The sequence below is a fragment of the Schistocerca piceifrons genome, chromosome 1, assembly GCF_021461385.2.
Source record: "Schistocerca piceifrons isolate TAMUIC-IGC-003096 chromosome 1, iqSchPice1.1, whole genome shotgun sequence".
NCBI classification, from domain to species: domain Eukaryota; kingdom Metazoa; phylum Arthropoda; class Insecta; order Orthoptera; family Acrididae; genus Schistocerca; species Schistocerca piceifrons.
Window position 1 is genome coordinate 31,968,541 of NC_060138.1, and position 72,089 is coordinate 32,040,629.

Below are 72,089 nucleotides of genomic sequence, written 5' to 3' on the forward strand. Positions count from 1 at the left end.
GATATCCTCAAAGACGTAGAAGATGTCATAAAAAGGCGTTATCTGACGTGGAATAAGTAAAGACATGTGAATCACATTTTCCTTTAAGACGTAAGAACAAAACTGTTCACATACACATACATGTACGTACACGCAAATGCGGGTAATTCTCGCGCTATTGCAGTCACACATCATCAAACAGCAACCAATTTACAACTCTCATTTAAAATTATGTACTGAAGACGTGCCGAAGTCGGACTTAACGTATCATTCACGTTATCTGATGTTATTAGATCAATAGGACATCCTCAAACACGTAGAATATGTAATGAAAAGGCGTTATCTAATGTGGAATAAGTAAAGACATGTGAATCACATTTTCCTTTAAGACGAAAGAACAAAACTGTTCACAAACACATACATGTACGTACACGCAAATGCGGGTAATTCTCAGGCTATTGCAGTCACACATCATCAAACAGCAACCAATTTACACCTCTCATTTAAAATTATGTACTGATGACGTACCGAAGTCGGACTTAACGTATCATTCACACTATCTGATGTTATTAATAACACATGCACCCAGCCACTGGCTCTGCGAAGCAATTCGTTAGTGGATTGGAAGAATTTTGCAACCCATAAATTCTTTAGTACTCTCTTAAGGCCAGGTTCTCATTCAGGATGGACGAACATTCGATTTTTTATTGCACTTTTTGAAAGGTATATATGTCTAGATTGAAGGACGGAAAGGTTCTTTAATCCGTGCGTTACAGAAGTTTCTACAGTTTCTAAAGTTCAAAAAGTTGGAATCAGTGTCACGGCAGCCGTGGGGCGCTCGCAGCCGAAGACGCGTGGTTCAGGTAGAAAACTTGTCGTGTCGTGACGCACGTTCACAAAATGATTTGTATTGCAGTATGCATGCAAACGTATACGCCGAAAATGTTGACAAACAATGTGTGCAGGCTGCTGAACGCCACACATACAACTCAGTCAAATCGGCTTTTCTCGCCAAGGTGAACGAGGGAAATGCTCTCCAGGAATAATTCGAGTATAAGGAAAGGTTGATATACAATCCTGAAACTGCAGACTAAACATAAGTAACGAAAACCCTTTTTTTTGGGTCAAAACATACTAATAATTTATGGTGCGCCATATTGGATTAGTCCTTTTGAATTTGAAAAATATAACTTCAGGTTTGTGTTCAGCGACATCAAAAAATGCAATAACCTGTAGTTTGAATGCAAATTGAACTAACAATACATGTAAAAGTTTTCCCTAAACTTAAAACAGATTTTTCTCGAGAAACGATTTTTTAAAACTGCGTGCAACGTAAAAACGGTTCAACCTATATTAACTTCTCCTTTTGGCCCCCGAAAAGTAACCACTTTTTCTGGGAGCTTATACCTATATCATATGAAATCTGTTAATATTAACTATTTTTTGTGAAGAAAGAGTGAAACAAATCCCCAAAAACTGAAGTCAAAGTTCGAATTAGCACCATATCGTTAAAAAGGTTATTTAATTGTAGCTCGGCGTAACCTCCCATACATTTAGTCGGCTGATGTTATCCATTTTTGTTTTAAGATAACTCCTGAGGGGCCACACTGCACGCAGTCTGCGTACTTCATACTCGAGGCCCTTCATCAGACCATGATTACGGGCGCAGTTTTTTTGTACTGTAAATCTAAAATAAAGTTCAAAGTATGATCAGTCGTAATCGCCAACAGATTCTTTGTCTGTCTACTCATTGTCTCAAAAAAATTTTTTCCAAATTTGCCTATTTTTTGCTCATCTGAATGAGAACCTGGCCTTAGATTGGACTTAATTAGTATGAATGCAGGCGAGTTATTGGAAATCTGTGATCCTGAATAATGGACACCTTTTTGGACGAAGGTAAGTCTTTATGCAAATTATTCTTATTTCTAGTATTGATTAACTAACTGAGCTGCTGGTTTCAAAAAGAGATACGTTATTTGTGAGAAATGTCGTTAAGGAATAAATACTTTGGCCAGCAGTAGTTGAGTATATCTAGTTCTTTGAACAGGCCTCTACTGGATGTTTTTGAGTTCACACCACAAAAAATTCGTATACACGTTTTTGGACCCTGAAAACTTCGGCTTGGCTTGATGAGTTGCCCGAAAAAAAAACTTACCTGCAAGACACCATACAATGACAGTCATCGAACTACTCCAAACTGGAACACTCTCGTCATAAAAAATCCGTATACGGTGTCAGCTTGGATATTCTGTTAAACTCTGCAATAGATAAATGAGAACTAGATGAAACCTGACGCAAAGAGCAGCTGAATCGTAATACAGCGGGAGCTGTTGATTACTGCAGAAAGTATGTCGCAAGTTTATGAAATGATGCCATCAATGTTTGCTAAAATTATTGACAAGGCAAGGCTATGTACACTCCTGGAAATGGAAAAAAGAACACATTGACACCGGTGTGTCAGACCCACCATACTTGCTCCGGACACTGCGAGAGGGCTGTACAAGCAATGATCACACGCACGGCACAGCGGACACACCAGGAACCGCGGTGTTGGCCGTCGAATGGCGCTAGCTGCGCTGCATTTGTGCACCGCCGCCGTCAGTGTCAGCCAGTTTGCCGTGGCATACGGAGCTCCATCACAGTCTTTAACACTGGTAGCATGCCGCGACAGCGTGGACGTGAACCGTATGTGCAGTTGACGGACTTTGAGCGAGGGCATATAGTGGGCATGCGGGAGGCCGGGTGGACGTACCGCCGAATTGCTCAACACGTGGGGCGTGAGGTCTCCACAGTACATCGATGTTGTCGCCAGTGGTCGGCGGAAGGTGCACGTGCCCGTCGACCTGGGACCGGACCGCAGCGACGCACGGATGCACGCCAAGACCGTAGGATCCTACGCAGTGCCGTAGGGGACCGCACCGCCACTTCCCAGCAAATTAGGGACACTGTTGCTCCTGGGGTATCGGCGAGGACCATTCGCAACCGTCTCCATGAAGCTGGGCTACGGTCCCGCACACCGTTAGGCCGTCTTCCGCTCACGCCCCAACATCGTGCAGCCCGCCTCCAGTGGTGTCGCGACAGGCGTGAATGGAGGGACGAATGGAGACGTGTCGTCTTCAGCGATGAGAGTCGCTTCTGCCTTGGTGCCAATGATGGTCGTATGCGTGTTTGGCGCCGTGCAGGTGAGCGCCACAATCAGGACTGCATACGACCGAGGCACACAGGGCCAACACCCGGCATCATAGTGTGGGGAGCGATCTCCTACACTGGCCGTACACCACTGGTGATCGTCGAGGGGACACTGAATAGTGCACGGTACATCCAAACCGTCATCGAACCCATCGTTCTACCATTCCTAGACCGGCAAGGGAACTTGCTGTTCCGACAGGACAATGCACGTCCGCATGTATCCCGTGCCACCCAACGTGCTCTAGAAGGTGTAAGTCAACTACCCTGGCCAGCAAGATCTCCGGATCTGTCCCCCATTGAGCATGTTTGAGACTGGATGAAGCGTCGTCTCACGCGGTCTGCACGTCCAGCACGAACGCTGGTCCAACTGAGGCGCCAGGTGGAAATGGCATGGCAAGCCGTTCCACAGGACTACATCCAGCATCTCTACGATCGTCTCCATGGGAGAATAGCAGCCTGCATTGCTGCGAAAGGTGGATATACACTGTACTAGTGCCGACATTGTGCATGCTCTGTTGCCTGTGTCTATGTGCCTGTGGTTCTGTCAGTGTGATCATGTGATGTATCTGACCCCAGGAATGTGTCAATAAAGTTTCCCCTTTCTGGGACAATGAATTCACGGTGTTCTTATTTCAATTTCCAGGAGTGTATATAGAGATACATGATCATTTCATTTCACATAATTTGCTCTCAGATGTACAGTTTTGTTTTATAAGTGGTTTAACAACTGAAAATCCTACATTCGATTTTTTCTGTGCGGTACTGGAAGGATTAAATAAAATGTTTCGAACGTTAGGCACCTTTCTTGATTTAACTAAGGCGTTTGATTGCGTTGATCACAAAATTTGCTCCATAAGTTTGACCATTATGGAATATGAGGAGTAGCTCACAATTGGTTCACGTCTTACTTTCAGAACAAACAGCAAAAGGTCGGTCTTCACGGTATTGAGAATGGCTATGACGGGGGTCCGAGTGGGGCACGGCTAAACGTGGGGTGCCCCAGGGATCAGTGCTGGAGCCACTCGTGTTCCTTATTTATATAAATTATATGCCCTCTAGTGTTACAGGTGATACTAAAGTATTTTTGTTTGATGATAACACTAGCTTGGTAGTCAAGCATGTTGTGCGCAACATTGGAGTTGTTTCAAATAGTGCAGTTCAGGACATAAGTTCATGGCTTGTAGAAAATAAATTAACGCTAAATCGAAGTAAGACTCAGTTTTTGCAGTTTCTAACACACGGATCAACAAAACGCGCCTTTCTAATTACACAGAATGAGAATGTAACTAGTAAGACTGAACAATTCAAATTGCAAGGTGTTCAGATAGATAGTAAACTGTCGTGCAAAGCTCATGTTCGGGTTCTTGTTCAAAGACCTAATGCTGCCATTTTTACAATAGGAACAGTATCTGAAGTAAGTGATAGTTCGACACGAAAAGTAGTCTACTTTGCTTATTTTCATTCGCTTACGACGTATGGTATTACATTTTGGGGTAACTCTTCCCATACTCGAGCAGTATTTCTGGCTCACAAACGGGCGATTCGGGCAATAAGTGGTGTAAGTTCACGAACCTCTTATCAATCCTTGTTCAATAGTTTGGGTATTCTGATATTGGCCACTTAAGATACATATTCTTTAATGTCGTTCCTGGTTAACAATATCAGCTTATTACCAAGAATTAGCAGCTTTCACTCAGTTAATACTAGGCATAAATCCAGTCTGCATTTGGATCGCACCTCCTTGACTCTTGTCCAGAAAGGCGTGCAGTATTCTGCTGCATCCATTTTCAATAAGCTACGAAAAGAATTGAAAAGTTTCAGCAATGATCCATGTGCTTCCAAATCTTTCGTTATGGATGACTCCTTCTGTTCTGTTGAGGAGTTCCTTGAACAATTGAGCTAAATCCTGTGTTACACTATTCATAACGATTTTGTAAACTTATAGCTTCTCGTGTTTTTAGAATTAATAAACATATTATTTTCTCTGTTATTATTTTTTGTTGTAATTGCATGTACTGACATATTTCATGACCACGGAGATTCGCTCCTCAGTTTGGTCCTACGTAACTAGACGTGTAAAACAAAAAATGCGATATAAATGCTTTCAATTTTCACGTTCAGCGACAAAAGGACGCCTGTCACGAGCTGAACTTTTATTGCAAGCATATCTAAATCATTTGTTGTGGATTGGCAGGAGCCAACCCACGGAGTTTGGATGAAGCCGAAAGGCACGCGTTTAAGCTCACGCAGGCTGGCGTGAGGTCTGGAACAGGACAAGGATTTTAGACTTCAGAAAAAAGGTGGTACTTGGTGGAATACTTAACTTTAATCCATTAATGTTGAACGTAGCTCTTGTCTGTACATTATTTACAATATCAATAGTAACTGAATATTGGCGCCTTGCTAGGTCGTAGCAAATGACGTAGCTGAAGGCTATGCTAACTATCGTCTCGGCAAATGAGAGCGTATTTTGTCAGTGAACCATCGCTAGCAAAGTCGGCTGTACAACTGGGGCGAGTGCTAGGAAGTCTCTCTAGACCTGCCGTGTGGCGGCGCTCGGTCTGCAATCACTGATAGTGGCGACACGCGGGTCCGACGTATACTAACGGACCGCGGCCGATTTAAAGGCTACCACCTAGCAAGTGTGGTGTCTGGCGGTGACACCACATCATTCAACAAGCTCCAACAAGGAGTCAGTTTAACGAGTGCTGAGAAAACTGGCATGAGTCACAACGACTCGCCATGTCATACGTTCAACGCCTCGGCGAATGCTAATAACAACGACGAGTGAGGCGGAATAATGTTGACTCACATCTAATGTGTAGGACCGACTGCGGCTGCCTACAGAACTTGAAACCTCCCTGGACTGACAATCTGGAACTGAACGACATTTGTCAGCCAAACTACGAGGACGTCCAGGTAGCAAATTCCGGTGGATGATAAAGAAAACAAAAACATCAGTACGAGAGAAACTTTTATTTTAGTGTTTACAGAGATTCACTGGTTACTGCTTCTATCGTATCGATGCACCAACATTTGTGGAGCCGTGTTACGGGACTCTGCCGCCCACGTCTGGGGCATGACTCACTCGCCGCTGCCTGTACCTTGAACTGGAACTGGAACTGGTCAGTGAGTCACTTTCGCTACGTGCTGAACAACTCAATAGGTTCTACAAATTCACAATCAAAGCCAATAAAGTTCAAATAGTAATCACACATTCCTTGCCGACATAAATAAAATAGCTTTGTGCACTTCTGTGTACCATGTGCGTTTGGACAGAAATATAATACTATACTTACTAATATTTATAATTTTTCAAAAACTTGAATTATTTTTCATAGCTTGAATTTATTTGTGGAAAGATATTGTCACACTACAAGTTATTTACACTGAAATTGTTAATTAATACTTTGAGACTAACTACAGAAGGGACATCGATAAGTAATTGATTTGTTCATGTAAAAAGACGTATGTTTCATCTTTGCCCTTTTTGGTAGATGAGAGGACGTTGTTGCTGTCGAGAAGTGAAGGATGGAAGCCAATTTTAGTATTGCACATGTTGCATACCATTAACTCGAATTATATGTTTTGAAAATGTGCATTAAAAGTGTAAATAGTGAATGTAAACATCTGCATTTTTTTATTATCAATGTTAGCACACAGAAAGAAAAAATGGTTCAAATGGCTCTGAGCACTATGGGACTTAACGTCTGTGGGCATCAGTCCCCTAGAACTTAGAACTACTTAAACCTAACTAACCCATGCCCGAGGCAGGATTCGAACCTGCGACCATAGTGATCGCGCGGTTCCAGACTGGAGCGCCTAGAACCGCTCGACAACTTCGGCCGGCCACACAGAAAGAACAGAATGCAAAAAATCTTCTGCACCACATAGCGTACGGTAGCTCAAGATGACTGTGTCTGTACTAAGAAGAAGATATAATGGACATCGTGAAACAAGATAAGTCGAATAATTACGTACAACTTCCTCATTGAAATTAAGGTTCAAGTTCTAATCGGTCACCTTCTGGCGTGAGATCATTAAGCCGCTGAAGAGCAGTGAGTCAAACCAATTGTTAAAGTGAGGTTTGCAACAAGTATTGGAATATTACTTTTTTTAAAGATATAATAGGATTAGCGCCTCAACATCAGTGTGGAAACGTTTTCGTTGCAGAAAGTGCTTCAGAAGGTGAAATAGATGATAGTTATAATGCATGACGTTTGAGCTGCAGATCAGGCAGTAAAATCGAAACTGGAGCAACTGATTCCGTGTGATGAGAACTGCATGGGGTCGTGCATTGTCGTGCTAGAGCCTAATGCCCCCACTCAGTATTCTAATTCTCTTATTCTGGGTCGCACATCGTAAATTCGTAAAAGTTTTTCAACAGCGATTAGCTTTTATGGCATGACATAAATGCGGTCAGGAGGACATGAAGTTGGTCCCTGGAGACAGTTCACATGATTTGTTGATGGAAATTGTCTGCATTAATTTGGTCTTCAAATGTGAACCGGTATGCTGCCACTGTATGGAATCCTTTGTTTCCATGTGATATGGGGCAATGCAGATGGCAATATGAACATTGCAGATGGCAATATGAACGAGAGATTTGTCACCTTTCTGATTATGTGGCTGTGGGAATGTCAATGCTGCCGTCAGACATCGGGTTTGCGTTTCTCTGTCAGCTGCCTTGTGAACCATCTTGCACACATTTCGTGAAAACAGCGTTATCGCGTAATTATTTATTGAAGTAGTGAGATTTAAGGGTATTGATTATAGAGTTCAGAAACTGAGAAACACTGTTTCTGTGAAATAGCTTCCACCCTACTGTGCTCCTCGTAAGAAGAACCCTGAAGTAAACATTACACCATGTATTTTTCCGCTTTTGTATGAATCTCATTCAATTTCGTTTCACGTGGAGCAGATGCCAAGCTGTGTCCAGTACAGTCAAGTACGACCATAAGGATACCTTTCACGCTGTGTTACACGGACATGGACTAAGCGATACTGCGGGACAACAGCATTACCGACGCATTCAACTTTGACAGCACTGGTCAGTCAACGATGTGAGCCGTTGCAGTTCAGACGTAAAAGGAGGAGCAGAGAAACATTACAGCTTCGAATGTCATTTAATTTTTAAAGGAATGAAATAATATTCGGCAAACCTCCAGCACTACCTCACTCTTATTAGGTGACTAGACGGAAAGCATAAAATTCTATAGTTCTCGCCTAACATAGTAGTCTAAATATAAAGAGTGATGAAAATTCATAACTGAAACACAGGGTAATTTTTCTGAGCCAGCCATGTGTAATGCAAAAGCATACTACATGGATTTCACCGTATTGTTGAATACTGAAGCCACTGAAAGTATTACACTACTGGCCATTAAAATTGCTACACCACGAAGACGACGTGCTACAGACGCGAAATTTAACCGACAGGAACAAGATGCTGTGATATGCAAATGATTAGCTTTTCACAGCATTCACAAAAGGTTGGCGCCGGTGACGACACCTACAACGTGCTGACATGAGCAAAGTTTCCGTACACAAACAGCAGCTGACCGGCGTTGCCTAGTGAAACGTTGTTGTGGTGCCTCGTGTAACGAGGAGAAATGCGTACCATCACGTTTCCGACTTTCATAAAGGTCGGATTGTAGCCTATCGCCATTGCGGTTTATCGTATCGCGACATTACTGCTCTCGTTGTCGAGATCCAATGACTGTTAGCAGAATATGGAATCGGTGGGTTCAGGAGGGTAATACGGAACGCCGTGCTGGATCCCAACGGCCTTGTATCACTAGCAGTCGAGATGACAGGCATCTTATCCGCAAGGCTGTAACGGATCGTGCAGGTGGGGACGTTTGCAAGACAACAACCATCTGCACGAACAGTTCGACGACGTTTGCAGCAGCATGGACTATCAGCTCGGAGATCATGGCTGTGGTTACCCTTCACGCTGCATCACAGACAGGAGCGCCTGCGATGGTGTACTCAACGACGAACCTGGGCGCACGAATGGCAAAACGTCATTTTTTCAGATGAATCCAGGTTCTGTTTACAGCATCATGATGGTCGCATCCGTGTTTGGTGACATCGCGGTGAACGCACATTAGAAGTGTGTATTCGTCATCGCCATACTGGCGTGTCTCCCGGCGTGATGGTATGGGGTGCCATTGGTTACACGTCTCTGTCACCTCTTGTTCGCATTGACGGCGCTTTTAACAGTGGACGTTACATTTCAGATGTGTTACGACCCGTGGCTCTAACCTTCATTCGATCCCTGAGAAACCCTACATTTCAGCAGGATAATGCACGAACGCATGTTGCAGGCCCTGTACGGGGCTTTCTGGATGCAGAAAATGTTCGACTGCTGCCCTGGCCAGCACATTCTCCAGATCTCTCACCAATTGAAAACGTCTGGTCAATGGTGGCCGAGCAACTGTCTCGTCACAATACGCCAGACACTACTCTTGATGGAACAGTGGTATTGTGTAGAAGCTGCATGGGCAGCTGTACCTGTACACGCCATCCAAGCTCTGCTTGACTCAATGCCCAGGCATATCAAGGCCGTTATGACGGCCAGAGGTGGTTGTTCTGGGTACTGATTCCTCAGGATTTATGCACTCAAACTGCGCGAAAATGTAATCACATGTCAGTTCTAGTTTAGTGTATTTGCCCAATGAATACCCGTTTATCATCTGCATTTCTTCTTGGTGTAGCAATTTTAATGACCAGTAGTGTAATTACAGTCAGTCGTCTGGTAACGTCTTAGCTCCATCGTTATCCGAATGCGAGAAATACATTTCAGTTCTGGAAGTGTTATCTGCTATGTTGATAACGAGTCGATCAGTGACAGAATCCACGAAGCCTCCAGGGCGCCCCATTTTCTCCTCCTCTTTTATAACGTGCCGTTCTATACTTCACCAGCGGTCGGCAGTGACACAGGCAGTGTGCGTTAGTTCCAGTACGTCTTCATGTCTCTACGACACTTACCACTCCAGTTCGTTCGAAAACACATCTGTAGTATGACACGATGGGCGTAGTCCAAATAAAGAGTATTTGGTTTTTCATTTTTGCCCTAAAATATTAAATGGTTATGTTTTCTTAATTTAAGCAACCTTTATTAACAATCTTTCATAAAATATCGATACTTAAGAATTTAAATATGAAATGAAGACTGGAATTTAGCGTGCGATATGTAATTAAAAACAAGAAGACGTGCATTATACATAAAAATGACGATGAATTTTACAATTACGAGAAGTGCATAATTTAAATTGAACGAACAGGAAAAGGACGACTTAGGCAAGACTTGAACCAGCGAGCCTTGAACTGTATTACATTATCAATCTACTAACGATTCCGCAGTAGATCCGGTATACATTTGTATCTCAACTGTATCAAATACACTCCTGGAAATTGAAATAAGAACACCGTGAATTCATTGTCCCAGGAAGGGGAAACTTTATTGACACATTCCTGGGGTCAGATACATCACATGATCACACTGACAGAACCACATAGACACAGGCAACAGAGCATGCACAATGTCGGCACTAGTACAGTGTATATCCACCTTTCGCAGCAATGCAGGCTGCTATTCTCCCATGGAGACGATCGTAGAGATGCTGGATGTAGTCCTGTGGAACGGCTTGCCATGCCATTTCCACCTGGCGCCTCAGTTGGACCAGCGTTCGTGCTGGACGAGCAGACCGCGTGAGACGACGCTTCATCCAGTCCCAAACATGCTCAGTGGGGGACAGATCCGGAGATCTTGCTGGCCAGGGTAGTTGACTTACACCTTCTAGAGCACGTTGGGTGGCACGGGATACATGCGGACGTGCATTGTCCTGTCGGAACAGCAAGTTCCCTTGCCGGTCTAGGAATGGTAGAACGATGGGTTCGATGACGGTTTGGATGTACCGTGCACTATTCAGTGTCCCCTCGACGATCACCAGTGGTGTACGGCCAGTGTAGGAGATCGCTCCCCACACCATGATGCCGGGTGTTGGCCCTGTGTGCCTCGGTCGTATGCAGTCCTGATTATGGCGCTCACCTGCACGGCGCCAAACACGCATACGACCATCATTGGCACCAAGGCGGAAGCGACTCTCATCGTTGAAGACGACACGTCTCCATTCGTCCCTCCATTCACGCCTGTCGCGACACCACTGGAGGCGGGCTGCACGATGTTGGGGCGTGAGCGGAAGACGGCCTAACGGTGTGCGGGACCGTAGCCCAGCTTCATGGAGACGGTTGCGAATGGTCCTCGCCGATACCCCAGGAGCAACAGTGTCCTTAATTTGCTGGGAAGTGGCGGTGCGGTCCCCTACGGCACTGCGTAGGATCCTACGGTCTTGGCGTGCATCCGTGCGTCGCTGCGGTCCGGTCCCAGGTCGACGGGCACGTGCACCTTCCGCCGACCACTGGCGACAACATCAATGTACTGTGGAGACCTCACGCCCCACGTGTTGAGCAATTCGGCGGTACGTCCACCCGGCCTCCCGCATGCCCACTATACGCCCTCGCTCAAAGTCCGTCAACTGCACATACGGTTCACGTCCACGCTGTCGCGGCATGCTACCAGTGTTAAAGACTGCGATGGAGCTCCGTATGCCACGGCTAACTGGCTGACACTGACGGCGGCGGTGCACAGATGCTGCTAAGCTAGCGCCATTCGACGGCCAACACCGCGGTTCCTGGTGTGTCCGCTGTGCCGTGCGTGTGATCATTGCTTGTACAGCCCTCTCGCAGTGTCCGGAGCAAGTATGGTGGGTCTGACACACCGGTGTCAATGTGTTCTTTTTTCCATTTCCAGGAGTGTACATTCCTCCAAAAATTTCAAAACCCATTTTTTCTGTAAATTTATGAAAAACGTTAAGATCAAGCTATTTCTTGACACTTTTTAACCGTGTTCCATCCGCGTGTTTCAGTACGAAGATAGAAGCAGCCTCAGCGATTTTCGTACTGCGTATCAACAGCGCAAGAATGGAAAAACTGGTAGAAGCCGACCTCGGGGAAGATCAGTTTGGATTCCGGAGAAATGTTGGAACACGCGAGGTAATACTGGCCTTACGACTTATCTTAGAAGACAGGTTAAGGAAAGACAAACTTCCGTTTATAGCATTTGTAGAGAAAGCCTTTGACAATGCTGACCGAAATACTCTCTTTCAAATTTAGCTAAAGGTGGCAGGGGTAAAATACAGGGAGCGAAAGGCTGTTTACAATTTGTACAGAAACCAGATGGCAGTTATGAGAGTCGAGGGGCATGAAAGGGAAGCAGTGGTTGGGAAGGGAGTGGGATAGGGTTGTAGCCTATCCCCGATATTATTCAATGTGTACATTGAGCAAGCAGTGAAGAAAAAGAAAAACTTTGAGGTTTGCCAATGACATTGTAATTCTGTCAGAGCTTGGAAGAACAGCTGAACAAAATGGACAGTGACTTGAAAGGAAGAAATAAGATGAATATCACCAAAAGCAAAACGATGATAATGAAGTGCAGTCCAATTAAATCAGTTGATGTTATAGGGAATGAGATCAGGAAATGAGACGCTTAAAGTAGTAAATGAATGTTGCTCTTTGGGGAGCAAAATAACTGATGACGGTCGAACTAGGGAGGATATAAAATGTTGACTGCTAATGGCAATAAAAGCATTTCTGAAGAAGAGAAATTTATTAATATCGAGTATACATCTAAGCGTCAAGAAGTCCTTTCTGAAAGTATTTGTATGGAGCGTAGCCATGTATTGAAGTGACAAGAAGAAAATAGAAGGTTTTGAAATGTGGTGCTATAGAAGAATGCTGAAGATTAGACGGGCAGATGACTAATGAGGAGGTTCTGAACAGAATTGGGGAGAAGAGAATTTTGTGCTACAATCTGACTAAAAGAAGGGATCGTTTGGTATGACACATTTTGAGGCATCAAGGGATCACCAATTTAGTACTGGTGGGAAGTGTGTGGTGGTAAAAATCGCAGAGGGAGACCAAGAGATGAATACAGTAAGCAGATTCACAGGGTCGTAGGTTGCAGTAGTTACTCGGAAATGAAGAGGCTTGCACAGATAGAGTAGCATGGAGGACTGCATCAAACCAGTCTTTGGACTGCACACCACAACAACATCAACAGTGCGACAATCAGAGCAGAACAGTACAGAGACTGAGACTGTACACAACTTTTGAAATAAAAACTACATAGCTAAAGCGTGATTAAGAAAAACGTTGATGGCTGTTAATACATTAGATTATCTTAAAGTTACATTTAACGTAAGTTAGTATTACGATATATAATACACAAAAGCAGGACCTACTTCCAAGAGCGTAACAACACCAGTGTACGTGTGTTTCGGCTTCTGACCAATCATTGCGTTTGTGTTTTTTTACATCAGATGTGTTCTTATGATGAGCGAAGTGTAGTTCTGGCGTCACTAGGAGCTGTTAGAAAGTACACTCCTTGTCGCGCACATTTATTCGGCCTTCAGTGAATTGCCTACATCTCTTCGTCTGACGATACTGTCGCTCTTAATACCGGATCCATAGGCATTGCACAATAGACAATCCCTGCTCCAGCTGCTTCATAGTGTGAAACTGTAGGCGCTTAAAACTGAGCGTTTGAAAAAAAACACACAGTACTGACTATACTGGCAACAGGTGGTGTTTTGGGACGAATTATAACCTTCAGTACAATTGTTATATCCTAATGAATTCCGTGTCTTCTTCGAATGCAGTGATATCCAAACATGTGTTAGAAGAGCCAGAGTGCACCTTGTGCCATCTCTGAGACTAACCATCTCTATCGTAATACTGTTGACGCCTATATTTTGACCCGCAGCACTGATCATTCGATTCGACATGATAGCATGTTCGCTTACGGAAACTATTACCTCGTGTAATCACTCCACCGTTATCGAAGACAACGTCAGTGAGGCAACCGATGCTGACAAGGTCACACCGACATGCAAGAGACTGAAAAGCAAGCAAGTGTGATACTTTACTACCTTAGACGCTAACTAACTCCACAACATCTTCCGTATACCGTGGGCAAACAGAACATCAGTGTAGCGGCATTGTAAGAGACCAGATACACAGCTGAAGCAGTCTTCGAATCAGAGGGATATCGGATTCTGAATGGATAGCCAGGCAGAAAAGTAACGGAGAGTGCACCTTATCTCGGCGCCTGCGAATAGTCACTGATTTCAGCTGCAGGAACATAGCCTCTTCTGTATTAGAAAGATTGGGGTTAGTGGAAAATGTATGGAAACTGCTCTGATAGTAAAAGAAGCTATGGCAGCACGAGTAAACAAGATGCAAATTTACTATGAACATCTACAAGAACAAGAATCTCTCGATCAACACAAAATTAAGACATAACAAGACAGCGGTCCACCCTAAAGGATTATAGACAGCAGAAAGTCTGAGACTTACAAGAATTGGATTACTTAGAAGGCTAGAACTTGTGAAACGAAGGATTTTCAGGAGGATATTTCGATCTTCAAACTTTTCTTTACCAAAATATAATTTTATAACAAACCTCGGAAATCTGCGTATGTTTGCCTAATGTGCTCTGCCACAGAGAACAAACAAAAAACGAAAAAAAATACGAGTACATGTAGACTTATTCTTAAAGTAGTTTTGCTATAAAAATTTTTTAGTCTTTTACTTAGCTTGTTATCTTCATTCGATATATTTCGCCGTCTTTATGGTTCTTAAATAGGTGTATGATATTTCTGTTTGCAGGAAGATTTTCAAGGTTTTACTTTAAAATATATACTGTACGTGAAATACGTAACTTGTTGCAGACGCTTTATTTTTCACGCAGAATGTTTTATTCTCATCTCTTTGATACAGTACCTTTTTAGTGTCCAGACATGTCTGAACCTCAGAATATGACATGGCACACCACATACAGGAGCAACTTCCAGCCAACTTCTCACTAATTAAGAAGGAAGAAGATATCTGGTGGATGCTAGCAGAAACCACAGTCATTGGACTGAGGTCGCTTTAAGGGGGACATTCAAAAATTCAAGTTGGCGCGCAGCGAAAAATAAAACAAAAATTACTTGCAATAAATTAAAAGTAGACCAACTGACTTACGTTGATTGGTTGGTTGACCAGGGGGCGGGGGGAGAGGGGGTGGTTGGGGGAGACCAAACAGCGAGGTCGTCGGATCGCATTGGATTAGGGGAGGATGGAGAAGGAAGTCGGCCGGGCCATTTCACAGGAACCCGATATTTACCTGAAGCGATTTAGAGAAATCATGGAAAACCTAAATCAGGATGCCCGGATGCGGATGTGAACCGTGGTCCTCCTCAACACGAGTCCAGTGTGCTAACCATTGCGCCACCTCACTTGATATATGTATAAAATCGTGGGAAGATTAAAAATACGGAGGGTATTTAAATCAAAGACAGAGGATGGTGGAAAAATAAAAAATCTTGGGAAATTAAAAAATCGAAGATGACATTGGTGGGAGATTAAAAAAATTGGTGGTAAATGTAAAAATTCAAGGTGCTGGAACCATCTCAAATGTACTTTATGCCCTAATGTCTCCTCCTCTTCCAGCCTATCACAATGAAGTCTTATAAGGAGGTATCCAATCAGAATAAAATAAAATTTAAAAATGAAATTAGCACAGTTTTATTTTGTACCCTGTCCCTTCCCCTCCTTTTCTCTAGTCAACCACAGCACAGTATTAAAAACGAAACAGCCAATCAAAAATTCAAGATGGGCAAACTAGCTTAAGTGTGCTTTATGTCCCACCACCATCCTCCTTTTTCCAACCAATCTCAGTGAAGTATTAACAGGGTACATCCTACAAGCACGTAGTTTCAATACATAAATAAAAAATCAAACTAGCTTAATTGTACTTTATAGACCTGAACCAGCTCCCCCTCCTTTTTCGAACTAATCAGAGAACAGCATTAATCCTGGGGTGGGTGTGCTCTTTATTGTTACAGGAGCAGGTGTGCGATGTATTATTTGGACACTCATAATAAGTGGCATTTGCATTATCATTTGTTGCAATAGTTCACATTACATCAATAGTAATTACAAGTAACATTTACGCTTATGCTTAACAATAGTTTCATAGATGTTGTAAATGCTAGTTTGTTACACTCGAATTATTAATTTGCAAATTAATTGTCTTCTTCCTCGAGTAAATGCACACTAAATTTTTTGAAGAGAGCTGTTGTTTGAGACCTGTACAAACGCTACATTTTATTGTTGTGGAGCTGTTCTCTGCCCTTCCACAAGTTTAACATCTACCTGTTTTCTTCATACTACATTCGGTTCATACCGACAGCCGCTCAGATCGCGGCTCCATTGCATCGCTTGCGTCGCAAAAATGTACCTTTTATGTGGACTGAAGGTTGTCAAGACGCATTTAGAATCCCAAAAATTCTTTGCTTGGTGACAGGCGTATAGTGCATTTTGACCCTGCCAAACCGGTAGTTTTGCAAGTCGATGCTTCTTTCTACGGAATGGGTGCTATGCTTTCGCACGGAATTGGTGCATAAGACAGACCCATTGCTTTTGCGTCAAAGTTTCTCACTCAAATTCAGTGCAATTATTCACAAACTGAAAAAGAAGCTCTAGCTATTGTGTATGGTGTGACAAAATTCCATCACTATTTGTATGGTCGCAGGTTCTTTTTGGTGACAGATCATAAGACTGTGAAACGTCCCCTTTGGAAAATTAATGAATGTGTGTGCTGATAAACCTCTTACATTATTTGATTTTCAAACAGCTGAGCAGAACTGAACGTACTCAGACATTTCGCTCTTTGCCTATTCTGATCAACATTAAACTGACACGCAATATTTCTAGCGCAACGCAGTCTGACTCTCAATAATCCATACAAAAGAATGGCCGTAACTAACAATAACCTATACTACCTTTCATGAATCACTTACCTCACAAAAATCTTCGTTACTCGAACTACTGAAATACAGCGATCGCCGCACTGCCAGCTAAATAAAAGATTCTAACTACTGAAGGCACTAACTACTGATAGGCATTGTTAGCAAATGAAATATTTTGATAGAGAACAAACAATATATTTACCTTAATAATGTTCAAAAGTCATCATATATATATATATATATATATGTTCATGATATCCAGTATTACAAATTTACTCTTTCTGATGGACACACGTCCAGATTGTCCGCTCTCAGAATTCTGCCATCTCTCCCCCCACATCCACCACTGCTGGCGGCTCACCTCCAACTGCGCAACGCTACGCGCTGTTCACATCCAACTGCCCAACACTACAATAGCGAATGTTCCAACAATGCCAATGAGCCACAGACTGCGCACAACACAGTCAGTGATTTTCATACAGAGCGCTACGTGGCGTTACCAACATAAAAACCTAAACAGCCTACGTACAACTGTTCCCACACGCACTGCTCAAAAATTGCGACGTTGGGATTTGTTGCTTTCGCAATCTCAGTATGAAATTGTGTACAGACCTACGGCAAAGCATGGCAACGCAGATTCCGTATCTCGCCTCACGATTGGCCCAGAGTCTGATTTTGATGCATCTGCCGCACCTTGTTGCCAAATCGATGCACAGGACTCTTAATTGTTGGAATCCTTTCCCTTGCACTGCAGGAAAATAGCACAGGCCACGGAAGCAGATCCCTGATCTCAAGATTTGGTTGCATTATTCAAACGTCTTGGCCTCGTTCATTGGCCAGTATCAAAAACTCAGTTGTGAGACGATATTTTGCACGTCGGCATAGTCTTTCAGTTCGACAAGGTATGATTCTAGTTCAAAATGACAGTGCACAATCCTAAAGTATTGCAAAAGGATGTGTTGCGATTGCTCCACCAAGGTCATTGGGGAATTGATCTCACTAAACAGTTAGTGCGACGGCACTGTACTTGAAAGGTCATGGACGCCCACATTGAACAGATGACATCACAGTGAGCGGAAAACCAATCCGCTCCACCACAGATATTTTGGACCAATTTGGAACACTCGTTGGCTCATAGTGGTAGACTCTTTTAGCAAGTTCCCATTTGTGGTGCCTATGAACTCTACCACGCCACATGGCACCATTCAAGCGTTGTCCTCAAAATTTTGCATCGAAGGTTGAAAGGTGGCTTTCATTTGTGACGTTCATTTCGCAGATTATTCTGCATGTTTGAAGTAAATAAACCCATATAATGGTTAATTAGTCTTATTAGGTGGATTAGAAAGAGAGATACGTGATGATTAAACGCATGTCTGAAACAATACGGGCTTTGGTAATGATAATATTTAGTTGCATGCTGTAGGTGTTAGCAAAGTAAATTTGCCAGAGGAGGTGCGGAGCGGTCGGGCGCAGCCGGGGAGGCGAAGGCTGGCGAGCGCCGGAAGAGCATTGTGCATGGGCCGGGAGTCCCAGGGGATGCGGCCACTGACCTACAAACATCAAAAGGAACGCCGCCGGGTGTCAGGTGAGAGAGAGAGAGGAAATGTCGAGCAGACAGACAGCGTCCAACGTACGCGCTGGCGCCGCCCGGTCGCGCGCTGTTTTAGCGCCAAATGGGTTGAGCTCTGATTGGGCAGTTCATAAGAAAGTGCGGGAAACGTTGAGGGTCAACGCCCGCTGTTTGAACAGATGGGTGGAGAAATTGTATCACTCCGCGAGGGAGATGTGGGAGGCCTTTGCAGCGTCGGAATTGGCTGATTAGAGTTTGGCGGCAAGATTGTCGTAAGGGCATCGCGCAGAGCGAGGCAGTGGAGGGCGTCTTGTGCCGTGAAAGTGGGCAGTCGCAAAGTTCGGTAGCTCTGAGATAGGGACTTAGATTTGAATACTGTGATGTGTATGATCTAGAGTCTGCCGCTACAGTAGGACATTAGCGTCCACGATAGGCGTTGCATTGACTAATAGTATAATTGCAATTGATTCCGCCTTATAGGCTGGCAGTCACCATTGAACGTAGTCAACCAGTGCACAGAGCTATCATACTGGTATTGCACGTTACTACAAGACACACTGGGGTGCACCTTAAAGGTTGTTGAGCCAGTCTTGAAAGTGTTAGAGGAAATATAGGGCTTGTGGTATTAGCAGTTTCTGAGAAGTTTATTCCGTTCAAGATCTTAATTCAGCTGCAGTCGTCGCCCCAGCAAATCGACGGAGCCAGCACGCTGGTAGACGGTATTGTAAAACTTGCAGCAGGGGCAGTAAAGTTCAGAAATGGCTGTTGGATCGTGTTCTTGCCATCCACTGAGCATCCGTGCAGTTTTGCTTACAATTCGTTATTGGTTATTTGTCTTTTTGCATGTTGTTTGGTTTGTTTCTTGGTGGTGGTGTCCGAAGTACGTATTATTTCAGACACAAAAGAGATTATAGGAATGCAGTCAGATGGCATTTGCCATTTGCTTATCCAGGGGCATAATTAAATCTAACTTTGCATCAACTTAACATTAAGAGCTGAGAGCCAATGTTACCAGTGTAGTATATCTAAGAACAGTGTACAATTTGTTTAATTTGTTTTCATTCATGATTTGTTCAATATGATCTAATTTCTATCGTGAGATAATTTACAATAAATACAAGTTATTTTCAATATCGCTTTTGATTCAGTAATCAGTGGTAGTTAGCCGTCACTGTCACATTAATATATTTTATTCATGTTTAATAACGGCCGCCCTCCAATAGGAACCCCTACAAGGTTTGCCAGAATTACTTGTGTCAGACAAAGGACCTCAGTTCACTTCACGTGACTTTGAACAGTTTTGTGAACCAACGGCATTCGTCATCTAACCGGTGCTCTGTTTCACACACAGTCCAGTGGAGAAGCAGAACGCTTCGTACCCACTTTCAAACAATAGAAGGGCCAAGCTTCACACCACCCACACATGGGAAAAGGCGGTGCAATCCTTTCTCGCATCCTATCGCTCCCACCCACGAGACGGACCGTCACCGGCGGAACTTGTGCACGGCCGCCGCCATCGGACGCTGCTACACTTGCTACGCCCACTGCAGCATCTGGCGCCGCCAGTAGTCCGCAAGTGTCGCTTTGCGCTGTCCGGTCTTATTCTTTCAGGGTTTATGGCAACCGTGGGTGCTGGGAAAGGGGCGTGATCCAGGAACGCGCTGGCTCTTCTATGAATTTGATTGCAGGACCTGACGGTTTTGCAGCGCTACCACCAGAACCGAATTCGCTTATGCCAATTGCCCCGTGATTCTGCTGCTTTTCTTCCCCCAGATTCACGGCCTCACGGAACCGCGCGGCCTTCGCAGCTGCCCACAGGTGCCACCAGGGCACCCCAGCTGGAGCGGATGGATGGTGCGCCCTCCCCCCATCGTCCTCACTCGCCGATACTGTGGACCTGGACCCACCGTGCTGCTGTCGCCGTCGTCGCCCCAACAAACGCCCTCAGGCCTGGACGTGTGCCCTGGCAGCAGTTTTCTCGAGGATGTTCCTGTGGGCCACGCAAGCCAGATGGCGGGGGACAGTCGGGAGTAAGCTGTCCCCCACAGCTACGGCTCCCGGCTCATCTCTACATTCAGTGTCCTGCCTCCTTCCCAATGGTCGTTTGCAGCCTCACTACATGGCAATGGTGAGACATTTCGGGGGAGAGGAATGTTCTGGTGAAGCTGTCACCAGCACACGAGGCAGCAAACAGGTTGCGAGGAGGTCGTAGAGGCCAAAGACAGACTCGCAAGAAACGCGCCGCCGACCTCTCGGCCGCCAGTATTTAGATCGTCAGCGAGGACCGGAGGGCCCAGTCGATCATCCGAGTCGATTCATCAGTCGCAGCCCAGTGGGAGTTGCAATTAGCTCAGTCAGTACCTGACGACTGGAGTAGTGTACATAGCGGGACGTGTACTTCACCAACAGTGAGGCTGACGTCGACATTACGGAAGAGCTTGCAGCACAAGAGCTAGCTTAAGTTAAGTAGCTTTCCTATTCTTATGAGTAAAAAACCCAGTTACTACGTGCATGCAGTTTGTGTTATAGAAAGAGGATACAAGCCACCAAACAACATCCTCTTCTTGCTTTCCATGGTATAAGCTCACAGTGACAACGACACGACACGAAAACTTTCTAGGGGCTAATCCATTTCATATTAGTGTCCTTGTGTCTGTTCTGGAACCGAAGAAGAGAAGATGCTGTACAGGGTGAAATTAAATCTGCATCGTTTATGGTTAAGAATAGCATATATGACTTTTTTGTAAACGAAAACGGAGATTTACATTCTACAGCACATGTCTGCTGTTGTCTTCTTTTATTCTAACTGGGACCGCATGCAGAACTATCCAGATTCCCTGAGGCTTGTGCTCCTGCTATCAAATGATGCGAGGATTGATTGGTGGCTATTAAATTTTATGCAAATTAAATCAATGTCAGCATCGTTGTGATTGTGTTGGAAGAGTTGTGGTATTACAAACAAACCGTGATCTATTGTTTAGGCGTAGGTACAGACCAACCTAGTATGCCCATTGCACAACAAAAGCAGAAAGAAATATGTACCTACTAACAAAGTCTGCCTGGCAGTAGCATGAACTACTATTATGTTAAGTCGCTATAACCAAAACAAGATCGTGATTTTGAAACATTACTGATTACTATGGGCATCATGAATTTGTATATGAAGTTACTCTATATAAATGGGCAGTAGAATTATTATTTAAAAGAAAAGTTTTGGTGCAGAATAAATGATTTTACTGGTTACTACACTTGCTCAGAAAGAGCCTTTACTTTCATTTACCACATAAGTTAAGTAGTTTATGCGGTCCTTCAAACTGGTATTGTTTGAAGAACCACCATCACTTGTGAATGGTAACACACAAAATTAAGAAAATGGCAAATATCTTTAATAACAACTTTAGGTATAATGAATTATGCAAAATTAGTTCAACAGTAGACAAGAGGACCAAGCAACTAGTCTCTCATTGGACTCCAAGTCAAACTGGCTTTGTAAATGACTCCTAAACTTGAAAAACTACTTTAAGACAACATATACAAAAAGGAACAAACGATCACCAGATTTCAAACCTGTTCAAAGTGAAATGATACTGCTGTCTTTTTGTAGCTTTTGCTTACAGACAGCTATAAGTACTTTATATTTTTGTCATTGGCTATTTTAATGGCAACTTCTTATTAAATGAAAATCTTTCTTTGTGAACACACTTTAGAAATCTTTAAGATGGAAAATTATGCGGTGTAAATCATATTCTACTGTACAGAAAACTAAATGAACTTCATACTCCTCAAAGTTGATAAAAACTGCAAAATGTTTTCCTGCCAAAATAACCAGTTTAATAAAAACAGGACACTCAGAATTAATTCGGTTGGAAATGTCTAGGAATGTGACTGGGCTAATCACGGATGCGCACATGCAATTTAGAGGTTCCACAAAAAGTTATTACTCAATACATAATACCTAGCCCACTGGATGTACGTATTTAGATAACAGTTCTGCTAAAGGTAGTGGCGCCTGTGGAAAATTACAGTGACTATAAAATTGGCGGTAAAGCAACCATAGTTCTCGATGTTAGCCACGCCCTGATATAGCTCTTCTTGGGGTCGTTAATTTATCCAAACGGGACCAATTACGATATCGCGGTCCATAGGCCACTTTACATTCCATCCGAGGCTAATTTACATGCTCGCAAGCTCTTTTTGCTCAATTTATGCCGCAATAGCTGACCAAGGCCGCCGCTGACCGCTCAGTAACACAGTCTAAACTCCAGTGTATGCTACTGGCCACAGAGAAATCAAGCACCTTGCGCGCCAGGTCCACCTTTTCCAGTCCAGCCAAACTACTTCCGTAGCGTCGGGGCTTTACTACAGATTTTACATTTAGCTTCCCTTCTTACGAACCAGTAATATATACAGAGTTCTTACAAATTATTACAGTCACGGAGTATTACATACAAAACCAGAGGTACAGTTACAACATGATTTTTTAAAACGCCAAATTGATTAACATAATTGTTACATACAGCACTTACCCGCGAAAGGCAAAGGTCCCGAGTTCGAGTTTCGGTCCGGCACACAGTTTTAATCTGCCAGGAAGTTTCATATCAGCGCACACTCCGCTGTAGAGTAAAAATTTCATTCTAGAAACATCCCCCAGGCTGTGGCTAAGCCATGTCTCCGCAATATCCTTTCTTTCAGGAGTGCTAGTTCTGCAAGGTTCGCAGGAGATCTTCTGTAAAGGTTGGAAGGTAGGAGACGAGGTACTGGCAGAAGTAAAGCTGTGAGGACGGGGCGTGAGTCATGCTTGGGTAGCTCAGTCGGTGGAGCACTTGCCCGCGAAAGGCAAAGGTCCCGAGTTCGAGTCTCGGTCCGGCACCCAGTTTTAATCTGCCAGGAAGTTTCATAATTGTTACATATTTACACAACCAAATATCTTGATTGTACAGATACACTTGCGTACAAAGTTAGCAGAGAACTTACACGGATTATACGTAAACCTGTCTATTATTCCAGAATGAGATTTTCACTCTGCAGCGTAGCGTTCGCTGATATGAAACTTCCTGGCAGGTTAAAACTGTGTGCCGGACCGAGACTAGAACTCGGGACCTTTGCCTTTCGCCTCTGAGCTACCCAAGCACGACTCACGACCCATCCTCACAGCATCAATTCTGCCATTACCTTCCAAACTTCACAAAAGCTCTAATGCGAACCTTGCCCGCGAAAGGCAAAGGTCCAGAGTTCGAGTCTCGCTCCGGTACACAGTTTTAATTTTCCAGTAAGTTTCTGTCTATTGTTGGTGTTACACACTCACGTTGTGAGCACCACCTATGTTCGAGGTCAGTGTCCAAAAACCACTCACAGACGGCAGGTGACAGCAGTCACCCCTAGAACTTAGAACTGCTTAAACCTAACTAACCTAAGGACATCACACACATCCATGCCCGAGGCAGGATTCGAACCTGAGACCGTAGCGGTCGCGCGCTTCCAGACTGAGAGAGCTGCATCAGTCTCTGGACTGAAGACCGCAACAACATGTCTTACTTTTGTCACTTTTTGTACGGGACAACGCACAAGATTTGTGCGTAGTAGGTGGACCACGTGACGAACCTGTGACCTCCACCGTATTAATGTTACTAATTGAGAAAAAATAATTTGTATGATCAACATTAATCTTAAAAAAAATATGATTCGTCACTGAAACAGAATCGAATCGTTTAATTTTTAACCCTCAGAAAGTTTCATTTTACCGCTCAGGGGGTAATTACCCCCAGGTTGGGGACCACCGCTCTAAAGTCTACGCGATGGCATCGCCACGTGACGTTTGTACGGATTGTGGATCATCCCTCGCACCAGGTGCAATGAGAATGTGTTAGCCAGTCACGAATCCGCCCCGAGTCACTGATTCCCCGTAGCAGTCCTTTTACAGGACACCGGAGCGATCCTTTGGTCGCTTAAAGTGTGCTACACTGCAACAAAAAGTGCGCCTCGGAGGAAGACACGCTGACACCATTCGCTTCGCCGCAGCTCGGCCTCCCGGCGTTACGTAAGTGAGGGCAGGGCCGGCCGCCGATAAACGCGGCCCCCTTCTCGGACGGAGTGTGTTTATCTCGGCCTCCGACTAGACGGGCTGACACAGCCGTCCGTTCCACGGACACTCTCTCTAGCGTCCCGCAGTGCTGTTGTGGTATTCAGTCCGAAGATCGGTCGATTCTGCTCTCCACGTCAGTCTATTCTGTGCAAGCATCTTCATACCTCCAGCCTACGTCGATTTGAACTATCTTACTGTATCCAACCTTTGGTCTCCCTCTGCAATTTAATAGCGCCCCCTACTCAACAGGATTCCGAAATTAATATTAACCATATTTTTCAATAAATGAAATTATACACCGCGAAGAAAAATTCTTGCACTTGTACTCCGCAGCGCGATTCCTCATGTACCAGCAATACAAAAATGTCTGTCACAGAATTTCGTCCTGCGCTCATGTCCGGAAGTAAATAGACGGTAACGATTGGCAATGTGGCAACACTGTACTCACATGTACGGAAACTGCTTTTGTCAGCAAACACGCCCATTGCTGTGTAGTCGGTGCAGGGACTAGTGTTTTGGGTTAGTATGCAGGAGGTCAAGGGTTCGATTCGGGTTGAGGTGTATTTGTTTTTATTCGCTAAATGTATTTTGCGTGATACGGTATCTCGTGTCCTAATTGTCATATAGCAATTACAGTAGGTCTTCTCCAAAACATTTACACTTAAATGCTACGAATACAAAAATGGAAGTACAATCTTCACTGATAGGCTTGTAAAGAAACCTTTTGCATCTCGTGGACGCGAATTGTTTCACATCACTGCATCTACTAGATTCCAAACTTGCTTTCTGTGTACCCTCCCCAAATGTCCTCATCAAAAAATGGTTCAGATGGCTCTGAGCACTACGGGACTTAACTGCTGAGGTCATCAGTCCCCTAGAACTTAGAACTAGTTAAACCTAACTAACCTACGGACATCACACACATCCGTGCCCGAGGCAGAATTCGAACCTGCGACCGTAGCGGCCGCGTGGTACCAGACTGTAGCGCCTAGAACCGCTCGGCCACTCCGCCGGCAAGTCCTCATCCATTAGCACCAACGATTATTCTTGCCACGTTCAGGTCCATTACATTTCATAATGGCCTTACGTCACCAGTAGAGCTAGCAACGTGCTTTGCAAATAATTTCCAAATATCTACTATCTAAATGTCGGATACATGTGGCTTACCCACGCCCGGGTTCCCGGGTTCGATTCCCGGCGGGGTCAGGGATTTTCTCTGCCTCGTGATGGCTGGGTGTTGTGTGCTGTCCTTAGGTTAGTTAGGTTTAAGTAGTTCTAAGTTCTAGGGGACTGATGACCATAGATGTTAAGTCCCATAGTGCTCAGAGCCATTTGAACCATTTGAACCATTTGAACCATGTGGCTTAAGAAACGGTATAGACTAAGGTGTTACATGGAAGAATGAAATTGGCAAATAATAACAAATACACTTCGTCGAAGAACCCTTGACTTCCTGCATAGTAACCCAAAACGCGACCCACAACAGAGGCTGGACAGCAACATTCCCGTCCGCTAACAGAGGTAGTTACCGTACATATGATTACAGTGTTGCCAATTGTCAATCTTTAACGTCCATTTACTGCCGCAAATATTCACAGACGAAATTTCGTGAGAGACATTTTTGTATTGCTAGTATGTGATGGATGAACCGTGCTGCGAAGTTCGAGTCAGCGAATTTTTCTTCACCCTGCATACGTAGAATAAATGCTTTAATTACGAGGGCGTATTGAAAAGTAATGCCTCCGAATTTTTTATGTGAAAACCCTTAATGCTTTTTAAATAAAACAAGTGTTATTAACATTCTACATCTTTATTCTTCACGTCTACGTACTTATTTCCCAACATAGTCAGCCTGGCGACGAACGCATTTCTCCCAACTAGAGATCAGTTTGTCCATACCGTCGTTGTAGAATGTTTGACTTTGTTGGGGCAGCCATAACCTCACTTCTGCTTGCACAGCTTCATCGCCACCAAAGTGCAGTCCTCGAAGGTGTTCTTTGGTAATTCTGGAAACAGATGAAAATCGGATAAGACCAAGTTAAGACTCTTTGGACGATGATCAATGAGAGTAAACCAAGGTGTCGGATTGTTGCAGATGTCGCAGCGCATTGTCATGCTGAAGTAGAGGGTGCTCCGTGTGTGGACGTCAAACGGCTGCAAATATGTAGACATAAAGAATAAGGACGTAGAATGTTAACAACGTTTGTTTTATTTAACAACGTTAAAGCGTTTTCACATAAACAATCAGAAGCATAACTTTCCAGTGCGCCCTCGCACAATACAACTACAATGTGATGTGTGTTTATTTTATTCGTTTATTTATTTATTTATTTTTGTTCATTGTCTGTCCCACTATAGAGTAGAAATCGACTGTTTGAACAGTAGCTTCCATTTGCGTGGTCCTTGGCTTCTTGAATGATAAATCCCGCCGTGGGCGTGTAATTCCGTGGTGCAACACCATTGTTTACTTAATCAATAAAATTTATGAAAGCGTAATAATAATCAAAATGTTCTTAAGCTGTAGTTGAACGAAAATGCACAGGGTTCCCACATCGGTCAAAACCAACTTATTATTTTTTTTATTCCCATGTGGATGTACTACAGTGGCAAGAGGAGCTTCCAAAAGCCGCTTAATCCTAAAGAATTGTTTCTAAAATTAGACTTTTCTAAACTTGTGTTACTAATACTGGAACGCTTGCCAGACAGTACTTTATGAACAGGATGTTCACACAATTTTTTTTAATGTTCGGAGTATCCCGTGTATTCTTTCGAGTTGTTTGCAGCACTGTTCTCTTTTATTTTGCGCCAATTCTATACATGCGCGTTTCAGTAAGATGAGCCAGACGGGTTTCCATATACAATAAAACAGCGCACATTTTTGTAGGTTGGAAACGCAAGTATGCTGCAGATCAACCACAAACGCACCTAAAAAAGGACACAAACCCTTGAAGAAAGTAAAAGTATATTCCTAGAAGATAAATATACTTAGCTATTTTCCTTTTATGTGATATTTCGACGGCCGCATTCCTTCTACGTGAAAGCTATGGAAGTGGGTTAGTATCAGAGGTTTTAAATCGTGAAATCTCTAACAAAAAATATATAAGGTTGGTTTTGTTGAAGTCCGGTGAGTCGGTTACGCTCGTCTTTGTATCTGCCACTGCCTGCACATTGTTTCGTTGTAGGGATGTACGGTATGTAACGGGGGCTCGCCCGTATATGGCACTAATGTAGTTTCTTTGAGGTGGAACAGCCACCTAAATTAAATGATGGTGATACGCGAACACATCGAACAAGCTACGCCATGATCTCAGCAATTTCCGAGATAAAGCTGCTTGAAACTCATAATGTGTACACGTGATCCACTGAACTTTTGTTGTCCCATGCTTTTTAAGTTGACAACCTATGGCCAAGCAAACTGTCACCACAGTCTAATCAAAGAGCTTGAGGAAGGCCGAGCTTACATGACAGAATGTACTAGGGCACTAGAGCAAGGCTAATTACACACATGTCCAGCCTCGATGCCGCTTCCAGGGCTGCAATATTATTGACACAGCAAAGGGGTCAAGCGAACGGTCCGATTCTACCCGTCTTCTTTGACCCATGACGTCCTGTGTGACATCATCAGTTTACGTTGTGAAGGATGGAAGTGGTCCGTTATTAAATTTTATCTTTGGTTGCCTTAGAAACTAGTGTAAATCTATGATGTTTGTGAACAATGCATAATTCAAATGGTCATGAGTGGAACGAGTAGTAATGCTATTTATGCTCGTTAGACTTAAACTGTTTACACCTCATCTAACTGAAGAGAAATATCGATTGTGCTGACTAAATCGCAAACTGTAACAGCTGTTTTCTGGGGCCATATTTAATTGGGTTAGCAAATCTGCTTCAGGCCTTGACATGTAAACGTGCCAGCGAAAACGGATTTCAAAATTCGGTTTTCGTCTTCCGGAGGATGTGTCGTAAGTAAACGTAATGCACTTCTTCGTTTTTGCCACAGATACTAGAATACACAGGAGCGAGCGCGAGGTGTATGCGCACTTGCTGACGTCAGAGTGACCCTATACCAGCGCTGTCACCAGCAGTTGCCACGACGTACTCTGTTGGAATTGCGTTTATGAGCCAGAACAAGGTTGTTTACGACATGTGCACTTTTGTTAGTGACTGGCGATTAAGTGCAGAGCTACGCTGTAATTATCAGTCTATTGAGGGAGTTTTTAGAGTAAGTTTTTAAGTGAAAAGTGATGGTTTGCTTCGCGATCGCCAGAATTGTACTAAGCACAGCAGACAAAATAGTAAGTTACGAATTACGTTTCACGAAACGAAATAAATAAATGATTGTAAGCATGTAGATCCGTTTTCAATTGAAAATGCTTATGCCTGCTCAATACATTTAACTGATTAGGATTATGAAAGGGATTTGAAAAGTGAACTGCTGAATAATTCTTCGAAACGCACCTCGAAGACTGGTGCAGTTCCAACTCTAAATATACCAGCCCCCGGTGCTGATTTACGGTGTAGCAATGAGCCAGTTAACGAGAGAAACATTCAGGCACAAAAACGAAGCTACCGCAAAGAAGTAGAAGATATTTCACAGGAAAATACATTATATTACCAACTAATGCGAGCGGTCTAAGGCGCTGCAGTCATGGACTGTGCGGCTGGTCCCGGCGGAGGTTCGAGTCCTCCCTCGGGCATGAGTGTGTGTGTTTGTCCTTAGGATAATTTACGTTAAGTAGTGTGTTAGCTTAGGGACTGATGACCTTAGCAGTTAAGTCCCATAAGATTTCACACATTTGAACATTTTTGAACCAACTAATGTAGAAATTACTACTAGACAAAGCGCTGATCGTGAAAACAAACACTGCTGTGAATGTGACAATGCGTGTTTATTCCAACAACTACAAATTACGGAAGCAGAAATAAAATACCTTAAATTTGCAGGAACGATTGTCTCGATGTACAGCCGAGTTACTGAAATTAAAACATGCTCAAAAAGTGATGTGAAGTTCTTTTTCTGATTTTCAACAACAAATGGTTACGAAAGGCCGGGGTACAAACTGGTCATCCGAAGGTATTGCAAATGCTGCGACTTTGCGTTGCCGATCTCATAAGGCGGTATATTTTGCCATGACTTTGCTGTAATGTGTTTCGTAATGACACGCACTTTCATCAGAATGACAACCTGGCAAGGAAAAGAAGCAGAGTTAATAAACGGACCGAGAGTGAACGAAAACCAGAAAAAAATGAAAAAATTATAACATAATCTTCCAGTATAGAAAGTGAAAACCTGTTTATATAGTTAAAGAGTTTAAAGTGACATTATAGGGGCTTTCTCAGTACCACAGGTGTATGTGGTGTAAGCCTGAGTGAGCCTCTTCCCACAGAAAAAAAGCAGTGACCTATGAGATGGTGAGAGAGGTTGTCTTTCGGAGGCTTTACACTAGCATTTCACCGACCACAGAAAAAAAGTCTAACTAGTATAAAGCTTAATAACAATCGTACACTAAAACATGGAAAATCTCGAGTACATTCATACCTGCGTATGAGTTAAACAGGTTGCGCCGTATGCCTAGCTTCAATGCAGTGCGGCATGGTGTGAGGGTTGACGGTGACGTCACAGTTCACAGCCCGCCTGCGTGTTACCCCTGCCGTGTATTCTAGCATCCGTGATTTTAGTTATATAAGTCAAGTGAAACATTTGTCTCCAATCGTGTGTGTGCGCGTGTGTTTAAATTCAATTTATTTCAGAGAGAAATTCGTGTATGCGATTTCTGGATTATGTGGTCCGCCTCCGTAGCGTAACGGTAGCGCTGACACCTCCGAATGGGGGCTCCCGTCCAACAATGTCATACGATCATTTCATTTCTCGATTATGGTTTTTTTTTGTGGAGGTAGGGTGGGAGTGAGCGAGGGATCTGGTACCGTCTTAGTTTGAACTACCGAACTACATAGGTACGCTGCAATTCCACTTGTGCGTTTTCTCAATATTTTCTCTTGTTTTATTCTGGAGGAAGTTTTGTGTGCTACTTTTCGATTATGTCATTGTTTTGAGTGGGTGTGTCTCGTATCGTGTCTTCGTTTGAGCTATATAGGTCAAGCAAAATATTCGACTTTACCACCATGCACTGCTATTCCCCTTGTGTGTTTTTTGTATATTTCCATTCCGTTCATTTTGGAGAGATTTGTTTGTGTTTTTTCGATTATGTTGTACTTCTGTGAGGCTTCGGTTCAGCTATGTAAGTCAAGCGAACTATTCCATTCCCTAGCGAAAAATTCGATTCCAGTTGTGTGATTTTTGCGTTTTTTGTTGGGTTTATTCTAGTGAAATACTTGTCTGTTATTTTTCGATTGACTCCTTGTCTTTTGAGAGGGGCGTCTGGTATCGCTGTCTTTGTTTGATCTATACAGGTCAAGGGAATTATTCGATTCAAATTACGTCTTTTCCGTATAATTTCTTTTGGTTTATACTAAAGGAATTCGTGCGCTATGTTTTTCGACTTTTTGACAGCTTTGGGATGATATTAGCTGAGTTAACTTTCTTTTTTAAGTTTGCTCCTACTTAACACCCCCTCATTACCACATCTGTCCGGTAAATTTCACTTTATTTAATTTTTTATTTTATGGCCTTCACTTGACCATTCTAGTCAATTATCCAAATGTGTATAACAGTTGTTGTTATTCAGTAATACAATACAGTTCAATAATAATTCAATAAGACAGTTCAATAGTACAATGGCTATACAAGGATAATTGTAATTTAGTATTATTTGAAGGGGGTTTTATTATTCTGTCTGCCCAATCCTTCATTCTTTCAGGTATTTTCTTTCTTTCTTCGCCTGAGATCACACTTCCTGTAATCCTTTTCCTTAATTTCTGTAATCCATTTAATGTTGCTTTTACTACCCCACAATTTTTGTATTACTTGCTCACTAATTCCGTTTTCTGATGTTTTCATCAAAATGTGCGAAGAATGAGATACATTTCTTTCCGATCGAGCTCATGACTGGTTCTATTTTCTTGTATCCTGTTTCATTTGAAGCTGTTCTCCAATACCGATCGATATTGTTTATTGTTATTGGGCATATATATATATATATATATATATATATATATATATATATATATATATATATATAGAGAGAGAGAGAGAGAGAGAGAGAGAGAGAGAGAGAGAGAGCAGCCACTAGGAATTAAGACATGATGAAATTCCATACATTGGCTGCGAGTGGGCATTGATTTAAATCAGTGGGGAAGGTTGAAAATTTGAACTGGACCGGGGCTCGAACCCGAGTATCCTGCTTACTAGGCACATGTCCTGACCACTATGACCTCCCTTCACAGTGGTCATTGCAACTCTATGGACTACCCTAGCGCGCCTCCCATCAGACCCAATTTCTCAACCTATCCAAACACAACTGATGTAGTGCCCCTTGCCCATTATCCTCATTACTCGCAGCATTTCGCCGATTCCCGTAAGATTTATAGCATTGTGTGCACCTGCACTGAAGAGCTCACTGGTCATCCTCGCCTTAATTATATATGTGTATTGTCTGTTGTTTAGGGCATGGTTTGCATGCATTCACGTGAATTACTTAATGTAGCCCCTGTGTACATGAACTAGGAAGACAAGCCTAATGACTGATTCGCAAGTACGTTTGCGGTGTCGCAACTCTGCGGATAACAGTACAACCTACTTTGGTGCCACGGACATTTTTCTCGTGTTGTGGAGGCATCCAGGCGCTTGTGTATATGTGTACAAACCGTTTCGGAAAGCAAGTGAACTGCGTAGATATATAGAAAACGAACATAAATAACGATTCTTATTTTTAAAGGAGTTACCAGGCCTCTTACTAGCCAATGTTTCTTTGTATCATTATATTTCTTCTTTTAAACTACCGGTATAAAATATGATTCAGAAAATACGGCGCAGATCTTCACCCGATTTGATTCCTCTCTGATCTCTCAAGAATAAGTCTTTTTTTAAAGATATTTATTTAGCGTTTAACAGATTCACTTCATAACAGAAAACAAACTCACTTGAAAAATAATTATATACATTACAAAACTTTCAGATTTCACGTTTTGCTACGGAAATCTGCAAGAAATTGTCCACTGAGTTATTTCTTAGATGATGCTTTTGTAGAAATCACATTACATTTTCCTTTTTTGTGAGGTTTCATGTCCAAATACTATCATAAGCTTTACATATTGGAATTGTGAGAAAATCCAAGAACGAAAGATTATATTTAGGATAACGGGTTACTTTCTCGTATTCATTCCATAGTTATGCTAGATGCTGCAAGTTGTCCGTTAATTTAAGTTCAAAAATTATATGAGTAGAGTGTGCCATGATCTACGTTGTTGTGTGTTTGTAAAGCGGTTTCCATTCGGGTACCATTGCGTTATAAACCTGTATATTGATAGTTCTGTTGATAGTCCAGTCACGTCCCTTGCTGTGTGCACATCTCGAGTAATTTCGGGCACTCAAAAAGTTTTTCGATTGTGTCCTCCAACTACAATTTCCACATGCGGCTGACGGTTTTAACTGGATGGAGTAAAGCTTGGAATTGGTATCTATTGCCCGGTTTATCACTGTGTACCTAGTCGATTTGGGCGCCATCTGGTATTATTTTCATCGCTAAATTTTCCCACATGATTTTTCCATTTGTGCTGCGGTAGTCGCAGCTCCCATGTATTAGGAATTTGTATTCCTTTGAGAGCTATGGCCATGTTAGGGACTTTTCCTTCTTTTAGGATGTCTGTTGGTATGCAGCTTTTATTGAGATAATAATTTTGGCCAAAGTTTAATGAGTTTGATATACCGACAATGTAAAGCGGGGCTAGCGCTGATGTCCGGCGATGTTTGTGAAGCAATACAGCAGTTTGCGAGTGTGGTCCCTTTTCTATTAGACACTTAGTTCTGTTAACGAGTAGTGCCGCGCATTTTGCGTGCAAGTCCGTTAGTCGCAATCCACCCAGATTTAAGCTGAAGGTGCAGATCCGCAAAGAAACCTTAAAGATTTCACCCCTCCATATAAGCCAATATACCGCTTGCTATATAGCCGTCACTATTTTTTAGGGCATCGGGAGGGTGTGAGCTAAGTACCACGCTTTTGCGAGTGTTTGTGTGTTTCACAGCTTGACCTTTCCTGTCATAGCTAAACTTCTACCAGAGTGGCTTTTTACTACCGCTCTTATTTTATGTAGTGTTGTGCGCCGCCGACCGATGTGGCCGTGCGGTTCAGTTTGGAGACGCGTGACCGCTACGGTCGCAGGTTCGAATCCTGCCTCGGGCATGGCTGTGTGTGATGTCGTTAGGTTAGTTAGGTTTAAGTAGTTCTAAGTTCTAGGGGACTGATGATCTCAGTAGTTAAGTCCCACAGTGCTCAGAGCCATTTGAACCCTTTTTTTGTCGTGCGCCAGTTGAGAGCCACCATTCTTCGCGGATTATTTGCCATAATGACGCCTAACACTTGGTGTTCATTTTTGGTAGTAAGTCATTTCCGCTGTATATTCGACTTATTATTTGCACTTGACAACATCACAGTCTTTTTGGGGTTAACAATAGACTTGATGGTTTTTCGTACTGTCGGAGGATGTTGTGTAAGATGTCCGAATCTCGTGAACTTTCCATGAAAACACTCAAGTCATCAGTGTAAGCTCTGTATGTGAGCCTTTCATTTCCTAGTGAAACTCCTTGGTACTCACAACATGTAGTATTGAGGAGACGATCTGAGGCTATCGCATATAAGGCATGACAGGTCTTTTGATGGGAATTTTCTCAATCTACCGTTAACAATGATTTGTGACACAGTGTTATCCGAAATATTCTGCATTGCATTCGTGAAATTGGTGCCAAAACACATTTAATCAAGAATATTTTTAAAGTATATTAATAATATCGCTGCTTTCTTTGATACGTCGATTTTTGTATCTCTGTATGCTGGTATGAAGAAGCTCATTTCTCTGCCTCAAATCATGGAATTTACTATGGAAGTAGAAGCTTTCCGCTACTGTCTTGGTGTAGCATATAGCCAATGGACACTCGATTCTCTCAGTGTGTAGGAAATTTATTCAGACAAATCTCTATTTACATACCTTCCATCACAGTTAATGTGTTTACTCGAAACATTTGTGTGCTTAGGGCCGTTTGCCTAAAATCAAGATAGCTTATCGTCCGACCTAGCTTTTACAGTTCACTTGTAAGACGAATGGCCATTAGAAGAAGTCATTTCGATAGTAACGGAGCATAAATGTCGAACGAGATCTGTAACATATATCACACACGAGGTAAATTTCTCGTCAAACAACGGTAGAATACTGAAAGAGTACTAAGCGAGGCGGATGTTTAAGCCACCTACAAATATTCATTGCGTCGTTACGGATGAGGAACATTCGGGTAAGCGGAAATGTGGGTATACCGTAATATTTACGTACTGTATGTCTTTCGGCATATCGTACCCCGGCTAGAAAAGTGACGCAAGTAAGAAACGCCAATTTTTATGAAGATGGTATCTGTTCTTTCGGACATGTTTTTTTTCCTTTGTGTTTGCCGGCCGGTATGGCCGAGCTGATCTAGGCGCTTCAGTCTGGAACCGCGCGACCGCTACGGTCGCAGGTTCGAATCCTGCCTCGGGCATGGATGTGTCTGATGTCCTCAGGTTAGTTAGGTTTAAGTAGTTATAAGTGCTAGGGGACTGATGATCTCAGATGTTAAGTCCCATAGTGCTCAGAGCCATTTGGACCACCGTTGATGCATATCAATGCCTGTCGACAGCTAAGGGTCTGTAATTATAATTTCACTCCAATTTTTAGTCCATGTCACTGAAAAACAGATGTGACGTGCCCCAAACGGTACTGCCTCGCAATGTGTCCACTTCAGGGCTCTTGTGTCAGTTTCGTTGTAGGCTACTTTATGATTCATCACGGCAAGAATAGTGTCACTCGAGCATTTTTTCTGGCAGGTGTGCATCGGCCATTGAAGAAAAGGGGCACATCCCGATTTGTGAAACTTTCAATGTATAAGATAAGTTGAATGTAACTTTTAATATCATTGATTATTACTATGTCTGTGTTTATACAGTATCTGTATCTTACGTCATGATCTCCTTCAGACATGCATGCACTGACATGGTTTTGACGATTACAGCTGTTGTAAATCTTACGAAATTTAGTGCGTCTGCAACGCAAGAACAAAAAAATGGAAATTTATGCTTTAAAGAGAGTTCAAATATGACCTCTTTTCTAGACGAAAAGAATTCCTACATTATGTAAGCCCATTTATGATTTTATGTTTCCGTACGTTGTGTTCCTTGAATTGTATGTAATTGATGTTCCTTATTAAATTGCATTAATTTTCATAAATTACTATTTTGCATATTATATTTTACCCATACAACAATTTCAACATGTTTTTAATTTTTTTATTCTAAATAATTTTGTCTGATGAAGGTTTGCATGTAGTATTATATTACGGTAAGTATATATTAGGTAGAATAGTGGCACAGGTATTGCATGAGAGGTCATATCAGAAACGAAAAAGTTTTTAGAAATCCGGAAAAGTGACACAAAATGGTTCAAATGGCTCTGAGCACTATGGGATTCAACTGCTGAGGTCATTAGTCTCCTTGAACTTAAAACTAGTTAAACCTAACTAACCTAAGGACATCACACACATCCATGCCCGAGGCAGGATTCGAACCTGCGACCGTAGCGGTCTCGCGGTTCCAGACTGCAGCGCCAGAACCGCGCGGCCAAAAAGTGACACAACTCAAATAATTAATTAATAATTACCTGACAACACCTCATATTCGATGTCCAAATTACTACTACATAGACTACAATGGAATTTGCTGGCAAAATTACTTGCTCGAGTGTTAAAGGACGCTTATACTGTTTCAATATAAGTTTTATAGAATTCTTTAAGTCGATTTTTCTCAAGAATTGCATTTTTGAGTTGTATCACTGTCCTACAGGGGTTCGATGTGTGAAACGAGAGGGTTGTACTACAACACACCTAACTAACTGACACTCTTCATTAAATTGCATTAGTTTCCATAAATTACGGTTTTGCATGTTGTGTTTTACTAATACCAAAGCTTCAACTTGATTTTACTTAAGTAGTAATTTTGCCTGACGAAGGTTAGAATATTATATTAAAGTAATAAATTTGAGATGGAAAAGTAGCACAAGTGTTACATGAAGGGTCATAACAGAAAACGATGAAGTCCCTTGGCTACGCAGGCCCAAGAAATTATAACAATTCAGGAGCTATGCAAATATGTGTATCACATATCCAGTCACAGTAACACAAAATGGAAGTTTAAAGCTTCTGACACGTGACACTTGGTCATTAAACAGATGTTGAAACTGTGATGATCAGACGATGTCATCAGCCGTGACGGCTTATCAGTATCAAGTACTGGGACTCATTAATTTCAGTACCTTGGGCGCAACACGGATTGCAGTCGTGCCGCATTCGTTATGGCTAGTTAACGTCATTTAGATCTTAACTGTGATCACGCACCAACTGAGGATGGTAGTAAAGCTTTGTGATGAAGTATTGGCAACATATACTCTTCGCTACACACAAAATTACTCCTCGTGTTTACTTGACAGGAAGGGCAATGTCACCGAGAACGAGAAATAACATATGAAATTTGTAGGAGCAGTACATACTCTACTTCGCAGACAAACATTTTGTATTTCTGTCCTGAGTTGGTCTAGCATGTTCACCATCTTCCATACGTCGTGACACGGACCCATAGAGATGCATGACCTTGTCCTACCAAATTCTGCCACGTGGAGCTCGAATTTTTCTGAGAAATCGTTGCAGATTTGCAGCTTTAGAAGAATCGTAGCAGTGGGCGTGCATCAACACATTCAGTGGCATGGTCTCCACAGCTCCCAGCCAACCTGAAATAAAAAGCATTTGCATAGATGCTTACAACCTACAGACCCAACAGTTGTAGAATCTTATTGATGTATTATCGTTGTGCTGTCAAAGTGCCTGTGATCTGAATCGACTGTGATAAGACCTCAAATGAATTATTGCCTCCATTCAGAACACGTCATTCCCCTCTTAAAAAATCACCCTCCCCCAAGTCCATATTTAATGGAAAAAATTGACCAGGTGTTAGTAGGACTCGCAGCCTGAGGGTTCCGTGTAAACTTAGTTATGTTTCTAGACAGTTCGTCTATTCCGGGAGTAGAAAATCTCGACTATTTCTCCCTGTTACCGACATTGATACTGGCAAGATACCGGTTTCAGAGATATTTTAAATTTCGAGAATATTTTAAATTAAATGATATAAATGTGACATAGAGTCATACAGGAGGCAGGCAGTTCTCCTTCAGACTGTATGGCTCTCTATGGTAAACGTCAAACATCAGGTCAGGGATGATTTTATTGCTCATACAATACGTTTCGGAATTTATGTGTCAACAGATATCCAGTAGTGAGCGATTACTGCGCGTAGATATGGCGTTTCAAGTTGTATGTGAAACGAACATTCACAGACTACTCTGCGAATATTTGTTACATTGACTTAGAAGCTAACGCTGATTATACAGCCAGGGGACCATATACCTTAGTAGGCGACATAATTTCAACTTGATACGCCTATGGCTTTCCTGAGTAAACGGGGTCGTGGCAGATGGACGAACAGACAGTGTGATAAAAAAATTACAATTTTTTGTCGTGTGATATAATTACAAATTTACAGATTTCGGATTTTTTTCATTTGGTTATACTGTGAAATCGTCCTTTTTGCTTGATTGTAGGGCAACGGGAAGAACCTTATAGGTTTTGATGGGTCAGTTTGGTAGTATTAAAATATGTGACATAAATGGCCACATCTTTTGACTGCATTGACTTAGAAGCTTGAGTTTCTTACATCGCCAAGGGACTGTAGGTCTTAGTATGTGACGTAAATTTCAACTTGATACGTGTACTCTATCGTGAGATAAGGGGTTTAAACACTAAATTCGACCATTTAGTTCCCAGTCTTTCTTTCTTTTGCTTGTGACTGTTTCCCGCAATGACGCAGGGTCGGCATGGTTAATCGGATTTGGCAAGGGTAATTGAAGGGGTGGCCGGATGCCCTTCCTGCTGCCACTCCATACCCCCCTCCCCCAGGACGGAATAAGTGTACCCAGCTGTGTCTAGTGTTATCCATGGAATAGTACGAATGTAGTCAGCTGTCTGCGAGCCGTGTAACTGAGGCGGGACGTGGGGAACAGCCCAGCATTCACCTAGTGGGATGTGGAAAACTGCCTAAAAACCGCATCTAGGCTGGTAGACTGGCCGGCACACCGGCCTCCGTCGTTAAGCGGTCGGGCGGATTCGATCCGGGGCCGGCGCGCCTACCCAAGTCCAGGAAGCAGCGCATTAGCGCTCTCGGCTAACCTGGCGGGTTAGTTCCTAGTCTGAGTAACATAAATATGAAAGCAACAAGGCGATGGAATAAGTCCATTGGCATCTGGAAATTAGTTGATCGATTCTGAACATATTAGGACTGTTGGCGATTTATTTAACGTAGAGTTGCAATTGATAATGACATACAAATGAATCGATTCTGAGGTATAACAAATTTTTCTTCGACAGAATACAGCCTTGTAACAAAAATGATTTCGTTCAAAAATTCATCATAGCAGTGGATCCACGTGTGAAGGAGAATGTTGCTCGTCGCCACCAGGACAAAGCAGCTCGACCTGTTGGCGTTCTCGCTCGGCTCTGTCACAGTCGTTGGATTCTGCGGCGAGGCTGCGGCTGCATGAGGCGCAGAAGTCGTCATGGTAGGCAGGCGCCGCTGACTGCCCGCCGTTAGCCTATTTTCACGCGACGTAGTGTTTTCGACCTGCGAACCAAACCGCCTTGTGGCAGTCTCTGTTACGGCTTTCAGGTGATGAAAGCTAGAAGTACCTTGTGCAGATTCGTCTGGGAAGTTGGTTTCCATTTCAGTGGTATTTGTCATGCTCAGCAGGCTACTCCCATTTGCAAATGGATTACGTCATTCCCACTGAAATGTTCTGCTGAAATCCCTAGGTTGTCATTGTTGTGATATTCAGTCCGAAGACTGGTTCAGTGCAGCTCTCCATGCTGCGACGGTTGCCCAGAAAGTAATGTGTGGTATCGATAGCTACGGTGCCACGGCGTAGGTACAAGTTCTTAGGTTGGCACTACGACACCGACACCGACGACAGCGCCCTCTAGCCGGCGCTGTGCAGTTCTACGAGCGCCTATCCAGATTCAGCCCAGTTGATCAAGAGCAGACGACCGAGCAACTTAGCTTTTACTTCATAGGGGGCTAGCCATCACAGACTTTGCCTTTGTTACTTCAATGATAGTTTGTCCAACTACTAGTAACTGTTAGCTTTGATACATGAACGGCTTCGCACCTACGTGATTATCTGTGCGCAAAGTTAAGTAATACTATTATTTGTATATGTTCATGCATCAGTAAACGAGGTTCAACCTATGCGCAGTACCGAGATTTTTACCTCACCTGCTCCTACTCGCTTCCTACGTTCGGCCTACCCGTTAATTTACAGGAGCCGACCCACTCTGCACCTTCCAGGCGGGATACAAAGTAATGCACCATATATTTTTCTTCAACAGTTCTTTATTGAACATAATAAGAATTACACACTCTATTTTTCCGCGTAGTGTCCATCCCGTTCTACGGCCTTCCTCCAGCGAAGGGCGTGCATGCCCTCTCTGTACCAACAATCCTTGTCCTGGTGGCGGAGGCAGTGCTCCAGTGAATCACCTCCTCATCGTCCTCAAAATGTCTTCCGCGAATGGCATCCTTTAATGGCCCAAACAAGGGAAGTCCGAGGGGGCTAGGTCAGGGCTGTAGGGTGAGTGGGGTAACACTGTCCAACCCTGCGTTGCAATGTGTTCAGACTTGTCTGGGGCCGAACGTTATCGTCTTGCAGCAAAAACACCTCTTAGGTTGCTGTGGCGCCGAAGACGCCGGAAGCGCGTCTTGACTTTTGTTAAGAGAATCACACCTTCACAGTCCCAGAACACAGTGATCGTGACCTTACTGGCGGAAGCAGCTGCTTTGAATTTGTTCTTCTGGGAGAGTGGGAATGACGCCATTCCATCGACTGTCGTTGTGTTTCTGACTGAAAATGCGAACCCAGTTTTCATCATCTGTCACAATCCGGGACAAGAAGCCCCTCCCCCCTCCCCCCCCCCCCCCTCAGCTTTAAAACGATACAAGAAATCAAGCCAAATGTTTTTTCTGTGCGATTTGTTATCCACCGTTAGAGACCGCCATCTTGCACACACTTTTGAATATCCAAGAGTGCGAGTAATTGCATCTGTGGTGTCACCGCCAGACACCACACTTGCTAGGTGGTAGCTTTAAATCGGCCGCGGTCCATTAGTACATGTCGGACCCGCGTGTCGCCACTGTCAGGGATCGCAGACCGAGCGCCACCACAAGGCAGGTCTCGAGAGACTGACTAGCACTCGCCCCAGTTGTACGGACGACTTTGCTAGCGACTACATGGACGAAGCATTGCTCATTAGCCGAGCCAATAGTTAGAATAGCCTTCAGCTAAGTCAATGGCTACGACCTAGCAAGGCACCATTAGTAACACTGCATGTATCTAAAGAGTCTCACTTGTATCACCACAATCTCCAGATGTACCAAAAGGATGGATTAAAGTTAAGTATTCCAGAAGCTACGTACTTTTCTTTATAGCATTCATTACGTATCCTGTTTCAGACCTCACGCCCATCTGCGTGAGCGTAGCGCGTGCCTTTCGGCTTCCTCTCATTGTGTCTAGGCTGTCTTGTCTAGACACAACAGCATCCACACTTCCTTTCTTGATAGACAGATGCAGCGCCATTTGCCGAGTCGTAATGCACCTGTCCTCACGAATGACTTCATCTCACTGCAACATGTCAGGTGTGACAACCGTGGATGGTCCCCCCCCCCTCCCCATCCCCCCCAACCGCTGCAAATCGTGGAGCTCCGCCGAACCACCTTCTGATGACCTAACCGTACGTGTCCAGCGACTAACTGTACTTCTTTCGACAGCGGATGTTTCATAGACTTTGCACAAGAGCTTCTGAATATTCCTCGCAGTTTCTTTCACTGCAGTGAGAAATTCAATGACGGCACATTGCTTGTAACGTACATCACCTAGAGACGCCATTTTGAAACTGTCGTGCAGGTACGCTAACGGCAACGGAAACTTTGGCACGCTGACTCAGGAGACTTCAAGTAACACATACGTAACGTTTCGCATTCGTAGCATTGTTTCCTGGTGAGAAAAAAAAAAAAAAAAAAAACAACTGCGGTGCATTACTTTCTGGGCAAACGTCTTAATTATCCTGTGCAAAACTTTTCATCTCTGTGTAGACATTTGTAACCAACATTCACTTCAGCCTGCCCTCTGTAGTCAAGACTTCGTCTCCTTCTAAACTTTTTAGCCCCACACACACTTCCTTAGATAGCCAAATCCACGATTCCTTGATGACTGATTATGTGTTCTATCAATCAATCAATTATTTTTGTCCAGTTGAGCCATAATTTTCTTTTCTCTCACAGTTAATTCAACACTGCAACATTAGTCATCCGACCTACCCATCTAATATTAATTCTCCTCCTGTAGTCTCACATTCAGAAGAATGTATTCTCTTGTTATCTACTGTATTCTGTTTATCGTTCATGTTTCACTTTCGCACAACGCTAGGCTCCAGATGAATACTTTAAGTGAAGACTCCCTAACGTTTAAATTTTCACCAATTGTTGGAATATTTCTCTTTCTCAGAAGCACTTTTCACCCTATTATCAGCCTGCAATTTATTTAACATCTAATTCGGCCATTATAAGTTATTTTTCCGCCCTAGTAGCATAGGTAATCTACTAACTCTTACGTTTCATTTCATAATCTAATACCCGCAACATTGAGTAATTTAATTAGGTGCTTTATATTCATTGAAAAAATATTATTCGGGGATTTTAATCAGAAGAAACACAGGAAGAAAACCTACTGTGTCCAATACTGATGGTCACCCCCTTGATAGGCGAACTTCTGTCGACCCGACTCTCTGCTGCTACGTCAAATCCACGTCAACGGTCGTTTGGGACTGGAATGTTACAAAGTGCCGAGCTTTCATTAATTTGATAGCATAAGGCAAAATTTATGTGTTACAACGAGATGTTAAAAGTCGACGGTAGTAGGCTATGATTATGTGTTTATAATTTGTACAGTCATTAAACATATTTTATTCTAAGAAAAAAAAATTAATACCGTCTGATACCTTCTCCACACGCTCTAGGAATTTTTTAATCATCTCTGTTCAATTCCTTACGCTCTCTCGATTGGTACCTTCAAAGTCTGATGCCTTTAACTGAGGCTTCCAAGGCTTCTGCAATCAAACACACAGCTTTGCAGTTAAATTGTTCTTTGTTCCATGAATATGCAATAACTTTTTTAGAAGTAGCTGATGTTAGTTAGTACATAATAACAAACGGAATATTTTTTATTTCGTGAACCCATGGCTTGTAAATTTTCGTTTAGGTGCGCAGAGGCTTGCCTCCAAGTTTTCGTAGTAGCACTCGATCTTTGAAAATTTCCGTTGTCTTTTTTTGTTTTATTTTATTTCTTTTATACCGCATGGACGTCTACTAATCGAAACTTATCAACTGCTCTCAGTCAGAGGACATTCCAAGACATTAAAAAGCAGTGCAACTCATTGAGTTGTGCATTCCCTGACAATTTGTGTATAAGTTGTCCAATAGCGATTACTTTTATTCATTTATTTATTGCTGCGCTAGTAATCAACAGCAACATCTTATACACTGGTTACTTAGCACATGACAAGAATATTTGCCAAGAACAGTGATATAATCATCTAATTATAGGACACTTTTAATCAGTGTATTAATTTTGACTATATTCTCTGCTTGTCATTTGCAATGTGCTTTACATAAAAATATATACATTGTCATGGCGCCATAGACAGCAGGCGCCTACAACACCACGCGCATCATATACATCGTGCGGGTTGCAATAAACTCAACCCCTATAGTTCAGACGACCCTGGGCTTCGCAACCCCGGAACTCAGCAGCCAGGCCAGCACAAGAAGTAAAGAGCACTCTGACCAGGTTAGCATGCAGTGTACATGGCAACAGTAGAGGTCGTTACCAAACCACACCTTTTCATCCAGCTGCTATGTCACATGCCAAAAATAGGCAGCTACTTAGGTTGGTGCACAAACTCCGGAAAGCAATTCCATCACAACCATCAACCTCAAGATCTCCACCGCGCCACACCAAGGACTGGACCATCGACTTGTGGACAGCACGCTGCCTCCTCAGCTGGGATTCTAAGTGATCAGCGCCGTGCTCCTTGGGACTTGGTGTAACTGTGCTGTTGTTGTTCTGGCAAACAAGATAGGGTCAGAGTGAGAGTCTATACCTTTGTTGGAATTAGATATTTCATTACTGTTGGTTCTCAACTCTTCTTCAGTGAAGTAAACCATAAGAGTTGTTAAATGTTTATTCTTCTCAACTGAAGCTTGAAGCTGGACTTAAGTTTGAAACCTGAAGTGAGAATCTTATTTTTCCGTTTTAGCCTAAAGTTCTTAGGGTTTCAAGACTAAGCTCATTAAAGAACGTGTGACTACGGAAACTTAATCCACTGTTTTTCATTTATAGTTCCTAAGGCTTCCAGATTATGCTCACTGAAGCACGTGTAATTCTTTCAAGTATCACAGAACATATTTATTTATTTATGTGGTTCTGGAAGTCTTAGTGGATCCGTTATTAACAAACCATCATTTGTTTTGTTTCACTTACTGAAGAAGTAGCATCCGTTTTGTCTCACTTGTTGAAGAACCATCCTTTATTTTTTACACTGTGGAGAATATTTTTGTGGAAACTGGGTAGCTGGTGGATAGCGGCTACTAGTTATGCACTTGGGCTGCGGCTCTCTTTAATGTTGTCTTAGCGAGAGTACCATTCAGTGTTATTCTGTGGGAGACTGGCTTACGACCAGTGCCACTTCAAGCTGAGGATGTGCTGTCTTGAAATAAACTACAGTCCAGCAATGTCTGTGTTAAATTACTCTCCTTGAGAGAGATATTACAAAACTGCTAAGTGGTCTGATTTCTTGTATTTAGCTTGCGTGTTCCTGCGGATACTGTACCCTTTTTATTGTCCTTGTATTCAGGTAACATGTAGGCCTTGCTGCACTCCTTGAAATTATTAATGTTCCTAAGCTAAATTTGGACTGCAGATTTAATTTAAACTTTTTGCAGATTAGTTTAGAAATAGTTTGGACATAGCAACCCTTATTTATTTTGTTCCTTACAGTTGTATGTTAATTAGTTATGGGTTTGCTGACTTATTCTTTGTCCTTATTTTATTGTGAGGCAACATTCATTGTGTTAATTAACAGCTCCTCAGTAAGGTAGTTCGTGTAAGACGTTCTGTCTCCTTTTGTAAACCAATATTTGGGTCCTAATTTTGTCGACTGATGAAACTTCATGTCAGATTAAAGCTGTGTGCCGGACTGAGAGTCGTACTCGAGACCTTTGCCTTTCACAGGCAGGTGGTCTACAAACTGAGCTACTCAAGCACGACTCACGACCCACTCTCACAGCTTTACCTCTGACATTACGTTATCCAGTACCCTCCAGATTTCACAGAAGTTCTCCAGCGAAACTTGCTGGACTAGCACTCCTGAAAGAGAGGATATTGCGGAGGGATGTCTTAGCCACAGCCTGGCGATGTTTTCAGAATGAGATGAGGTACTGGCGGAAGTTCAACTGTGGGGAGGAAGCCGGAGTCATGCTTGGGTAGCTCAGTCGGTAGCGCACTTGCCCCCACGAGGCAAACAGTTTTAATCTGTCAAGAAGTTTCATACCAGCGCAGACTTCTCTGCAGAGTGACAATTCATTCCAGTCAACTAATGTTTGTGAATCTGAGCACAAGAAATTTTCTGTGTTACTGCTTTTGGGCGTTCTGATTTTATGGTCGTATCATTAGCAGTTTATAATATCGTATTTAAGGATTGTGGCCCTCAACTCTTATCCACTTAACATTCCCAGCCATTCCTGCTTCACAGAGTTTTGGAGTTAAAGGCACTGCATAAGACGGATAAAGGAGAACCCTTGAAGAACATTTCTGCTGAATTAGTTGCCGGAATTTCAATGGTAACAGATTTCTTTTCTTTATATTGACAAAGGACTATCGCGGGACAAATCAAAGTGTGGTGTCACCGCCAGACACCACACTTGCTAGGTGGTAGATTAAATCGGCCGCGGTCCATTTAGTACATGTCGGACCCGCGTGTCGCCACTGTGTGATCGCAGACCTAGCGCCACCACAAGGCAGGTCTCGTGATACGAACAAGCACTCGCCCCAGTTGTACGGACGATCTAGCTAGCGACTAGATGTACGAAGCCTTTCTCTCTCATTAGCCGAGAGACAGAATAGCCTTCAGCTAAGTTAATGGCTACGAACTAGCAAGGCACCATTAGCCTTACAGTGATTGTAATTAAAGTCTCCTGTGTATAGTCAAGAGCGATGTACCACAATGATTGATTAAAGATAAGTATTAATCCAGCTACATACTTTTCTTCATAGCATTAATTGCGTAGCCTGTTCCAGTACTTCACGCCCGTCTGCGTTAGTCTAGCGTGCATTTTCAGCCATCTCGATCTACAAGGTGTTGGCCCAGCTGCCGACACATCACAAAACGCTTAGAATGAATCGCCAGATAACTCACTATTCATGTATTCTCGCTTTTTGTTGTTGTTTTTCTTGCCTCAATCTTCTGACTTGTTTGAATTGGATGTTTCCCACAACATTTTTTCCCTCTACGGTGCCCTATAGTAACATGGAAGTTCTTTCGGATGGCTTCACACATTTTCTATCATCCTGTTCTATCATCCTGTTCCATATGTTCCTTTCTTTTCATTCTGCAGAGAACCTTCTCAGTCCTTATCTTACCTGCCTACAACATTCTTCTGTAGCACAACTTCTCAAATGCTTCGATTCTCTTCTGTTCCAGATATCCCACAGTCCTTTATTCACTATCATACAGTGTTGTGTTCCAAATGTACAATCATAGAAATTTATTTCTCAAATTAATGGCTATGTGTGGTAGTTGTAGACTTCTTTTGACTGGAAATAGCCTCTTTGCATGTGCTAGTCTACTTTTTATGCTCTGCTTTCTTTGCTCGTCATTGTTATTTTGCTTCCAAGGTAGAAGAATTACCTAACATTGTCTTCTTCCCGATACCAATTTCGACGTCAAGTTTATCGCTTATGTCATTTCTGCTACTCTCATTACTTTCATCTTTCTTTGGTTCATTCTCAATGTCTGTTCTTATCTATATTCATTGGACTGTTCATTCCATTCAACACGAACCGTAATTCTTCGTCCCTTTTACTGAGAGTAGGAGTGTCATCAGCAAATCGATCACTGATATAGTTTCATACGGAATTTCAATCGCGGTCTAGTACCTAGAACTTTCATTTTCACCATTGTTTTTTCGATATATACACGGAAAAGTGGATTGCATCCGCGTCTTACAACATTTGCAACGCGAGAATTTCCTTTTCGATTTTCAAGTCTTATTGTTTCCTCTTGTTTCTAGTACTTATTGTGTAATTAGAGGTCTTTCACATTAGCTCCTATTTTTCTCGGATTTTTGAATACCTTGCATAATTTTACGTTGTAGAACGCTTTTTACAGTTAGACAAATCCTATGAGTCTGTCTTGGTTTTTCTTCAGTTTTGCTTCCTGTACCAAGCGTTACATCAGAATCGCCGCACTAGTGCCTTTTCCTTCGCTGAATCCGAACTTATCGTCCTGTACAAGATCCTTAATTTTCTCTTCCATTCTTCTTGTTGGAAACCTGGATGTGGGAGCTGTTAAATTAGCCATAGCACTTATCTGCCCTTGATATCTTCAGGGCTGTGTGGGTTTTTCGAAGAGCTGATGGTATTTCTCCAGCCTCATAGATTCTACACACCAACTTAAATAGTCATTTGGTTGCCACTTCCCTGAATGAGTTTAGAAATAACTATGGAATGTTACACAGCCCTTCTGTCTTATCTGATCGCCTGTCTTCCATAGCTCCGTTAAACTCTGACTCCGCTGAATGCACTATGTCTTCCATATCAACTGCTTTTTCTTCCTCTGTCACATCAGAATAACGGTCTTCAAGTTAATCTTTCGCTCAATTTTTTCTCTCATTTAAGCTTAAAGTTCGTAATGTTTCGGCGCTTTTGCTTTTAGTTTCACCGAAGACGGTTTTGGATTTCCCAGATGCCGAATAAGTTCTGCCAGCAACCATGTCTTCGTCGATTTCTTCACAATTTTCCTGTAGCCATTTCGTCTTGGCTTCTCTGCACTTCATCTTTACTTCATTCTTACGTGACTCGTATTGGTCTATTCCAGTCTCTCCCTGAACATTTTTTTTTATTTTCATCCTTGTGTAAAGTGGATGGTGGCGTTTCCGATTTCAGGTCTGATATATCAAGGGGGAAAAAACCGATAAACTTGAAAGTCGTCTGTCATAAACGTAATTTTCAGTACCAATTTTTCTTTCACGCATTCAAAATTGTAGATATTCGGCAAAGACGTTTCTGTACTGTGCAGTCGATCTAAGAAAGCTTAACCCAATTTGACATTGTATGAGAAAACAATTCGGCGCGCGGCTACGGAGCCAATCACGGGCCAATGCCAATGTGTTGCGTACTTCACCGGGAACGTAACTGCCAACGCTGTGGCATATGAAACTTCCTGGCAGATTAAAACTGTGTGCCGGACCGAGACTCGAACTCGGGACCATTGCCTTTCGCGGGCAAGTGCTCTACCAACTGAGCTCAGTTGGTAGAGCACGTGCCCGCGAAAGGCAAAGGTCCCGAGTTCGAGTCTCGGACCGGCACACAGATTTAATCTGCCAGAAAGTTTCATATCAGCGCACACTCCGCTGCAGAGTGAAATTCTCATTCTGGAAACATCCCCCAGGCTGTGGCTAAGCCATGCCCCCGCAATATCCTTTCTTTCAGGAGTGCTAGTTCTGCAAGTTTTGCAGGAGAGCTTCTGTAAAGTTTGGAAGGTAGGAGACGAAGTACTGGCAGAAGTAAATATGTGAGGACGGGGCGTGAGTCGTGCTTGGGTAGCTCAGTTGGATCGATCCGTACGTCAAGGTTGCCCTCTATCAGCGATTTTGTACGCCTTTTCCTTGGAATCCTTGCTATGTGGACTAAGACAACGTTTGGTAGGGTTGTCCATAGATCGCTACCGATTGTATTGCACTGCCTATGCTGACGATGTAATCATCTGTTTACGTATTGCCGACGAAGTTCGAGCGGTTTTGACGTGGGTAGCGACTTATGGTGAGGCGTCGGGTAGCTCTTTAAACGTACGTAAGTCACAAGTTATGTTCATTGGCACGGGACTTCCCGTGGAGTGCGTAACACCTCTCACCACCGTTGATACCATTCGCTGTTTGGGAATAGATTTTTCATCTGATCTCCGGCGTTCAGCCACCATCAACTGCAGACGCCTCCTTTTAATGATCAGAGAAGGTCTTATGGACCATCGCCTTCGATCCCTAGATATTCTCCAACGAGCTCGATATGTCAATATATATATCGCATCCCGAGTTCCCCATGTAGCACAAGTTCTACCTTTCCCGCTTACTGTGGCACGTCGCATGTTGGCAGCGATGGCGTCTTCCGTCAGCTCTGGGCTGTTGTTCAAAGTTAGCTATGCAACCCTTACTCTTCCCAGTGAACGAGGTGGGATAGGTCTGTTTCACGTGCCGGATAGAGCTCGCGCCCTATTTGTCAGCTCCCAGATGACGGTATGGACACGTTGCCCAACGAGCCTCACTGGTCTCCTCCTGTCGGCATATACGCCGGTCTCACTGTCAGCCCCAGCGATGATCTCGGATGTTCCGGCCCAGTTCCATTATATACGATACTTCTTTCTTGAACTCAGTTATCTACGCCTCACCTTACCAAGGCAGCTTTTACTCAAGACAATGGCAGTATATAATGTCCTCCAATTAGGTCGTCCACCTAACCCGATTGAACAAAAGTTCCCCCAGGTTGACTGGCGTCATGTATGGCGCGCGGTGTTCGTCTGTTACCTTGACACGAATGTTCAATCTGTCTGGTACCAAACTGGTAAGCAAATCAACCAATTTCGCCTTGATCGTATCCACCTCGCCCAGTCACCTCTATGTTCCACGTGTGGAGTGCCAGACAAAGATGAACGTCGGTTTGTTTGCGGACCGGCGACGGAGGTTTGGCACTTGGTTCGTCGTATTGCGGCTTTTCTAACGCGGGACGTTCCGGATCGGATTACTATCCTTTCATTATTATTTCCGGAACGTGACTATTTTCCTCGAATAAGGACCAATGCTGTGAATTGGATTCGTGGACATGCCATTCACTACCTATTTGGACAAACTGTAGACTCTGTACTCGATTTTTGGACATACCTCAATGACCGTCATTATGTCGTTGTCTGTCACCCAAAATACAATTTTTTTCGAACTTCCTTGGGAGTGCTTTCCACGACCCGCCTCGCAGCTGGAATGTGTTAAGCCAAGAGAGAAGAAAGTTTCCTGTTTGAACCAATGAACATTTCTGAACAATTGAACGGAACACATCCATTTCGAGAAGACGTGACTCAACATATTACCAGCGGGGCGCAGAAGGCCTCTGATCAATTACACAACAAAACTAAACAAAAAAAATAAATAAATAAATAAAAATAAAAACAATAAAAATAAAAATAAAATTCAGAAAAGGAAAGATTTTGTTTTGTTTGTAAGGATAGTCCTAACCTTGATTTCCCATATTTCCTCTGGTATATAGACAGCTCTCTGGAGTAGGTTTAGTCAGGAGCCAACGACTGAAGTGGACCAGATTTTTTTGTTATAGGATGAAAAGTGGCGGTGGCACTTAGTTTTTTTTTAAGTTTCCATTTTATTAAGGGGTTTAAAGGAGGGGAAAAGAAAAAAAATAGAAAAAATAAAAAAGAAAAAAAGAAAAAAAATTTTCGAGTCTCGGTCAGGCAATTCTAAAGTTCAAAAAAAAAAAAAAAAAAGGCAAAGGTCCCGAGTTCGAGTCTCGGTCCGGCACACAGTTTTAATCTGCCAGGAAGTTTCATATCAGCGCACACTCAGCCGCAGAGTGAAATTCTCATACTGTGGCATATGTTTGCCTAAGTGCAGAATTTTATCTCGTGTTATCTCACTAAGGTCATGTGGTAATCGTACTTCAGTGGAAATAAACTGTTATTTCCATACAGTTACAACTACTGCATGACAGTATACTTATGTGCGTGAGGAATTAATATTACAATCAGAAAAAAATACTGAAAACGTAATATTATTACGAAACGGCGCATAACTGGAGAACAAGGTTAGTATCCTTGCGTTTGCTGACGATACTGGGGTGTTCATTGACAATGAGAATGAATTAAAAGCTTTTAAAATATAATTAATAAACACTACATGAGGCTAGAGCGTTCAAATAAACAGAAATAAAACAATGTACTTCATTTTAATTGGCTACCCAGAAAATAAAAATAAATACGCCTTATGGCAATTTTCGAAAATTATTCACACCTATATAAATCATTAATAGTACAGATCTGAAATACGGACTTCCACACAACAGGAAGCAAATTAAAGATATATGAATAAAACATTAAGAAAAATACTTAGATATATAAGAGCCAGCAATACAATCGATGGTGGATACTGCATAATGTCGAAGGTTGTAATTTATACACAGAAGCAAATGTGGAAGCAAAAAGTAGAACCAAGTGATTGCAGTGGATGGCGCATGTTATTCGAAAGAGTACAGGAGAGCTTACGTCTGGATAACAACGTCTTCGACACCCATGCAAGAGATACGTTGATAACATTTATAGCCGTTTGAAAAACGTAAGACAATGCAGAGACAGGAAAATTATTTGTGAGGACCGAGAGAGAATAGTAGCTCAATATAGTTCATTGGCAGTGGAGACTATCAGGATATTTAAAAGTTAATAACGTAAACGATAGGCTGTCAGTTAGTTTTTTGAGAACTGGCAGCTTGCAAATGATTCTTGTGACAGGTTACAAGGCACTGTTTTGAGTCCCTATAGTGAATCACATCATCTTCTTGTATAAATGTTCAGGATTGTTTAACCGCATATTTTATGCAACGTCTTTTGGTCTAAGGCAACATGCTGTGGTAGGCTCGATGCTTTAACATTATTTTCACTTCGTTACTCTGCATAGAACATTTACTTCACGCTTTAGTAACATATATTCTTCACAAGTTTTAAATTCGATACACGAGAAGACTGTCTCAATGGCATCTGTACTGAAAAGTGTCAATATTCATCCTACTGACACGAAAGTTAAAACTGGTGATCTCATGGATATTTCTCGTCAAGTGTAAGTGTTCGTACCAGAAATCCCTTGTTGATATTAGTCACAGATCACAGGCACAGCATAGCCTCCCTACAGCACAAAGAATGTGTCTGATTTTCAGAAACAAAATTGGACAACGGAATTCCTCTGGTAGTATGCGTGATTCTTTTACATGTCATATTCTTATATAGATTCCCACGTCCGGAAAAAAGGAATCGATGGGTTTGAACTCACGGGACCAAAACGCTAACCATTCAGAAACCGATGCCGTTCAATCATGCACATTACAATTTCAACGTATACTGCTATGCAACAGTTTGGAGTACTAGAAAATTACAGTATGAGTAGTATAGACCTTCTTGGTCCGAGACCACATATAAAGGCGTAAACATCACCAAGTGTGAACCTCAGGCCACGACACGTTACCTACGACGTCATCACCACCACATGACATACCATGCTCCATTTCTACGAAGTCATAATGCCATACCCCACCCGTCTCATTACCCAGAACTCATTATTTTACCCACAGTTAAAACAAAACTGCCTATAATGGGCTAGTGCTCTAGTGGCCCTTAAACTTCAACATCAAATCGCGGTACAGTTGCCATGTTCGAAAATATCTGAATGTTCTTAAATTTGAGCCGTGTTGAAAGGTATATAAGGATATTGACAAAACTGCACTATATCTATGTCAGAATTACGTAAGCTTCACCTGATTTTGCAGAAATTGGCGTCATGTTCAAAATTATACGATAATTTATGAAAAAATCGAATGATTGAGACAACAACGGTATAATGTTGCATTAGTGTCATAATTTATGGATTAGGCAGCACACATAGTTCGGTACCTGTACCATACTCGATGTAGGGCACAATGGACCGCCAAATTAAATATTTCCGCATCTAAATTGTCCTAGAAAACAAAAATATTGTCAGTACTATAGTATTTCCACATTGAAAAATAAGAAAAGCTGCACCTATATTGTGTAAAATGGTGTCATGTTCAAAAAACATTGCCAAAAAGACGCCTGAATAATTTGACACTATTCATAATGAACACACACACACACACACACACACACACACACGTGAATGTAATGGATGGGGATGAAATTAGTTTGATTGTGTCAGGACAGAATAGTTCACAATCCTGGATGGGGTAACACTGGAGCGGTTGATGGAAGCCTGGTAGCCATCCAACATATCGACAAGGAAATATGGTTGATTAAACATACATTTTATTAGTTAGCACACTACAACGGTCCCAAACATGCTATGTGGTGGCAACACTGTCCAAGGCGTCCTCTACAGACAATGGATGTGGAGGCGCTGAGGTAATCAGGCTACTTGCCGTCTCTGGTAGCTGGCTTGTTGCCTGTCCAGAGAAACGCTGACAGAGCGACTCTGTGGGTAGGCTCTCGCTAGGTGCATGTGACAGCCCGGGCCGCGGGTGTGGTGACTGGACGTTCAGCAGCAGTGCATGCCCTTGCAAATGGAGGCCAAAAGAGACAGTATACCCGAACAGGCAAACGTCTTTGAGTATCTGCACTGTCCCAGTCTCGAATAGTGGCCATCCAGGGTAGGAGGCTGGCAACAACTGGAGGTAGACCCATAGGTGGATCGCTGGCTTGGTCCACAACATCGCACTCAGAGCCAGCAGCAGACCAAGTCTATCGATGGCCAATTGTAGATTCATGTCGACTCATAGACCAGTTGTAAGTAGGCTGTTTAGGTTTTTGTGTTGGTAACGCCATGTAGCGCCCTATATGAAAATCACTGCTGTGTGCAGCCTGCGGCTGGTTTGCATTGTTGGAATTTGCTATTGTAGTTTTGGGCATAAGGCTGCTAACAGCGCGTAGCATTGCGCAGTTGGAGGTGAGCCGCCAGCAGTGGTGGAAGTGGGGAGACAGATGGCGGAGTTTTGAGAGCGGATGATCTGGACGTGTGTCCATCAGAGACAGTAAATTTGTAAGACTGGATGTCATGAACTGATACATTGTTTGTTCTCTATCAAAATCTCTCATTTGCTAACTATGCCTATCAGTAGTTAGTGCCTTCAGTAGATAGAATCTTTTATTCAGCTGGCAGTATTGGCGCACGGTGTACTGCAGTAGTTTGAGTAACAAAGATTTTTGTGAGGTAAGTGATTCATGAACTGTATAGGTTATTGTTAGTCAGGTCCATTCTGTTGTAGGGATTTTTTGAAGTCAGATTGCGTTGCGCTAAAAAATATTGTGTGTCAGTTAAGCACTGTCATTTATAATTTTTTTAAGGGGACATTTCACAGTGTGTACCTCTCCTCAAAGCTTGTGGTTGCCAGACTGCAACTATCTATCCAAAAACGAGGGATACTTACACAGACTTGGTGCGTACTTGTTTTGCCGGTATCGATTTCCGTCATGTAGCCCCAACAGAGTCTACGGCTTGGGCGTTAAGTAATCAGTCCACCACGCTGCAGTGGCTCAGTCATTCTGCTGTGTCACTGTCATTACTTTGCTGATCGCTCAACTGCCCTGGCGATATAATTACCCGCCATAAAAGCTGCAATACTTGTTGTATCAGAAGGCCGCCCGTGGCGTAACAGTCAGGTTGGCTCCTGTACAACCCATTTGCATTGCCTCTGGCTGTGGCAGTGTCATTATTTTATTCATTAGTGCCAAAAATAGTGGTGGTACTAAACACACACACACACACACAATGTTTATGCCATGAACTTGTAGGTTGAGCTGCATTTGTAAACGTCCATAGTCCAATCTGTGTACAATACTTGGTGCGTGGCACGACACACCACCAAATTAAATACTTCGACATCTGTAATGGGAGTCACCGTGTCAACTGACCATCATTGACCGCCAATCGCTTGGTCACCATACGATAACTAAACTTCGTTGCTCCAACTGTGTTTGGGGTAATGGTAGTCACCTTGTAAACTAACCATAATTGGCTCCACTTTGTTACAATTTTGTGTAATGTTAGTGATGTATGGCAGTAACTAGTTATAATTTCACTGAAGTCAGTTTTAGGCAGTTCTTGTCAAACAATTTGGTCGTCTCTGCACCATAACGATGCGTGAAGCAATTTACTGCAATTTTGTACTAAAATGATTACACATGTCATAAATTGTTGCGTAGTCTCCACTGTGGTAGTGTGGAGGCCACTATAATTTTTGGCTGATTCTGATATTTGTTTTATCCGAACTAAGACTATTTTTTGACAAATTTAGAAGTGGGAATTCTTGTTTATTTTTACAGACAATTTTATTTTCGTGCAAAGATTGAATTTTCGACATATCGATCTTTCGTCTCTGTCTTGTTCCACCATTTGGGGCATTACTACTGAAATTTGGTATTATTTAGCAGCTGACTATGAAAATACATTCTGTTAATGTGTTAGAGAGTCTTCACATCATAGTTCAGACTGGTAAGTGTTACAACCTTACTCGAAAGTTTTTGTACATAACCTCCTGCGTGCCTAGCTCAAACGCAATTAAAAGCAATAAAACAATGTCTGATGCACATTTCAAACTTGAAAATAATATTGTAACACATCATTTACAGTATGTGTGTTGTTATCTTCTTTCTCCCTAAAATGGCGCTTGTTCAGGTTTGTTTTTGTTCGCACTCTCATTTAAGCCTAAGAGTAAATTAACTGAATTCTCCCAGCATCTGACAGTAATTCAGACTCAATACTTGTCTGTGTACGTATCTGCTTAGCATAATGTTTTGTGCAGTTATAGGCTTGGTCTGGTTCATTTTGGTACATTGTCCCATTTAGGCCTTAAAATGGAACGTAAGCTACCTGTTTAGGATGTTTATTTTTTAGCCTCATGTGTTTTGTAGCAATTTGTACTAGAAGATAGCCGGTAGCTCGTGGTCGTGCGGTAGCGTTCTCGCTTCCCACGTCCGGGTTCCCGAGTACGATTCCCGGCGGGGTCAGGGATTTTCTCTGCCTCGTGATGACTGGGTGTTGTGTGATGTCCTTAGGTTAGTTAGGTTTAAGTAGTTCTAAGTTCTAGGGGACTGATGACCATAGATGTTAAGTCCCATAGTGCTCAGAGCCATTTGAACTTAATTTGAGAGTCTATAGCGTGAGTTTGAAATCTGGCTCAGAGGTGCCTGCAACCTTCCTCTCTAGTGGTGGAAAAACGTGGCGGCTTGTGACGCCACACTCGAGCTCAACGACGATTCGAACAGCGAGGCGTCGACAAATGTGAAAAAAGGTCACGTTTCACAACTTCACGAGGGATGCAAGGTTGGTTGATGATCTCTCACTAACACAAAATTTCACCACAATTCCGTCAAACACCATCATGGACATGGCACACTGTGGGACGGTCGTCACAGCCCCTCTTACCCACATTTAACCCCTTCTTTTGCCGCCTTTGCGATAGAGGTCAAAACCGCGACACCCAGCGTTAAAATCATGCGGTTTCCGTACTGGTGGCCGAAGGAAACGTTTCGGATACACTGCCGCTCAGAATCGACCGAAAAGGCCTGGGAGGTGCCATAAATGACGTCAATGAAATCATCACTTTCTGTTCCGGCGTATCGACAAGCACGGCACGAAGAAGAATGCAAGAGCAGAGAAGGCTGTGAGATGACGCCAGCCAATGGCCCGCTGACAAGGACCGCACCTCGACAGGAGCTCCCTCTAGCCGAAGAGAACATAAGCGCCGCTCCTGCCAGCCTAGAAGACAGTAGAAGTACTAAACCTAGCATTACAAGCGGCCATCCTAACTGTTATACTGAGACGTGTGCAATTATATCAATTGCTTACATGGACATTGTATATAGCAAAGGACAATGATTGTTTGCATGTCGCTAATCGCTTGCGATACGTTCTTGTAAATCAAAGTTAAGTATTGTCAAGCTACTTTATCGTAATAAAAACTATTAATGCTATTTTCTTGAAATGTTCTATAGCTATCCGAAAACGCAGCATCCTATAGGCACCCTCGGGGCATTGATTCCCTCCCACATATTTCACGGTCGAAAACAACAGTTTGCAGTGTAACGAGCAACAGGACGACTTTCTTAACAATGTTCGATGCTGCTGCCACTTCCTGGGCGTTTCAGCTCTATCCTAAGGGCATCGTGGGCCTGCAACACCATTTAACGTGATGTGACCGCTTTGGACTGCAGTTTGACCCGCAATTTTTGCTCTGATATACACGGTGAAAGGGGTTTGATACGAGGATTGGAACTTAAATAGTGGCAACTATTTATTCACAACCGATGTTTGCACCTGTTACTGTCCTTCAAAGTAGTCACCAGCGTTGTGCAGAACCCGTTGCCAGCGATGTGGAAGGCGTAGTATACCGTTAGCAGAGCCTGTTCTGCTGGTACGAATGGAGCGGCCTGTCGAATCTCTGGAACAGTTCTGAAGCGAATGCCACGAAGTGCTTCCTTCATCTTCGAAGTCAAATCAAAGTCACAAGGACTTAAGTCCGGGGAGTATGGTGGGTGGTACAGTACTCCCCAGTCCCATCGACCGAACAGAGCAGCCACAGCTTGCGCCTTATGCGCCCGCGCATTGTCGTGCAAAATGATGGGTGGGTTGCGCAGAAAGTGTTGCCGCTTCTTTCACAAAACTGGTCGCAGGTGATGCTCCAAAAACGAACAGTAATACTGTGTACTGACGGTCTACCGTGGAGGAGCGTAATGCGTTAGGATAACACCATCACAGTCGTACACGAGAATCACCATAACTTTGGACCGCTCCATTCGCACCATCAACAGAACAGGCTCTGCTAATGGTGTACTACGCCTTCCACATCACTGGCAATGGGTTCTAGTCATTACTTTGTAGGACAGTAACAGGTGCAAACATCGGTTGTGAATAAATAGTTGCCACTATTTAAGTTCCAATCCTTGTAACAAACCCCTTTCACCGTGTATACCAGAGCAAAAATTGCGGGTCAAACTACAGTCCAAAGGGGTCACATCAGGTTAAATGGTGTTACAGGCCCACGATGCCCTTACAATAGAGTTCCAACCCTCGTACAATTGCGGTAAAACGACATCATGGAATTTGGTTTCACAGGTTTCTTTTTTTCAGTACCTTTAAAATCTTCAGATATACATCCTCTGTTTTGTTATACAGGGTGGGGCAATTAAAGTGAACCAGAGAAAATAATTCCAAGGTACAAAGAAACACAGCATAGGAGAGGAAATAGAGTACTGATGTGGCTGTAGCAGATGTTGAAAGTGACCACCATTCATTTCTTGGTATTTTTGTGCGCTGATCAGCAAGTTCCTGAAGGCTGGTCGAATCTGGAGTTCTGAAATTGCTACAATCTCATCTGATATGTTCTGCTGCAGTTATTGAAGAGTATGAGGTTTCTTACGACACGCACTTGAGAGCCCCCCACACACAGCAACTACACACTGACAGATCAGCTGACCTGGGTGGCCAAGTAGGACCGTGACCAGACTGACCGCTAACAAGTCTGTCAGGCGTGAAGAGTGTGTAAATATGCTCCAAGGTTCTGCCGGCTGTATGGGCAGTTGCTCCATCCCGCTGGAAGTAACTGTAACTCTTTTCCTCCTCCGGTAATGCATACTTTCACGTCCAATCGTATCCACGCGTCGGGGCCACTTTTATTTGCCCCACCCTGTATTTGTTTCGCGGGTGAGTATTCAAAAGAGATTCCCAGGCAAACTTCAGGCCAACCATTTATGACGGCGTGTCGGTCCTTGAACGCGTCAAGAATTTTATCCTGCAAAACAGGCCTTTCTAGGATTAATGAAATTAATATTTTACGAGGGTGATTTGAAAAGTTCTTAGAACAGAGTAGAAAAAAAGTACTTGCATCACTGAAACTTATTTTATTTGTCAATGTAGTCTCCTTGTAGATTAATGCACTTGGTCCAATGATGTTCCAGTGCCTTGATCCCATCTCGAAAATGAGTTTCCTCCAGGCGCGCAAAATAGTTGTTAACTCCGACTATCAATTCCTCGTCCACCCAGAAAAATTTTCAGTTTTGGGAAGAGATGGAAGTCTGGCGGAGCGGTATCAGGCGAATAAGACGGTTGTGGCAACAATTCATAGCTTAGTTTGTGTAATTTTGCCATGGCGACGGCACATGTGTGCGGGCGCGCATCACGAATCGCGGCACCCATCTTGAGGATAATTTTTTCATTTCTAATTCTTCAGTTATAATGTTGTATACCCTTTTAGATGACATCTGGCAAGCGTGAGGAATTTCACGCACTTTCAATCGGCGATCCTCCATGACCATTTTGTGCACTTTTGCAATAATTTCTGGAATAGACACATCTTGGCCGATCACTGCGTGGATCATCATCGAAGCTGTCCCCACCAAATTTAAATTTGTCCACTTGGTAACAGTTGAATATGAAGGAGCAGAGTCCCCCAGTGTATTCTGGAAATCGGCATGAATGTCCTTTGCTTTCATACCGTTCTTTGCGAAGCACTTAATCACTGCTCGAATCTCGATTTTTCCCATCTTCGCAAATCACTGCGCGGGAACAACATCAGAGCCACGTCACCGCCACAGCTCTCTTCCAAGAGCACTGGCGTGGCACGTGTTTACAGGCAACAATCCAGTGAATATCACGTGAACAACTTGTTGCGCTAGCGCTGACCTCTCATGGTGATTCCGAGAACTTTTCAAACCACTCTCGTATTATCTATATGTAGAATAATCATGTTTACAAGCGAAAACACAGTTAACAATTGTTTACATTCACGAAGGCATAACTCACACGAACAAAACAACTGTGGACGGTAGAAAAACCGCTATGTGTGTAAACCTCCACATGATCACGTACGCCACTACTTGGGCTGTGACAGAAAAATTAAAGTCGGCGACAGTGGCAGATGGCGATCGCACCTCTGCCGCCGATGGCAAATTCACCGCTCGTAATTTTTGCCAGTTGTAGCACTGTTCGAAAGGCGGCGACATTCAACTTACCGCGGCGGAAAAATCCGCTGTGTGCGCAACCGGCCTAGGGGGCAGTCAAACCGAAACGAAACGGATGGAAAAAACGTAAGTAAACTGTTCATTATTCCAAAATTAATTGCCATGACTGTTATTATGTTTGTCCCACTGTGAGGAAGACGGTTGATGCTTTCATGGAAAAATATTTACGGTTACTAACAGTGTGCCGGCGTTCGCCTGCGCCAGCACACCGGTCGGCACTGGGAAACATTGTACAGCAGGCGCTGAACTAGGAGGGCCTGTGACAAGAGAAGACCAAGACAAGCCCCGACGCTACGGCCCGATAGCGGCCCCTGGACAGCGTGCACATAGGCCGCCGCCTCCGACCGAGCTGTCTCAATCGCCCGCTCTCTTAACTTCAGGACCCCGGTACGTCGCATCAGGGCTCAGTTCGCATTGCATCTCAATAGGTCGCACTGTGCTCTAGCCTTCCACAGTGATATTGGTCACCTCGTACCTTAGCTAACTGTGAGGGGACATTGGTCATTGAGACATATACAAAAATTAGTACGTGTCGGTTGGTTGCTGTTAACCACAGAAGTTCATATTTGTCATTATTGAAATTAAGAAGTCAATTGATTCCTGTAATAAAGTGTATTTTAACCACTTGTGCATTTTGTGTTGTAGTGAGAGGAAACCGGCCACTTATCTGTCAACCACCCTCCCCTCATCCAGCTAGGAACCATAAAATATTAAAGGAGGGCCAGTGACAACAAACGGTAGTATGATTGTACAGGTGTCCAAATAAATCGGCGACCACGAATGTCTTTCTCCAGGGCTCCAGAATTATGGAGGAAGATCGGGACTGTGTGGACGATGCGTTAAGTGCTTCCCAACGAAACTTCTGCAGCGTGCTCGAAAGAGCCTTGCGGCGGGGCTGGTTGGTTTCTCACTATCCTTTAAACAATCAGTCCACCTACCTGGATAGGTTTCAGGTTTTCTGTCCCTTCACTCTGCGATGGTAGATAATAGTTTATCCTACAAAAGCAGCGTTGACGAAAATGCAACTACACTCATGCTCTTAAATTGAAGATAATGCTGATACATGGTGAAACAACGCTCTGGTGGGCGGTTTGCGGGTTTAAATCACCTCGGGGTAAGACTATGCGGTGCATTTGACCTGCGGCCGTCGCACGGTGGCCCTGGCAGCAGTCCACATACGCAGAGGTGTGTTGGTGCATGTCTGCAGACGTCTTCAGACGTCCTAATGGTGACTGTGTGTTGAAAATGGCTCAAAGAACACATATTGATGACGTTATGAGGGGTAGATTACTAGGGCGACTGGAGGCTGGTCAAACACAGCAGGTCGTAGCATGGACCCTGTGTGTGCCACAATGTGTGATCTCAAGGTTATGGCAACGATTCCAGCTGACAGGAAACGTGTCCTGGCGCTACAGTACGGGACGTCCACCACAAGAAGACGGCCATGGAGTAGCCTTGTTCGGGACCTTACCGCAGCCACTGGAACAGTTGTCTCCAGACACACAGCCTACAGACGACTGAACAGACATGATTGATTCGTCGAGAGACCTGCAAGGTGCATTCCACTGACTCCTGGTCACAGGAGAGCCCGTAAAGTGAAGAGCCCGTAAAGTCTGGTGTCAAGAACACGGTACATGGTCATTGCAACAGTGGTCCCAGGTTATATTCACGGACGAGTCCAGTGATTCTCGCCGGGTTTTCATCTGGTGTGAACCAGGATCCAGATACCAACCCCTTAATGTCCTTGAAAGGGACGTGTATGGAGGTCGTGGTTTGATGCTGTGGGGTGGGATTATGATTGGTGCACGTACACCTCTGCATATCTTTGACAGAGAAACTGTAACAGGTCAGTTGTATCGGGACGTCATTTTGCACCAGTATGTCCTCCTTTTCAGGGGTGCAGTGGTTCTCAACTTCCTCCTGATGAATGGTTACGCATGGCCCCACCGAGCTGCCATCGTGGAGGAGTATCTCGAAACAGGAGATATCAGGCCTGCCTGTTCTCCAGACCTCATCGAGCACGTCTGCGGTGGTCTCGGTCGACGTATCGCTGCACGTCTTCAAACCCCTACGACACTTCAGGAGCTCCGACAGGCACTGGTACAAGAATGGGAGGCTATACCCCAGCAGCTGCTCGACCACCTGATCCAGAGTATGCCAACACGTTGTACGGCCTGCGTACGTGTGCACGGTGATCATATCCTATACTGATGTCGGGATACATGCGCAGGAAACAGTGGCGTTTTGTAGCACATGTGTTTCGGGACGGTTTTCTCAACTTATCACCAATGCCGTGGACTTACAGATCTGTGTCGTGTGTGTTCCCTACGTGCCTATGCTATTGGCGCCCGTTTTGTGTAGTGCCACGTTGTGTGGCACCACATTTAGCAATTATCCTTAATTTATGAGCATGACTGTAGATACCACGTAAAGGCCGCATAACACCAGTCAATGGGCTGAAACTTAATTAAACTATCGAGCGTTCGAGATTCTTGCACGGATCGTGTGAAAAAATGTCAGAATTTCCTTTAAGTTGGTTTATTGTCTTTGAAACAAGGGAAATGGCAACCAGATCTGTGTTTAAAATACCGACTCAATTACGCAGTTTTACTGACTGTCACACCCGAAAGCAGCCAGAAGATATTTTGCCCTAACGATATTCTGAACTTCCTAAACAGTCACGGACCCTCGACTACTTGCGAGTTAACACACTCAGTCGTTCAGTAGTCTTCTTGTAAAGAAGTGCTCGCCATAATGTCTCGTAATTTGCACGAAAAAATGGCTCTGAGGACTATGGGACTCAACTGCTGAGGTCATTAGTCCCCTAGAACTTAGAACTAGTTAAACCTAACTAACCTAAGGACATCACAAACATCCATGCCCGAGGCAGGATTCGAACCTGCGACCGTAGCGGTCTTGCGGTTCCAGACTGCAGCGCCTTTAACGGCACGGCCACTTCGGCCGGCAATTTGCACGAAACACGCGGAGTTTATGGACGACATAAAATGTTCACACGTGCATACTTTCTGAAATGAACAACTCAGAAAGCTCAAAATTGCACAAGATACTCAACACCGTAATCGCTTTTTGTGAACAACACGAGAACCGATGAAACGTGCGAATTTCTTCATTTTGTTACAAGTCTGATAAGCGCGGTTTAACGTAGGCATTTACCAGAAGTCGGCTGCCGAGCGACTCTCTCGACTCGTAAATCTGACGCACAAAGCCCTGTTCAAACGTGCGGGAAATGCTGAATTCCTATTGGCTAGGATGTTAAGCAGCCAACCAGATCATCTCAAGCACTGCTATGCTCGCGGTATTTCTAATGTCAGCCAATCAGATTACCGCATGTAATTTAGACTAGAAAGCTCGTAATCCCGAAACTAAATAAAATTTAATGGAAACAGAATACGATTCCTTTCCACAAAGTAAATTACTGGTATTTATTTATTTAGCGTATGGCTCATAACATCACAGTAAAAATTACAGAAACAACACGATTTAAAATAATCACATATGTATAAACAGAGCAATAAATAACAGTTTGTATAAAAGGACACCACCAATTGTAAATTTACACTCACAGAAGAGCAATCACAAAAAAACGTTCAGCTTAGATAATATATAGTCGATTGCCTCTTGGATCGCCATTAGGAAATATTATATCCTAACCAGTAATGCCACCCGAGCCCGCTGCCAAAAGGTTGGCAGCATCAAAGTCCGGACGCCGTCCGCATAAGCAGCGCCATCGAGACAGGAAATCGCCGCAAGTCTGCGCGCGCCACCGCTGGCTTCTGGCTTCTTAAGCGCTGGAGTCGCGAGCGCTAGGACAGTTCTGTATTCGCCGCTCAGTTGTATACTCGCCACCGAATTGTGTACTAGCTAGTCAGTTGTGTGTTCATCGCAGCAGAGTTGTTGTTTGTCGTCAGCCGACGCTGACCTAGCCGCTCCGACTCGAACTAGACAGATTTCTGTAGACACGGAGTTCACTACTGTGTTAATAAAGATAAGTACCGACTTTTATTTAATCAGAGTGTTTGGGTTTCATCTTTCTGTTCACTGTTCCAGCGGACCAGTCGGCCCGCTATTAAAAGTGTGGCGGTGACTTCGTAAGCCGTTTCTACAGCGAATTGTTTGTCGCTACGAACGCCGTCACAAAAGGAAATCCTTTGGGTACCCTCATATGCCCTTAGTGGGCATTCCTGCACGATGTGTTTGACCGTTTCCTACTGCACAACTTTCTCACTCGCATATTTACATATTTTTAATAAAATATCACATTCTCACTTGACATACGTCTTCCATTCACTCTCTCAGTCTCTCAGAAACACTCACACAATAACCACACGATGAAACAATAATTTTCCAAAGTACTTTCAATTAGGTCAGAAATCTGTGGTAATGAAACTAAAGAAAATTCCAGAAAATTAGATTCTATGAACCTATCGTCTTGGTAGCAATTTCAACTGATACTATAGATGAATACATTACAGTCTCTAACTCCGGTTCACAGTACCAGCACCGTTATTATGTATTTTATATAAAAATTTATATCTCCAAAAGTATTGAAGTTATTGATTTGAAATTTTAACAGTATGTTTGTATTATCCATAGAATTTGGCTATAAAGTATGAAAAAGGTCGATTAAAATTTAATAGTACTCCTTCAGAGAGTATGTGTAATGTATTGCACGCAGCGTCAAGCAAGCACACTGCACGCTCGGCCAGCGTCATCTGTGCCAGCGTGAGAACCAAAATCCACTGCCCTCCTCCCGGCTCCACGGCAAGCTATGCTTTCAATGCAAGATGACAACTCGTAATAATTTGCTACGTTACAACCTCGAGGGGTGCATGCCTGGGTACGATCAAGGATCCGCAAACAACCGTAAACATTTTTTCATGAAGATACCGACCGTCTTATCTCACAGTGGGACAAATGTGTAAACAGTTATGGCGATTACTTTTTTCCATCTGTCTGGTTTTCGTTTGTCTGCCCCTTATGTTTGGACGGGCTGGTGACACTAGACGCCCATCGATTGGCGGGGCCGTGTCGCTTCGCCGCTGCTACGCCGACACGGTCAGCAGACAGCGCCTGCACTTGTCTGGCCTATGGCTTTGGCGAGGCATTGTATCCGCCGATGCCTGTCTGCCTGCAGAGCGCATAACCTGTTCTGCAATGACCGCCAGCCGGGCCGGCTATTTGTTTCCCGCGCACACTTGTCTCGCGAGATCCAGCAAGCGTTAAAAGCTACACTCCATACTGGCGGTGCGAGCTGCAAATGTCCCCATCCTGGCGGAAAGTCTGTTTCAACTTCTTTGGTACTGACAACACTATATGTTTGCTGCGTATAAACTGTTCAAAAAAAGTTTTGCACCATCTACATATGTGCGAATGTGTGTGACCTTGTATTCGACTGGAGCGGAAACGAAAAAACAAGTGTCAAGAACTTTAAAGAACAACGACACTGTTTTCTGTGAAACAAAAACAAAATGCCCAGTAACTTGTGTCTGACTCAAAACCACGTTGCATTCAGCTACATCTGCATCTACGTGCACACACCGCAAGCCACCGTATGGTGCGTGGCGGAGGGTACCTTCTACCACTACTGGTCATTTCCTTTCCTGTTACACTCACAAACAGAGCGAGAGAAATTAAATGGTTCAAATGCCTCTGAGCACTATGGGACTTAACATCGATGGTCATCAGTCCCCGCGTCTAGAACCGCTAGACCACCGCGGCCGGCCAGAGCGAGAGAAGAACGGCCGTCTACATGCCTCCTCATTAGCTCTAATATCTCTAGTCTTATCTTCCGGGTCCTTTAGCGAAATGTTCTTTGGTGGCCTCATATTCCCATTCAATCAGCACTCTATTAACGCGGTATTAAAACATTATGACTTTCTTTCGTCTTCTGTCGGCCGGTGTGGCCGGGCGGTTCTAGACGCTTCAGTCCGGAACCGTGCGACCGCTACGGTCGCAGGTTTGAATCCTGCCTCGGGCATGAATGTGTGTGATGTCCCTTAGGTTAGTTAGGTTTAAGCAGTTCTAAGTTCTAGGGGACTGATGGCCTCAGATGTTAAGTCCCAGCCGCGCGGGATTAGCCGAGCGGTCTGAGGCGCTGCTGTCATGGACTGTGCGGGTGGTCCCGGCGGAGGATCGAGTCCTCCCTCGGGCATGGGTGTGTGTGTTTGTCCTTAAGACAATTTAGGTTAAGTAGTGTGTAAGCTTAGGGACTGATAACCTTAGCAGTTGAGTCCCATAAGATTTCACACACATTTGAACATAATTTTTTTGTTAAGTCCCATAGTGCTCAGAGCCATTTGAACCATTTTTTTGTTTCGTCTTCTCATCTGCAGTAACTTGGAGTGCATTTAGAACTAACTACCATTCATCAGACCAACCAGAAATTTTGTCTACGTCATATTGTATCCTCCTACAGTCACTCAGCGACGACACCTTCCCATACATCACAGCATCATCAGCAAACAGCAACAGACTGCTGTTCATGCTGTCCGTCAGATCATTTATGTATACTGAAAATAACAGCGGTCCTGTCATACTTACCTGGGGCACTCCTGACCATACACTTATCTCTGATAAATATCCGTCGAGGACAACATAATGGGCTCTAATACTTAAGAAGTCTTCGAGCCACTCACATATCTGTGAACTTACTCCATATGCTCGTACCTTCGTTAACAGCCTGCAATGGGACACCGTGTCAAATGCATTCCGGAAATCTAGAAATATAGAATCAGCCTGTTGCCACTCATCCATAGTTGGCAGTATATCATGTGAGAACAGGGCAAGCTGAGTCTCGCACGAGTGATGCTTTTTAAAAACATGCTGATTTGTGGACATAAGCGTCACAGTCTAAAGAAAATTTATTAGATTCCAACTAAGAATATGCTCATGGATTCTGTAGCAAACCGATGTTAAAGATATTGGTTTGTAGTTTTTCTGGTCCTTTTCTTATATACAGGAGTCACCAGCGCTTTTTCTTTCCAATCGCATGGGACTTTGCGCTAAGCGAGAGAATCGCAACAAATGCAAGCTAGGTAAGGGGCCAATATTGTAGAGTACTCTTTGTATAACCAAACTGGGATTCCATCAGGACCTGATGACTTACTCGCTTTAACTCTCTCAATTATATCTCTACACAAACGACGTTTATTACTATGTCTGTGCGATAGTCGAACGGCGGTATGTTTGTACGATTATCCTGCACGAACTATTTCTTAAATGTGAAATTTAAAACCTTGGCTTTACTTTTGCCATCTTCTACTCCCACACCAGACTTGTCAACGAGTGAGCGGGCCGAAGCCTTAGATCCATTTATCTACACTCCTGGAAATGGAAAAAAGAACACATTGACACCGGTGTGTCAGACCCACCATACTTGCTCCGGACGCTGCGAGAGGGCTGTACAAGCAATGATCACACGCACGGCACAGCAGTCACACCAGGAACCGCGGTGTTGGCCGTCGAATGGCGCTAGCTGCGCAGCATTTGTGCACCGCCGCCGTCAGTGTCAGCCAGTTTGCCGTGGCATACGGAGCTCCATCGCAGTCTTTAACACTGGTAGCATGCCGCGACAGCGTGGACGTGAACCGTATGTGCAGTTGACGGACTTTGAGCGAGGGCGTATAGTTGGCATGCGGGAGGCCGGGTGGACGTACCGCCGAATTGCTCAACACGTGGGGCGTGAGGTCTCCACAGTACATCGATGTTGTCGCCAGTGGTCGGCGGAAGGTGCACGTGCCCGTCGACCTGGGACCGGACCGCAGCGACGCACGGATGCACGCCAAGACCGTAGGATCCTACGCAGTGCCGTAGGGGACCGCACCGCCACTTCCCAGCAAATTAGGGACACTGTTGCTCCTGGGGTATCGGCGAGGACCATTCGCAACCGTCTCCATGAAGCTGGGCTACGGTCCCGCACACCATTAGGCCGTCTTCCGCTCACGCCCCAACATCGTGCAGCCCGCCTCCAGTGGTGTCGCGACAGGCGTGAATGGAGGGACGAATGGAGACGTTTCTGCCTTGGTGCCAATGATGGTCGTATGCGTGTTTGGCGCCGTGCAGGTGAGCGCCACAATCAGGACTGCATACGACCGAGGCACACAGGGCCAACACCCGGCATCATGGTGTAGGGAGCGATCTCCTACACTGGCCGTACACCACTGGTGATCGTCGAGGGGACACTGAATAGTGCACGGTACATCCAAACCGTCATCGAACCCATCGTTCTACCATTCCTAGACCGGCAAGGGAACTTGCTGTTCCAACAGGACAATGCACGTCCGCATGTATCCCGTGCCACCCAACGTGCTCTAGAAGGTGTAAGTCAACTACCCTGGCCAGCAAGATCTCCGGATCTGTCCCCCATTGAGCATGTTTGGGACTGGATGAAGCGTCGTCTCACGCGGTCTGCACGTCCAGCACGAACGCTGGTCCAACTGAGGCGCCAGGTGGAAATGGCATGGCAAGCCGTTCCACAGGACTACATCCAGCATCTCTACGATCGTCTCCATGGGAGAATAGCAGCCTGCATTGCTGCAAAAGGTGGATATACACTGTACTAGTGCCGACATTGTGCATGCTCTGTTGCCTGTGTCTATGTGCCTGTGGTTCTGTCAGTGTGATCATGTGATGTATCTGACCCCAGGAATGTGTCAATAAAGTTTCCCCTTCCTGGGACAATGAATTCACGGTGTTCTTATTTCAATTTCCAGGAGTGTATTTTACGCAGTCCATCAGCAAAGATCCCTAGCTTCCTATCTCCTTTGAGTAGCTGTGGTTAAATTGAAATTTTGGTTTCTCTAGCACGTAATTTGCTAAGTAACACAGCTCAGCTGGTAGCAGAAATAATAAAGGGGTATTCCTTTCCTACCCTTTGTGTTGATGGTCAAAGCTCGTGATAGTAGTGTCTGGTAAATTTAGCTAATACGTGTTGTTGTTTTAGTTGCCCAGCATGAGTGCACGGACCTGCCCTTGAATTTCATCTTTGCTCCGCGAGAATTTAATTTACGAGCTGCGCGCACGCGGTTTGCCCGTGGAGGGCAGTGTTGACGAGTTGGCGGCGCGGCTCCAGGCGGGGGCGGCGGATACTCCGGTCTCCCTTCCTGTTGATTACGCTGCTGACGTGGGTGAGTGGCTTACACGCGTTAAAGTGTCGGTGGACGACATTGGCCGTACTCTCGACTTTTTCAGATCTTCTCAAGTTACGCAGAGGGAAATCTGCTGCGGACAGGCTCACATAAATCACTACAGGTTGGTCCATTGATCGTGACCGCGCCAAATATCACACGAAATAAGCGTCAAACGAAAAAACTACGAGTAACGAAACTTGTGTACCTTGGGGGGGGGGGGGGGGGGGAGGGAACCAGATGGCGCTATGGTTGGCCATCCAGATGGTGCTGCCATAGGTCAAACGGATATCAACTGCGTTTTTTAAAATAGGAACCCCCATTTGTTATTACATATTCGTGTAGTACGTAAAGAAACATGAAAGTTTTAATTGGACCACTTTCTTCGCTTTGTGATAGATGGTGCTGTAATAGTCACAAACTTATGGCTCACAATTTTAGACGAACGGTTGGTAACAGGTAGGTTTTTTAAATTAAAATACAGAACGTAGGTAGGTTCGAACATTTTATTTCGGTTGTTCCAATGTGATACATGTACCTTTGTGAACTTACCATTTCTGAGAACGCATGCTGTTACAGCGTGGTTACCTGTAAATAACACATTAATGCAATAGATGCTCAAAATGATGTCCGTCAACCTCAATGCATTTGGCAATACGTGTAACGACATTCCTCTCAAAAGCTAGTAGTTCGCCTTCCGTAACGTTCGCACATGTATTGACAATGTGCTGACGCATGTTGTCAGGCGTTGTCGGTGGATCACGATAGCAAATATCCTTCAACTTTACCCACAGAAAGAAATCCGGGGACATCAGATCCGGTGAACGTGCGGGCCATGGTATGGTGCTTCGACGACCAATCCACCTGTCATGAAATATGCTATTCAATACCGCTTCAACCGCACGCGAGCTATCTGCCGGACATCCATCATGTTGGAAGTACATCGCCATTCTCTCATGCAGTGAAACATCTTGTAGTAACATCGGTAGAACATTACGTAGGAAATCAGCATACATTGCACCATTTAGATTGCCATCGATAAAATGGGGGGCAATTATCCTTCCTTCCATAATGCCCCACCATACAATAACCCGCCAAGGTCGCTGATTTTGCACTTGCCGCAGTCATCGTGGATTTTCCGTTGCCCAACAGTGCATATTATGCCGGTTTACGTTACCGCTGTTGGTGAATGGCGCTTCGTCGCTAAATAGAAAGCGTGCAAAAAATCTGTGATCGTCTCGTAATTTCTCTTGTGCCCAGTGGCAGAACTGTACACGACGTTCAAAGTCGTCGCCATGCAATTCCTGGTGCATAGAAATATGGTACGGGTGCAATCGATTTTGATGTAGCATTCTCAACACTGACGTTTTTGAGATTGCCAAATCTTGCGCAATTTGTCTGCTACTGATGTGCGGATTAGCCGCGACAGCAGCTAAAACACCTAGTTGGGCATCATCATTTGTTGCAGTTCGTGGCTGACGTTTCACATGTGGCTGAACACTTCCTGTTTTCTTAAATAACGTAACGGCGAACAGTCCGGACACTTGGATGATGTCGTCCAGGATACCGAGCAGCACACATAGCACACGTCCGTTGCGGATTTTGATCACAATAGCCATACATCAACACGGTATCGATCTATTCCGCAATTGGCAAATCGTCAATTTTAACACGGGTAATATATCACGAAGCAAATACCGTCCCTACTGGCGGAATGTTACCTGATACCACGTACATATACGTTTGTGACTATTACAGAGCCATCTATCACAAAGCGAAAAATGTGGTCCAACTAAAACATTCACTACACGAATATGTAATAAAAATGGGGAATCCTATTTTAAAAAAAAACGCAGTTGATATCCGTTTGACCTATGGCAGCGCCATCTAGCGGGCCAACAACCAAAGCGCCATCTGCTTTCCCCCTTCAAGGCAGACGAGTTTCGTTCTTTGTAGTTTGTTCGTTTGATGCTAATTTGCCCAGTATAATAACTGTTTAACGGATTTATCGACTGTCCATCTCAGTGACGCAATGCAGGAACTTCGAAATCAAATTGTTTGTGACGTTCGCGATTTGAGGCTTCTACCATCGCGCTTGCTTTGGGTGAGGGAGTTTTGGCAGACGAGCCAGTTGTACAGAGTAAAGATACAGGTGTGGGATTGCGATGTAAAACTGTGTATTCTGATTGTTTTTTGAAATTTCCGAATCCTATTGTAAAATTGTTTGAAGGGATTTCAGAATTACATGTTGAAACCTTAGACCATATTCAGGAACTATTGTGGTTGTTAGTCCGGTTACAATTTCATGCTGATGTATTGGGGGTGGAGCATTGCGAAATTTTATCTTTATTTTATCTGATAACTCGAGGGTGCTTTGGTAAGACCTCAGCGGAGGAGTTGCAGAATCAATTAACATTGCTTGAACACCGTCGGAAAATTTTAGGGAGAAAGCTCTCGCATCGAATACGGGTACAGCTGGAGCTTGATTTCTATTGGAGAATACAAGCAGATGATGAGACGCTAGCCCAATATTTTGATCGATTGCGTACTACAGTTGTTCCTCTTGACAAGTCGGTATCAAAAATAGATAATATTGAACATCTGCTTGAGGGGATGTGTCGTCAAGATCGTTCGCGCTTAACTTTCGCGCGAGCGTCCGATTTCATTGGCTCAATTCCTGCAGCTAACGGATTACGTAGAAAACGTCGCCCTAGTTGATGATCAATGTCCGCAGTGCCAAATTACACAACCTTGCGTGGTAGTTTCCAGTGGTGATAGAGAAAGGGGGTCCAGTAGTCCTCGCGATGTACGATGTTATCGTTGCCAAGCTACCGCTCACTTAGTGCGGCAGTGTCCCGTGTCCGGCAACCCTAGGCCCAATATCTGACGC